The sequence below is a fragment of the Cervus canadensis genome, chromosome 28 (assembly GCF_019320065.1).
Source record: "Cervus canadensis isolate Bull #8, Minnesota chromosome 28, ASM1932006v1, whole genome shotgun sequence".
In the NCBI taxonomy this organism is placed as follows: Eukaryota; Metazoa; Chordata; class Mammalia; order Artiodactyla; family Cervidae; genus Cervus; species Cervus canadensis.
In genome coordinates this window covers 46,470,053-46,541,435 of record NC_057413.1, presented here as the reverse complement: position 1 = coordinate 46,541,435, position 71,383 = coordinate 46,470,053, and the positions used below count along the sequence as shown (strand labels likewise).

Sequence of the window (71,383 nt, the reverse complement as noted above, 5' to 3'; positions counted from 1 at the left end):
CAGAATAGAAGCTTTCTATAACAAGAAGGGTGGAGGGCAAGGGAACTTTTAGCAAAAGAAAATAAAGGATTATTTTAAGGCCTGGACATCCTTTTGGAGGGGTAGGGGAAGGGTTTTATCATGCAGATGGCCTCTTCCTCCTCTGAGAGAGGGAGAAGGTCCACGTGGCAGATTAGCTCATGGGTGCTGACAGGAGTTCCAAGCTGGTTGATTAAGACTGTCCCTGGGGGAGGGGGAGACTACAGTTAGGTCAAGTGTTAAGTCTAGGTCTGTTGTCATGGGCTTTAGCAAAAGTGGCATCATTTTGGGCCTGTAGTTTTTCTCCTTAACACCCTTTACTGATTGATTTTACGAGTTCCCTATACATTCTGGATAGTTTTTTTTAAATTTTTTGTTTTTTTTAGTATAACATTATTTTTTTCTATCCTGTCATATTTGTTCTTCTTCTTATTTAATGTTTTGGCCATACTAAATGGCATGTGGGCTCTTAGTTCCCTGACCAGGGATGAAACTTGTTCTCCCTGCATTGGAAGCACAGAGACTTAACCCCTGGACCACCAGTATCTTGTCACTTAAAAAAAAAAAAACAAAAACATCGTTTATAAATAGTATGTTTTATTATATGAGGCATGCAGGCTTGGCTCAGATGGTAAAGCATCTGTCTACAATGTGGGAGACCTGGGTTTGATCCCTGGGTCAGGAAGATCCCCTGGAGAAGGAAATGGAAAACCACTCCAGTATTCTTGCCTAGAAAATCCCATGGACGGAGGAGCTTGGTGCAGGCTACTGTCCATGGGGTCGCAAAGAGTCGGGCATGACTGAGCAACTTCACTTCACTTTCTTATATGTGGGAAAAGAAGTGTTTTCTAAGTAGAAAATCTGTAAGGCTTTTCTTTTCTGGCTTCTCTGTAGGGAGCTGCCTGCGTGGAGCAGGTCCTCTGGGGAAAGGGTGAGGACGTTTCTCCCAGAAGCCTGGTGCCCATGGAGACCCACTTCCCAAGGGAAGGAGTTCACCAGGGACACGGGGGATAATTGTGAAGTTCTGGTGGCTGCAGGGTGTCCTGTGTGTCCTGCCCGTGGCCTGGGCTCACCTCCGGAACCAGTCGGGGGACAGTAAAGCCAGACCTGGGCCGAGTGTGGGGGTACGTAGTCTTGCTTTACACCTGGGCCTGGTGACTGGCAGGTCACCGTGATTTGCTGACCCTCCCTCTTTGGCCCTGTGAACACAGAACCAAGAACTTGGCTCATTACCCAGTTCTCAGAGCACCCCGAGAGGAACTCAGGATGAGAAACAGCCTAACACACAATGAGCTTTGGATAAACGGCCCCCTCCTCGAGAGTTAGCTGAAGAATCCCAATGACCCCAGATTCTTGCATCTTCCCAGTCACAGGAAAGCACTAAAATCATTAACTCGAGGTGTCTGTTCTCTGTGATAAGCAGGAATGTTTTACCAAGACATAAACTTGACTGCTTCAGGAGATGCCGGTTCAATCCTTGGGTCAGGAAGATCCCCTGGAGAGGGAAATAGCAACTCACTCCAGGACTCTTGCCTGGGAAGTCCCATGGACAGAAGAGCCTGGCAGGCTACAAATACAGTCCATTGGGTCACAAAGAGTCAGACATGACTTTGTGACCAAACAACAGCAAAGCTTGACTTTGCACATGGCTTTGACTGGCCCCAAATATCACATATATACTGGCTTCTCCCCTACCTCTTTGGAGCAGATCCCTCATTGTTACTGAGCAGCTGTTTCCCAGGCTATAGTCCTCAGTAAGCATTCCAGAATAAAACTTAAACTCATAACTCATATGTTGTGCATTTTTCCTTAAGACGGCAGCTCTTCTTCCCGGGGTGGGCAGGGTCCTACCCAGAGAAGCCCTTCCCATTCCCTCCGGCTTCGGTGTCCCTCCCCGGCAGCCCGGGAGACAGGTCTCAGGTCCAGGGGGCCCTCAGGTTGGGGGAGGGGAGTGCCACACTGGAAGCAAACCTCCTGGCTGGCCTCCGGCTGCAGGGCCACTTCTCTCCAGCCTACCCCTTCCATCTCCCACCTTCTCTTGCATCCTCCTCCTCAACGCCCCTCCTCTGAAGTCGAGGCCACCTGCACCCCAGGTGGAAGTGGTGTGAGCAGAAGGGGTCCTCCCCGCCAAGCTGCCCCTTGGTGGGAGCGGGTGGAGGGGCTGCAGAATGACAGGGTCCCTGGGAAATGGGCCTGATTCATCAGGGCTCCCCCAGCACCTCTGAGAAGAACTGAGAAGGGTTAAGGCCTCCTTGAGAAAGTGGGAGGCCTGGGGTGATGGGCTCTAAGACAACAGGATGGGAGGGAAGAGGAGCCCGGAGAAGCCCCTCCCTGCCCCGCAGGTGTGTGGAGCATCAACAGGCCCTGACCGGCCTCAGCTCTGCCCCCCTTGTGGCAGCCACAGGAAACTGAGGAGCTCTTGGCTCCCCCTTCCCCCTCCTGGCCCCCAATTTGGGTGAGTCAAGGGTGGGGTGGGCAGGCAGGGGAGACGTTGAAAAGTTCCCGGACAAAACTATGGGGCATCTCAAGGCTGTCCACTCTTTCCACTCCCCGTCCCCCCATCCCCGACCCCCGCATTCTCTCTAACTTCCTGGGTTCCTGGTTTTAGGCCTTGCTCACCACCCGCTCCCTGAAAGTTGGGCTAAAGACAGTTGACAGGGTCTGAACATCATTTGGATCCTGGCCATAGTCCTAAGCCCCATTGAACCCCACACTGAACCCCACTGGACCCCATCACACCCAGGTCTAACTGGTGAGTCAGTAATGTGTTTCCACCCCTGGGAGGTTTTATGGGTGCTGGAGGGGGGAAGGAAAGCTGGGAGCAAAGGAGGGGAATGTGCTGAGCAGGGGTCCCCAGGGGGGCTGGGGCGGCTCAGGAGGAGAGTCGGGAGGAGGGAGAGGCAGTCTGGGTGCTGTGGGCATGGCTGTCCCTCAGCTTTCCTGCCGTCTGACTTGAGGCCAGTGAGATCCTGCTTAAGAAAATAAGTAGACGAAAGAATTTAATGTACTTTCATTTAGTGAACGTGAGGATTTTTAGAATCAGGAAATCATTCACATTTATACATAGTTTACATAGTAAAGAGGGGAAAAAAAAACCCCAAAACCTGGTGCGGTAGGTGCAATTTGAGGTGCGGCTATTGGGGTCTGCTGGCCAGTGCCCAAGTCAGGGCTTTGCTGAAATGGGGACATAGCTGGGACCGGGGCTGCAATGCTGGCTGCATCTGCTATCATCCGATGACACCAGGTGGGATGCCCCAGGTGTGCCAGTCCTTGGGGCTGCCCAGGGGGCACAGATGAGGCTGAAATCCGACCAGGTGCTGCCTGAATAGCCCCCTAAGAAGGAGGTGCAGTTTTCTAATCAACAGGCCCCTCTCCACAGGAAGTGGGGACTCATTTGTCTAATTTCCAGAGAGGAGCAGGATCTGCCTGCCGCAGGCACTGTCATTGGAGCTCAGGGTCCAGATATTCCACTTCATTTCTTTATTTTTAACTCACTGTATTTTTTATGAGGACGTACTTAAAAATAAATTTCAGATATCCTGACATTCCACCTTTAAATAATTCAGTAGGCAACTCTAAAAAAAGAGCCTCTTGTTACATAGGAAATTAATATTATCACAGCCAATGCAATTAAAAACCATTTCTCAATAGCCTGCATCCTCCAGTTGGTTTTCAGATTTTCCCAGTAAATTCGGCACTCTAACTTTAATCTGACTGAGACCTCCGGCTTCTCCAGAAACCCCCTCCTTGGATCCAGAGGGGAGCTAGGTCCCCAGAGGAGCTCAGAAAGAAGGCAGACAACTGGAAGGAGAAAGTGGAAGACTGGGGTTTCTGAGGAAAAGACCTCAAACCCATAAGCCCAAATTGCCCCTGGACACCTGGCATGCTGCCAGACTCTTAGAGGTGAGTGTCAATGGAGTGGTGGCTTCGGCACCTTCCTGGGACTATATACCCTCTCTGTAAACTGTTAAAAGAAAAAAGAAGCATATTAAAATGTTTAAGAGTTTATTTGAGCAAAAATCAATTTGAATTGGGCAGCATCCAAACTAGCAGACAATGAAAGACTTTCATAGAGGAGTGGAAACAAGGAGGTTATATTGGCAAAAAAGCAGGTTGGTTATTGCAAAGTTGCTTTCCTCTGGCAGCGGTGTATCAGGCAGATTGCTTAACTAGGGCTCATCGGATGACTCCTGATTGACTGGGTTAAGATTCCATTTCTGGGAGAGCTGAAAATACAGATTAAGTCTCACTTTGGTGACATGGGGCTTAGCATAAGTGACTCCATTTGGGGCCTGTGTCTTGTTTTTAACAGACCTCATGTGAAGTCATGGCTGCTCTGACTCCTCTTCATCCAACCCATTTTCCAGAGAAAGAAACAGAGGTTCAGAGAGGGGCAGTGACCTGCCCAAGCCCACACATGGCTGAGCTGAGAAACTAACTTGGGTCTAGGTTCCAAGCCTTGTTCACCCTGGGCCCTTCTACTCACTGGGCTTATGTACAGAGTCCTTCCGGCTCCCAACAGCACCCAAGGGGCTGGAAGGCTTCTGGTTGGTTGGCCAACAAGAGAACTGAAGCTCTGAAAGGAGGATGATGGGAAAACGAAGGGCAAAGTGGAGAAGGTGGCCCCCTAGAGATCAAAAGTGGGAATGCAGGGCAGAGTTTTGGAGCTTGGAGGAAATGTGTCATTCAGTCACCCACTCGTGTCCAACACTTTGCAATCCCATGGACTGCAGCACACCAGGAAATGTAGGCAGCAATATATCAATTTATGCATATAATTTTATAATTTACAAGGTTTGTTCATTTTCATTGCTTATTATAACCATCACAACGACAGCATGAAGGTAATATTCTTCTCCCTATGGGTGAGAAGGGCTTCCCAGGTGGCACAGTGGTAAAGAATCTGCCTGCCAATGCAGGAGATGCAGGATCCCTGGATGGGGAAGATCCCCTGGAGAAGCGAATGGCAACCCACTCCAGTATTGTTGCCTGGAAAATTCCCTGGACAGAGGAGCCTGACAGGCTACAGTCCTGCAAAGAGTCGGACATGACTGAGCACACATATACTACACACACGGGTGAGAAAAGAGGTCCAGAGAAGGCCTGCTGAAAGTGGCAGGTGGCTTTTTACTGGTTTCTGGGGCTCCTGAGTTCCATCAGGATTTTCCACTGTGTGTCCCCCTGCAGTCAGAGTGGTGCTAGTGGTAAAGAACCCGCGTGCCAATGCAGGAGAGAAAGGAGATGAGGGTCAGGAAGATCCCCTGGAGGAGGAAGTGGCAACCCAACCCACTCTAGTGTTCTTGCCTGGAAAATTCCATGGTCAGAGGAGCCTGGCGGGCTATAGTCCATGGGGTCACAAAGAGTTGGACACGACTGAGCGCGCGCACGCACACACACACACACACACACACACACACACACACCCCTGCAGTCAGAACAGGAAGCCAGGAGGAGGTCGAGGTTGGGACAGAATGGCACACAAACACAGAGGCAACCCCATCCCCTTCCCACCGTGTATCAGGTTGGCAGCCACAGCCTTCTGGCAAGGAGGAGGGCTGCCCCTGGCTGCTGTGGGCCAGAAAGAGGTGTCGACAAGGATGCATGTGCTGTGGGCTCAGGTTGGCCTGTTTTCTCACCCTGGTCCTTTCCTGTGTCCCCTCTGCTGTCCTCAGAGAAGAGGAGCCAGCTTCCCGCAGGTCTGCACGTTCACCGTCTGCCCACACGTGATCGTCTGTCCCTCTGGCTGAGATCAGTTCTGAGCTGTCTGCTGGGTCACAGGCCAGACCTCTCCCACATCTCACTCCCTCGGAAGCTCTGCATTTGTTCTGTGTCCTCCATGTGTCTGATGTTTTACGATCCTACTTATTGCTCGCAATCCAAATAGCTTGGTAATGTGGCTAGTATCAGTCCTGTTTTTAGCAATGCGGAGACCGGAGGCGGACACCATAAGAACGGGGACAGGTTCACTTAGCCAGTAGGTGAGGAGGAAGGGGGTCCTTGTCATGTGGTGGTAAAGCATTGGCAGCACTGCCACCCTCAGGAATGTGAAAAGTGGAAAAGGTACCTGACGAACTGGGTGCGGTGGCTGAGATCTCCGGGCAAATTGTTGAGGGTGCCGCCTTGCTTCTCCTTGTGACATATGGAATGTGAGAGAAAAGAGAAAAACTACAGGCAGTGCTATTAAATGTGAAGGGAGCTGGTACTTGATGGCTTTGAAAATTCTCAGCCTCTCCAGACAGTCAGTCAGTTCAGTCGCTCAGTCATGTCTGACTCTTTGTGACCTCAGGGACTGCAGCATGCCAGGCTTCCCTGTCAATCACGAACTCCCGGAGCTTGCTCAAACTCAGGTCCACTGAGTCGGTGAATTGGTCCATCCAACCATCTCATCCTCTGTTGTCCCCTTCTTCTCCTGCCTTCAATCTTTCCCAGTATCAGGGTCTTTTCTAATGAGTCAGCTCCTTGTATCAGGTGGCCAAAGTATTGGAGTTTCAGCTTTAGCATCAGTCCTTTCAATGAATATTCAAGACTGATTTCCTTTAGGATGGACTGGTTGGATTTACTTGCAGTCCAAGGGACTCTCAAGCGTCTTCTCCAACACCACAGTTCAAAAGCATCAATTCTTTGGTGCTCTGCTTTCTTTATGGTCCAACTCTCACATCCATACATGACTACTAGAAAAACCATAGCTTTGACTAGACAGACCTTTGTTGGCAAAGTAACATCTCTGCTTTTTCATATGCTGTCTAGGTTTGTCATAGCTTTTCCTTCAAGGAGCAAGCATCTTTTAATTTCATGGGTGCATTCACCATCTGCAGTGATTTTGGAGCCCAAGAAAATAAAGTCTGTCACTGTTTCCATTGTTTCCCTCTCTAATTGCCATGAAGTGATGGGACCGGATGCCATGATGTTCATTTTTTGAATGTTGAGTTTTAAGCCAGCTTTTTCACTCTTTCACTTTCATCAAGAGGCTCTTTAAATGATGCTAAAATCAAATCCAGAGCACTCTCAGGAAAATCTGGTCTAAAGATGAAACCAAGGGTGTGACTATAATTCCCTTGTGAAGACCTCAGAAAGATGAAAGATAGTGCCTCAGACCAAAGGACTTTAATGCGTTTAAGGGCTCCTGCCTCACAGATTCTTTCAATCAAACATGAGGTCTTCTAAGAAGCTTAAAGATAGTCTGGATGTTTCTAAGAAGCTAAAAATAGAATTACCATATGACCCATTAATTCCACTTCTGGGTAAACATCTGAAAAAACAAAACAAAACCACGACTTTGACAAGATACATGCACCCCAATGTTCATAGCAGCAGTTTTTAGAGTTGTCAAGATAAGGAAACAGTCTAAGCTTCTATCAGCAGATAAACTGGGAAAGAAGATGCGATTGATACATACATACATACAATGGAATACTCAGTTCAGTTCAGTCGCTCAGTCGTGTCCGACTCTTTGCAACCCCATGAACCGCAGCACGCCAGGCCTGCCTGTCCATCACCAACTCCCAGAGTTTACTCAAACTCATGTCCATTGAGTCGGTGATGCCATCCAGCCATCTCATCCTCTGTCATCCCCTTCTCCTCCTGCCCCCAATCCCTCCCAGCATCAGGGTCTTTTCCAATGAGTCAGCTCTTCACATCAGGTGGCCAAAGTACTGAAGTTTCAGCTTCAACATCAGTCCTTCCAATGAACACTTGGGACTGATCTCCTTTAGGATGGACTGGTTGGATCTCCTTGCAGTCCAAGGGACTCTCAAGAGTCTTCTCCAACACCATAGTTCAAAAGCATCAATTCTTCAACGCTCAGCTTTCTTCACAGTCCAACTCTCACATCCATACGTGACCACTGGAAAAACCATAGCCTTGACTAGACGGACATTTGTTGGCAAAGTAATGTCTCTGCTTTTTAATATGTTGTCTAGGTTGGTCATAACTTTCCTTCTAAGGAGTAAGCGTCTTTTAATTTCATGGCTGCAATCACCATCTGCAGTGATTTTGTAGCCCCCCCCAAAAAAGTCTGACACTGTTTCCACTGTTTCCCCATCTATTTGCCATGAAGTGATGGGACCAGATGCCATGATCTTAGTTTTCTGAATGTTAAGCTTTAAGCCAACTTTTTCACTCTCCTCTTTCACTTTCATCAAGAGGCTTTTTAGTTCCTCTTCACTTTCTGCCATAAGGGTGGTGTCATCTGCATATCCGAGGTTATTGATATTTCTCCCAGCAATCTTGATTCCAGTCTGTGCTTCTTCCAGCCCAGCATTTCTCATGATGTACTCTGCATGTAAGTTAAATAAGCAGGGTGACAATATACAGCCTTGACGTACTCCTTTTCCTATTTGGAACCAGTCTGTTGTTCCATGTCCAGTTCTAACTGTTGCTTCCTGACCTGCATATAGGTTTCTGAAGAGGCAGGTCAGGTGGTCTGGTATTCCCATCTCTTTCAGAATTTTCCACAGTTTATTGTGATCCACACAGTCAAAGGTTTTGGCATAGTCAATAAAGCAGAAATAGATGTTTTTCTGGAATGCTCTTGCTTTTTCAATGATCCATACTACTTACCCTTAAAAAGAATGAATTTTGCTATTCACAACAATATGGAAGGTTTGGAGTTATTATGGTTAGTGAAATAAGTCAGAGAAAGAAAAATACTTTGTAACATCACTTATATGTGGAAGCTGAAAAATACAACAAACTAGTAAATGTAACAAAAAAGAAGCAGAATATATAGAGAACAAATTAGTGGCTACTGGTGGGGAGAGAGCAGGGTGGAGAGGCACCATAGGGGTAGGAGAGTAAGAGCTACAAATTATTCTGTACAGAATAAGCTACAAGGATACTGTATGAAATAGGGAATAGAGCCAATATTTCATAGTAACTATCAATGGAGTATAACCTTTAAAAATTGTGAATCACTATATTGTATGCCTGTAATTTATATAAATTATATATGAACTATACTTCAATTTAAAATAAAAAAAAAAAGCATTATGACTCAGCAGCAGAAGCCCAAGGTATAGAAGAGATCCTGTTTTGAAGAGATTTGTGGGAGTGACTTTTGTCTAATTGAGTGAATCCCAATAAGATACACAGGAGACCCACACTGTTTTTTTTAAGAGAAATGACATTCACAAACACTGCCAGCTTGACTGAAAGGAATGAGAGGGCACAAAATTTTAAAAGGCCTTTGTATCCCCCAAGGAGGGGCAGGAAGCAGGCTGAGAAAACTGCGAAGGTGTAAACATGGGTTGCCTTTCATGGAAACTGAAGGATGACTCAGAGGGCAGGATTGAGAGCCCAGAAAGAGGACCCAAGAGCCATGGGGAATTATTTTCAGGTAGGAGCAGGGCAGAGTCCTCATCGAGGAATTTCCATACTTGTCCAGCTGAGTTTTAGCTTTTCTGTGGATCTGTGGCTCCTTTTGCTTCTTATTTCCCATCTTCTTTTTTCTTTTTTGATGGCATTGCATTTTCTTTGTGGCTTGTAGCCTCTTTGCTGAAGCATGAGGGGCTTCTCTAGTTGTAGGGCATGGGCTCTAAAGCCTGAGGGCTCTCTAGTTGCAATGAGCAACTAGATCCCACAGCATGTGGAATCTTAGCTCCCTGACCAGGGATTGAACCCACATCCCCTGCACTGAAAGGCAGATTCTTAACCACTGGACTACCAGGGAAGTCTTTTTTTTTTTTTAGGTTCTCACTCTTTTGAATAGGCACTTCTATCAGGGTTATCCCATGCCTGAGGCACCTTTGTCTGTTGGCTATATGTCTGATAACTTATCTCTTTAGCTCACAGGTCTGCATATTGAGAACTGTACCTGAGGAGCTTCATCCACACCTGAGCCTGATTCAGATGGCAATTTCCTGGATCTCATTCTGATGCCATAAAGAGATGAAACTTTTGACGGCCTTTCGAAGGCATGAGCATATTTTGCATGTGGGAGAAATGTTAAGTATCTTGTGGCCAGAGTATGCACTGGGGTAGTTTCTGAGCAGTCTACAAAATCTTTAATATACCGTTCTTCAAGAGAGGGAGCCGAATCCCTCTCCCTTTGAGTGCAGGCTGGACCCAGTGACCAGCTTCTAATGAACAGAATACAGCAGAAGTAGTGGTGTGTGCCTTCAGAGATTAGGTTGTAAAAGACACTGTGAATTCTTCTTCACTCTCTCCAGCATCGATCATTCTGGATTAAGGAGCCAAGACCTTGGTCCTACGTCCACGTGGAGAGCCACCTGCCAAGTGGTCCTCCAGGCATGGCCAGGCTCTAGGTTGACTGCAATTCGTGCTGACACCCCGATTGCCAGCACAGGAGACAGTCTGAACTGGGAACACCCAGGTACAATGGACGCCCCCAGGGTGCTCTGTGAGATAATACATGTGTCATTTGTTGTTTTAAGCTTCTAAATTTGGGGGCAACTTATCATGCAGCATCAAATGAGTTAGGAAGGAAACCACGAGCCTTTTTTCATTAGAAGCCAATGGATGATCGCATTTCAAGAAGGAAGGAGAGGTGAGCCGTACCCACTGCTGCTTATGTGTCCAATATGATGATGTTTGAGCATTGGCCAGTGGATTTAGCAGTGTGTAAGCCGCTGGAGACTGACGAGATGTTTCAGGGAGTGAGCCATGAAATTAAAAGATGCTTGCTCCTTGGAAGAAAAGCTATGACCAACCTGGACAGCATACTAAAAAGTAGAGACATTACTTTACCAACAAAGGTCCATCTAGTCAAAGCTATGGTTTTCCCAGTAGTCATGTATGGATGTGAGAGTTGGACCATAAAGAAAGCTGAGTGCCAAAGAATTGATGCTTTTGAACTGTGGTGTTGGAGAAGACGCTTGAGAGTCCCTTGGACTGCAAGTAAATCCAACCAGACCATCCTAAAGGAAATCAGTCCTGAATATTCATTGGAAGGAGTGATGCTGAAGCTGAAACTCCAATACTTTGGCCACCTGATACAAAGAGCTGACTCATTAGAAAAGACCCTGATACTGGGAAAGATTGAAGGCGGGAGGATGAGACAGAAGATGAGATAGTTGGATGGCATCACTGACTCAACAGACATGAGTTTGAGTAAACTCCAGGAGTTGGTGATGGACAGGGAAGCCTGGCATGCTGCAGTCCCTGGGGTCGCAAAGAGTCAGACACGACTGAGTGACTGAACTGAACTGAACTGAACTGAAATAAATTGGAGTGGGTTCAGGAGAGAACAGAAAGAGAAATACCATAGGCTGAGAGCATATTCAGTCCTTTTGAGGGAGTTGCTGTGAAGAGCAGTAGAACACGGAATAGTAGCTGGAGGTGCCATGGGGTCTAGAGAAGGTTTTTACTGTGTCCATAGCCCATTGTATCGTAATTGTTATGACACATGAGAGAGGGAGAAAAAATGTTGCAGAAGAGAGGGGAGAACCCCTGGAGTAATTTTTTCCAGAAAGAGGGGATTTAGGGCTGATGCGGAGAAGTCACCTGAGACGCGAGCAGGAGAGTAATGGGGAGAAGCGCTTGTGCTGATGACTCTGGGCCTCAGAGGGCAGAGTGAGAAGACCTGGGCATTTGGGGATGGGGTTAGTTTAATGAATCTGTAAGGCCTTATGGAGACGTGATTCTGGGTGACGAGGAAGGACCAGGGAACCCTCGGCATCTTGTCCTGACTGGAGGAGACAAGGCTGGTCTGGGGGTCCCAGTGTTGGCTGAGCGGGGAGGGAGGGAGTTTTCACAGGAACAGCTGTAGATCTGAGGTCTCGCTCACCCCTGCCCTTGGTGGTGGGTGGTGGGAGGGGTGGTTTGATGAGAAACCTGGGGTCCCTCTCTGCTCCTTCTAAGGTGTGGAAGCTGTGTGAGGTAGGTGGCAGTAAATGGTAAAAATTGCCTGCATCCATCCTGAAGGATAAAGAGAGAGCTCCATGAATGTTTTTTGCTTGTTTTAATTTTTATTTCTATATTTATTTATTACTTGTTTGGGGGCTGGGCTGGGTCTTCGTTGCTGCACGTGGGCTTTGCTTGAGTTGTGGTGAGTGGAGGGCAAGGTTCAGTTCCACTTACGCCTCATGTTGATGGTTCCTTTCTGGAGCTAGAGGCACATTCCCATCTTTGAAAGTTTGAAACGTGAAGGTTCACATGTAGGGAACTCACTGTATTGAGTTCCTATTGAGGCTTAAATAGCAAACATTTATGGCTTGCAGCTCTGGAGGCCAGGAAGTCCAAGATCAAAGCAGAGGGAGATTCTATGTCAGGGGAGGGCTTTCTGGTTCGTAGAGGGTGGTCCACACGCTCTGTCTTCACGTGGCAGAAGGGGCCAGGGTGCTTTGTAGGGTCTGTTTTATAAGAGCGCTAATTCCATTCATCAGGGCTGCACTCTCAGGACCCAGTCACTCCCAAAGGCCCCACCTCCTAATACCATCAACTTGTGGTTAGGATTTCAGTATACAAATGTTTGGTGGAGACATTCAGTCTAATCCACAAACCTCTGTAACACACTGTCAGAGTTTCTCATTATGGACAGGCTGCTGAGAAGTAGCAGAGGTTTCCAGAAAGTTCTGAGGAAAGACAGAGGCCAATGAACACAAAAGACACACAAGGGCACTCTGAAGAAACAGAAAGTACACAAGGCTTGGAAAAAAACCCAAAAAACCCAAAACTTTCAAAGTGAAAAGTTGAATATTGCCAGAGGAGAGACGGCATCCCCAAATAAAACAGGCATGCTGTTTTATTTATTAAGTGTTGCTAGCGGTAAAGAGCCCGTCTGCCAATGCAGGAGACGTAAGAGACTCCGGTTCGATCCCTGGGTCGGGAAGATCCCCTGGAGGAGGGCATGTTAACCTACTGTAGTATTCTTGCCTGGAAAATCCCATGGACAGAGGAGCCTCGTGGGCTATAGTTCACCAGGTCGCAAAGAGTCAGACATGACTGAGTGACTATGCGCGCGTGCACACACACACACACACACACACACACACACACACACACACACAGTGTTCCTCAGCTCTAGTCAGAGAGTGAAATGTGTGACAAGGAAGCTTGGCTTTGAAGATGGAGGAAGGGAGCCATGAGCCACGGAGTGTGGCAGACTCCAGACGTCAGCGAGAAAACAGCACCGTGGTTGTATATCTACAAGGAACCAAATTCTGTCCAAGACCCGAATGAGCGATAAAAGAATTTTCTCTAAGAGCCTTCAGAAAGGAACACTGCTGACTGACTCTTTGATTTTCGTCCAGTGAGACCCATACTGAACTTCTGATCTACACAACTCAGATCATAAACGTCTGTCATTTTAAGCCACTGTGTTTGTGGCAGTTTGTTGTCGCAGCAGTAGGTAACGATGGTTCAGGGTGAGTGAGTTTTGTAATTATAATTGATGGTGCAGTACTAAAACCCAGTGAGTTATTTGTTAAGTTGTAATGAAGCAAATACATCATAAAACAAATGGCATGTAAAACAAGCAAAGCATAAAAACACAAGTTCAAAACATACTAATTTTTTAAAAAGCACATTGAACTAAAAAGCTCTTGAACACACAAATTCTAGTGTTTTGTGAACTTCTTGTGAAGTAACACTTTCTGTTGCTAAGACTAAAAATCTGTCTGCAGTTGCTAAACATGACCGAAAGACTGAGACAGACAAGTTTGCTCCACAATGTTGGGCTAATCCATGGCAAAGAAGGGAGCTTCAGCATCACTCTCCATCGACCCTTTAGTTCCTTGTATTCAGGAATTGGTTAATGTTATAGAAGACCAACTCTGAAAATAAATAAACCTAGCAAAGTGTTTTTGGAGTAACTTGGAAAAGGCATAAATATTGCCAACATATCTCTTCTTTCACCACAGGTGCAATTTGAACATGATGATATGAAGGAATTCTTTTGTATCTACTTTAAGCTTCATTGCCCAAAACACAACTAACCCTGACCTGTATAAAACTATGAAGAATTACATTGCCGACAAGTGGTCTGGGGTTTCAGTTTTATGTGGGGGTATGATCTGATGGCTGTGGCTGCTGCTAGAGGAAAACATCCTGGAATCAACATTCAGATTAAGGAGCTTTGGGCCACAGTGTAATGCAATGCACTGCTTGCTTCATTGAGGAAGTCTTGCTATGAAAAAACCCATCAGCACAACTGAACAGGGTCTTTGCCAAAGCGGTACAAATTGTGAATTGCATAAAGATGAGTGTTTGGCTCTGTCTGAGCATCTTTGAGAAGGCTTGTAAACCATGGGGACAGTGTGTGAAATGGGTGCATGTGTGTGTGTGTATGTGTGTGTGCATATCGGAGTCCCCAGGGCACATGTTCCCTACAACCTCCCCAGGAAACCCAGCCAGGGGAGGGCAGCCTGGCTTCCATGACTCGGTAATCAGGAGGCACCAAAAGGGAGCGAGGGGATCCCAGGAAAGGGGCTCACCTGGCGACACCACCGGATAGAACTTCACGGGCTTGGAGACAGAGCAGCCGGAGGTGTGGTAGATGCGATACCAGTAGTGGCCTGAGTCTTCCTCCCTCAGACCAGTCATGGTGACTGTGGGGGTCTGTGTGCAGGCTGGGAAAGAATTTCCAGAACACAGAGTATTTCAGCAAGGAGTGAGTTTACCAAGAACAAAGAACAGAGATAATGAGGGCGCTGCAAGCACAGTGGGCTGACCTCCTGACAGACCAGGGAGAGCAGACTGGATGCTGTTAGAACAGTGGGTCAGCTCAAGGGAGAGCTGATGCTTTTTGTGTTAGTAGCTGATTTTTATACAAAAAGAAAATTCCTGCTGGAAGGGTAGCATTAGGTGATTGATTAGGGTGCTATAGGGTGAATACCGGGGTAGGCATTTTTACCTAACATGGGGGCAAGGCATCAGCTGGTTTAGATCAGGAGGGGGGGGGCTCATGGCAACAGTTGCCATGGGGCTCAGTCAGTTCTGGAGATGATGCAGGGCTCGGCATCTGTGGCCTTGGTACCTGTGACCTTGGTATAGGGCTTGACATTGACAATAAAGAAGCCAGAGCCCGGGTTGTCACAGATGGAGAACCAAGAGCCCCGGGCACAGAGTTGGTGACCAGCCTGGTGCACATGAGCGTGGACACCTTACACCAGGCCTTACTCGTAGGGCCTGGCCTTGTGCGGGTACTGGCACCTCACCGAGAGGGCCTGCCCTGATACTTTTTGAGGGTGCTGAGCCTTTGAGAGCTCCCACCGGTGGAGAAAAGGCCAGTGGTCAGGGCCACGTGGCCTACCCACAGCCCCCTGGCCACGGAGCCCCCTGCTCTGTGTTCTCCCCTCTCCTCCCCCAGCTCCCCGCTCCCTCCTCACCTGGGAAAGGCAGCAGCAGCAGCAGTTGCGGGGCTGGGGGTGGGGGGCAGTCTCCGGGCCACATGGCCCTTCTCCAGTGTGCTGGCGGAGGCGACATGCGGGGTCTCTGGGGAACTGGCAGCTGGGCTAGATTCCACTTGGCTCTTTCAGCGCCTCTGAGATGGACAAAATGAAAGAGATAAGGGCTGGCCTGGGGAGAGGGAGACCTGGGGGTCAGATCCTGAGGGCAGAGGGAAGGGGGGTCCTTGGCCGCAACCGTGACTCTGAACCTAGAGGCTGAAGCCCGCTTAGCACGCAGCCCCCAGGCTCTGTAGAGGCTGCCCCTCTCCTCTGTACCCACCTGCCCCTTCCCCACCATGACCTGCCCCCGGGGGAGGAGCTGAGAAGGCCAGGAGGAGACTGTGGTCAGGTGGTGGGCTGTCCCCTCTTTCTCTTCTTTCTCTCTTTGCACCCTGCGGGCTCCTGGTTCTACCGTCCTCTCTGGGGAGAGTCATGCTGAAGGTAGGTAACAGCCTCCAGGGGCCCTCAGAGGACTGAGCAGGAGCTGTTAGCTCCACAGACCCCCAGCGTGGTCACAATCTTCATGCCTGGTCAGGGAGGGCCTGTCTGGTGGGTCAGGAAGGTTTTATGGGTGCTGGAGGGGAGAGGAGAGAGGAGGCAAAGATTGAATTCCAGCAAGGAAGTATAAGGAGGGCCCCTGGCAAAGCAGCAGGAGAGGGAAGCTGAGAGCAAAGAGATCAGGAGTCCTCAGAGGGGCTGTGGGGGACAGGGATCAGTGGTCACAGATGAGGAGGGAAGGGAACACAGGAGCTGGGGGACATGGCGCCATCTCTGCACCCTCACCTGTCTACCTGTGGACACCAGAGAAACATTGGTGTAACTGATATGTAAAGACCCTAATATCTTTTCCTTTAGCAAGTGTTAGCACTTTTAAGATTTATTTATCCTAATTAATTAATTATTTTGACCATGCTGCACGGCTTATGGGATCTTAGTTCCCAGACCAGGGATTGAAACTGGACCCTCGGTTGTGCAAGTGCAAAGTCCTAACCACTGCACCACCAGGGAATTCCCTAGGATTTAGTTTTAAAAAGAAGCAATTTAGGAACTTCCTTGGTGGTCCAGTGGCTAAGACTCTGTGCTCCCAATGCAGGGAGCCTGGTCCGGGAACTAGATCCCACACGCTGCAACTAAAGCCCAGCACAGCCAAATAAATAAAATGGCTTTAAAAATAAAATTTACAAAGAAAGAGAAAGAGATAAGACAGACGGAGAGTTAGAGATTGATTAGGACCCTGGCCTGTGTTTCCCAGGTGGCTCAGAGGTAAAGAATCTACCTGCTGATGTGGGAGATGCAGGAGCCTCAGGTTCGATCCCTGGGTGGGGAAGATCTCCCAGAGAAGGAAATGGAAGCCCACTCCATTATTCTTGCCTGGAAAAATCTCATGCCCAGAGGAGCCAGCAGGCTGCAGTCCATGGGGTCGTAAAGAGTCAAGACCAGACGCAGCGCACACCCACCCACCGGCTTGCGCTCTATGGATGTGTAATTCCAGTTGTAGTCACTGGGGGCGCTGCAGCCTAACACCTGTGCCGGGAACCCTCTACAGAGGCAACGACTGACCTGGGACTTGGAACCTATCAAGAGGACTTGGTTTTAAATCCGATGCTTTGCCTCCTCCTCCTTCCAGGAGTGAGCTGAGACCGAGAGTAAGAGCAAAGGGACAGACAAAAGATGCACACGGTAGGAACTTGGCTCGTGAGGGCCCACGGATCCACAGGTGGGAGGGGAAAGCAGGATGGAGCTTCAGAGCGAGGATAAACCAGGGAGCAGCGCCAACCCTCTCACACAGTGCTGCTTTCCAAAGCGTTTTCCTGGCCCTCTCTCTCAATTCCCGCAATAGGTTTGCGATGGAAGTGTTGCTTTTCTTTCTCACACACGTCCGCCCAGAAACACCAGTGACCTGCTGAAAGTCAGACAGTGAGGGACGGATGGAACCAGACCAGGCCCCCTGACTTCCGGCCGCACCTGACTCTCCGCTGAAGTCGGGCCCACCGACCGGACAGGAGACAGTTCCATGCACGGGCATAGCGCCCCCTCTAGGAACCTAACGACACACCACACGGGAGGCCCCCTCCCGAGGGGAGGAAGGGGGACTGGCTGTCATCGTGTGTCAGGGTGTGTAGCCGCTCCTTTCCACGCAATTTCCCCCTTGTCTGGCCACTGTGACCACTGGCCAGGGCCACCCAGCTGGTGTAAGAAAAAGGATCTGAGTGCCATGAGTTAGTCTATATTTCCAAGCCCAGGAAACGGGTCAAACATTCTCGCTATACAATCTGGGATGACCCTGGCTCTGGCTTCACTAATGTCACCATGGCTGGGCTGAAACAGGAGGCCTCAGGAACCTACCAGGGTGAAGCCAAGGACTCCAAAGGTGGCAGCCTTCCGTACAAGAAAATCTGCCTGCAGGTTTGCCCAGGCGAGCTCTTTGCTGAGGGAAGGGGCCTTCCTGGGGTGTCCAGGGACATAAGGCCACTCAGGCCCTTCCCCAGCCTCCGTCACCCCAGATCCCACCAGCTCCCTGCTCCCTCCCACACTGACCGTGGGCAGTTGGGTCTCCAGTCCCAGACACAGGCTGACACCGTCACCTCTGGGTGTCCTGACTCAACAGGTAGAAGCTGCCCTGGAGGCTCACTGGGGATCCACACAGGGACTCAGACACAGCCTCACCCTGCCTGGAGCTGACCACCCTGTGGGAGCGAGGAGGGCCTGGGTGAGTCCTTGGGGTCTAGGGTCTCCTGCAGGCTGTTTTGGCCCTGGGTCTGAGGATCAGAAGGAGCGGGGCCTTGGGGACGAGTGCCTGTGCTGTCTCCCTCCTCAGGAGCCCCTGGCTCTCCCCACCACTGTGGCCAGCTCAGTGTCAGGCCGTCTCCCCAGCCCCTGCCTCTCTCTTCCCAGCGGCTCTGGGGGGGCTCCTTCCCCTGGGGCCCCAGTCAGCTCTGGCCTGAAGGACCCTGAGGGGCTGGCTCGCGCCCCCCCCCCTTTAGGATTTTGGGGGCTGGCCCTCTCTCCCTCTGGGGACCCTGGGCGGTCATCGCCTTCTCTGTGTTGTCCTCAGTCGCATTTGCTTTTCCGGTGACATCCAGGCCAATCCCCATCAGTGTCTCTGAGCACAGGGAGGTCTGGGGGTCTTACTGGAAGGGAGGGGTCTGGGTAGGGCTGGACAGGTGACTGTGTGCCCTCTGATTCAGGAAGGGGGGGACTGGGGGTGGGCACAGAGATCTGAATGGGGCCCCAGGTCTCATCTCAGAGCTGGGTTGGCAGGGGAGAAGGAGGGGTTAAACTTCATGTATGATGGGGCTGGGAGATAGCTATTAATACGTGTCAGGAGCGACAGGACTTCCATGAGTGCTGGTTTCACATGTGAGGGACGTGAGGTCTGTCCTCAGTCACGTGGCTACTTCCGGGAGGTTCTCTGTGGGCACCTCTGGGTAGTGCCCCCCCCCCCAGCCATCTATGGCAGATCTGGGGTCTTCTGCAATAGACAGATCTGGCACCCCAACTGTCTGCTTGTACCTCTGGCCCCAGTGGCTCTCTGCTCTCACTCCAGTCTCTCTGCCACCACCCCTCTTGGCAGGGTCATTCCTGTCCCTATGACCAATGGACTCTGGTCCCTTCCTGGTCCCTTGGAAGCCTCTGACTCTCTTGGGGTGTCAGCTGCCCCCAGACTTGGGGCTCAGAGCAGGTCATTCCCCGCGAGTCAGAGGAACTGTAGGTATTGCTCTGTAGGTATGGCAACATGCTGTTGCCATGAGCCCATGGCTCCTTGACAGTGATTCAGGTGCGTCAGGTACAGAATCAGGCTCCAGTTCCATGAGTCCCGGGGCCTGCACTTGGGGGGTACTCAAGGCAGCGATCACCCCAGCCTGGGTCCTGCCTACTTCTTCTCCCTCATCTCCATGGATCCAAAGCTCCATCTCCTCTGGCTTGGCTGCCCCCAGACACCTGGTCAACCTGCTGTGTGGCCTCGTCGTGGCCAAGGGCCTGCTGTTGTCAGCTGTGCTCTGGCCGTTGGGTAGGTGGGTGGGTTTGGCTTGGGCCCAGAGGGCAGGGGCAGAAAGAGATGGTGACGGCCCTGCTGGGAAAGGTGGTAAGGGGGCAAAGCGGCAGGCACAGAGGTGAGGTTTCCAATCTATTCCAATCTCTTTGAGGTTTCCAATCTATTTGATCCTGATTTGAACACCCCAAGGCTCTGCCCATCTCTGGCTGCTTCTTTGCTTCTCATAACCCACCAAGATCCTCTGCCTCCAAACTCTCAGGTCTCTGGTCTAAATGTTGCCACACTCACACAGACTTCTCTCACATTCACTCCTCTTGCATTCACTCACTCAATACAACATCTGTTGAGCCGGAGTCAGTCTCTTAGAGAATGACGGGCACCTGGAGAGGCGGGGCAGGCCTGGGAAAGGAGTAGGACCAGGCAGTGTCTGTACTTCCCTTGGAGGAATTCCTTCTCACTCCCCAGGGCTGGAAGAACACTTTGGGGGCAGCAGCAGTGAAGGTTTCTGATGGCCCCCCAATGCAGTCCAGGCCCCTGAGCGACACCCACTCACCCACATCTACTCTTGACCCTCCTTGTTGACTGTGATCCGTCCTGAGCAAAGACTATTCTGCGCTTTGGGAAGACAGCTCCCAGCCCTGAATCCACCGTGTTGCAGCGCAGACCCACCCTCACTGGACCACTCCGTGGGCATCTGCTCCCATGTCCCAGCCTCCTTCTCCCCAGCGCTAGAATCTTTCTCCTTCAGGGCTCCTCCTCCTGCTTTTGGGTTCAGAAACCACCCAGACCACCACCTCCATTAGCGCTGGCTCCCTTCTGCCTTCCCCTCCTCCCTCCTTTCTCTCCACCCGATTCAGGTTGTTCTGCCTCACACTGTATCTGGTTGTCTCTCCCTTACTGGTCCTTCACTCTCAGCCTCTATCTTCCCAGGGGCTCTAGAGATGGTGAATCCCTCCTGGGCCAAGCCTGACATTGCTTGCACCTGCTAGAGTTTCTATTCTACAGGAAATTGATTCCAGCTTCCTCAAGGTCTGCCACCTCCAGCCCAAATGAGCCTCTGCAAACACAGAGAAAACCTCAGTCTCAGACAGACAGGTGGTGTGTGTTTCCCATGCATCCATGCATGCAGGGAAGAAAGGACTAGGCTCACTGGTGTTTCTCTCTTCTCACCCCCAATCTTTAAGAATGGCAGAAAACAAATAGAAAAAGAAGGTAAATCCAAATTAAGAAAACTGACCATCAACAGATTCGATTTCTGAGAGTTAAAAATTGAGATCAGAAAAATTAGGATGTTCAGAGCAGAAAGCTCAACAGCCTGAGATACAAGTGGGAGAATATACCCTTCATTCCACTTGAGGAAAATCTGTAGCATTGTTACCGAGTCCAAGCTCAGTCTGCTTGCCTCATAGACAAGGTATTGGGGTAAGAAATAATGATTTTATTTGGAAAGCTGGGAGTCTGGGAAGGTGGCAGACTAATGTCCTAGAGAGCCACCTTGCAGGCTAAGCTGCTTCAGTTTTGTCCGACTCTGTGACTCTACGACTGTTTCTCCCCAGGCTGCTCTGTCGATGGGATTCTCCAGGCAAGAATACTGGAGTGGGCTGCCATGCCCTCCTCCAGGGGACCGTCCCGATGCAGGGATCGAACCCACGTCTCATGTCTCCTGCATTGACAGGTGTGTTCTTTACCATTAGCTGCATCTGGGAAGCCGAGAGAACCATCTTACCCAAGTAGAATTCAAGCTTCTTTTACACTAAAAAAGGTGGTGGGCGGCTGGTTACTCTGAACTCTTGGGTGTTGGAATCCTTTGTTCTTGCTGCTGTCCCCATGGGTCCGGTCACCATATTCCTGTAAACCTCCAATAAGACAAATGCTATTCTCAGTTCTGCAGATGTTTATATGAATGGGGAAGTGTTACACCTTTAAAGGTCGGAGCCTTGTTCTGTGACAATCTAGAAGGGTGGGATGGGAAGGGAGGTTTCGGAGGGAGGGGACATGGGTATACCTATGGCTGATTCTTGGTGATGTATAACGAAAAACCACAAAACTCTGTAAAGCAATTATCCTTCAATTAAAATAATAAATTAAAAAAAGGTTAGAGCCTTGAGAATGGGTATCCTGTATATTTCAGGCTGTAGGCAACATTCTGAACTTGAAACAAAAGCAACAGAATGCACAGGTTAAAGTAAAAGAAACTGATCCAATATATTCTTTCCTACTACATACAGAGGTAAAGATTTAACACAAGCACACAAAATGTTTGAATTTAGAATTAATGGCAATAATTCACGGGACAGAAGAGAAACTTCAAATAATTGGAATAAATATCCTCAAAGACACTGTACCTTTTTACTAGTCAAGAACTGACAAAAGAAAGCAAATGGCAATATGACTTTATTAATTTGACAAATCATTAAAAATATTTTCATACCAGTGCTGGTGAGGGTCTGGTGAAGCAGGTGTTATCTGTGTTCACAGCAGAATATAAGTTGGTCAGCATTTTTTAAGGTGAATAGGGAGGCTCTCTGAAGTTTAATGTGTATATTCTTTGACTTGTCAATTCTACTTGTAGGTCCTCAGCTCTGAGACACACACACACACAAGCGTTCTCAGAAGGACAAGATGTTCATCACACGTTGTTTGTAATTGTGAGCCCTTGTCAAGGGTTTAGCTAAGCTCCTCTGGGATCTTGCTGCCCAGACATCCATGCTGTTTGGCCAGGAGGGTTGCAGGAATCTTAAACTGACACTAATCTCCTCCTAGAGAGCAGCCCATGGAGTCACAAAAATAAGTTCCTGATCTGACTTCCCCAACAGCCCTGCAGTCAAGAGCCTTCTCTGTAGCCCAGAGCCTTCCCTTCACCAAAACCCCGCTCATTTTGGTATGAAGTGACCAATTTGGTCTCAGCCCAGGTGCCCCAAAGCACTCCACCAATGGACCCTAATAAAGGCTTGGGCCCTAGGTCCTGACTCTGTGCTCTGCCTTGACCTCCCCACGTGGCCCCTTGAGGCACTTGTGAGTGATAACTTCTCTATATCTATTTCCCTTGTGGTCTTTTGTTGACCCCTAGTTCACTATCCAGCACTCTTAACAAGTGTTAATCTAACAAAGTTTGAGGGAAGGAGCCTGGTTAGTATTGGGAGATGGAGTGGAGAAGGGAACTTTACCTTTTTACTACTGTGGTGCTTGTTTTTAAGAAAGAATCTTTATGTACACAATTTCATGTGTAATGAAGATAATATTTTAAATATTATATTGTGTTATTTTTTAAATGGTGCTTGTTTTTAAGAAAGAATCTTTACATACACAATTTCATGTGTAATGAAGATAATATTTTAAATATTATATTGTGTTATGTTTTAAATGGTCAAGGAGGTGGGGTGGGGAAAATGGGCATCCAGAGAAACCAGCATCTGTGTTCCCGAGGCCAGTGTAGGAGGGCCGGGTGGTGACAGCCCTAGGTCTGCACACCCTGCCGAGGTGAGGGGCTCATCTGAAGGTCGAGAGGAAGGAATATACTGAACGAAAGGACAGGAGAACCAGTGAGAACACAGTACTCAGGCGATGGCCTGGGGAGAGCGGCTTCAGAGCACTTGGCACCAGGAAGGGTCATGGGAACAGGAACTCTTGGTGACAGGCAGGGGGGCTGGTGAGGGTGTGGTCAGAGGTGATGGGGTTTAGCACTGCTGCCCCCAAATATGCCACTTTGGCATATTATTTTGAATGAAAGTTGCTTGGAAAACAGCTGGCCCGAGAACACTCTGACCCACCTTTGTCCCCCTGAAAGCAGGAAATTAATCTCCCAGGTGATGCTTCTCTCCCTGCACCAGGAGGGTAGGAAGCATGCTTATCACCAGAGACGGGGAGGGCAAGGCCGAGAAAGCCGTAGAAACAACCTTTGTCACTTCCTCTTTGATTTGTGATCCCAAGCCCAAACCCCTTCGTTTTGTCGAACCTTCACAGATAATTGTTGTGTTTTTTTTGTCTGAAAGGTATAAAAGCTGCCTACTTTGGTTACTTCTCTGAGTCTCGTATCTTTGGAGTTCCCATACGTATGAAATTAAATTTATTTTCTCCTGTTGATCCGGCTTCTGTCAATTTAGTTATTGGACCAGTCAAGAAGAACCTGGAAGGGTAGAGGAAAATTCTTCCCCTATGGTGGACTGCTGGATTCTACCTGGAAGAGGCAGAGATATCTGCAGAAGGGATGCCCACAGTGGAGCTGAAGCGTCAGCAGGCCCTGCCCCAGGCCTCAGGGACTCTTTCCAAGCATGTTGGAGAGCCTCTGACTTGAGCCTGGGCTTGTCCAGGCTCCTCAGGTGCGTCCTGTGTTGTTCAGACATCCTGAGTGAGAGGAAGTGACAGCGGGGGCCCGGTGGGGGCAGGCACAAGCTCTGAGATCTGGGACTAGAGGGGACAGGGCCCTCTGCAGATGGCAGCCTGAGAGAGAAAGAGGGAAGAAAGAGGAGAGAAAGCCTGAGCTGGTGTTAAGCTAATCATGCCAGAGTGACCGTCCCTTATCCTGCCTGTGTCTGACTAGTCTCGGTCATTTCACAGACAAGGAATTCATGTGCTTGTTGGAGTCAAAGTTAGAGGCAAGTTCAGTTCTTAAATGATTGCTTGAGATTCCCCATGCAAATGTTTAATTAATTAATTTTGGCCCCCTGGCATGACTTGCCGAATCTTAGTTCCCAGGCTAAGGATTGAACCTGGGCCACAGAAGTGACACAGGCCAAGTCTTAACCCCTGAGCTGCTGAGAAATTCCCCCCTACCCCGCCACATATGTTTTAAACCGTTTCAATGGTCAAGATGGAACAAAAAAAAAAAAAATAGAATTCTATAAATAAGGAAAAACCCTTCCAAGTACTTGTATTTTTTTCTATTGTAGAATATTGTAGCACTTTGATAAATATGTAATTTGAGTCAACTGTGTTAGAACTTCAGGTCTGTCCCAATTTGCGTTGAACTTCAACATTCTAAGGGCTTCTTTCATGGTTCAGATGGTAAAGAATCTGCCTGCGATGAGAAGACCCAGGTTTGATCACTGGGTCAGGAAGATCCCCTGGAGAAGGGAAGGGCAACACACTCCAGGATTCTTGCCTGGAGAATTTCAGGGACAGAGGAGCCTGGTGGGCTATAGTCCATGGGGCCGCAAAGAGTCGTACACGACTGAGCGATAAATACAACAGGCAACTCAACGTTATAAATGGCTTTCAAAGATGTGATTTCCTTAGGGCAATCTTTTTCAGTTTCTAGATCCCTTTTTCCAGTCTTCAGAGTTTCTGGAATCCTTGCTGTCTCTGCCCAGATCTTACTCTTTCCACCTGGCTGACGGGCAGAGTCACTCCACTGGACTCCCTTCCTCTGGGGCTTCCACCTCCAGTTCCAGCTGGGCCTCCTCTACCTGCTCCCTGGAGGTCACCGAGTTCATGCTGAGCTTTAGAAGGAGCGTGGAGGAGTGGAAAGAGTCCTGATTCAGTCTGACCCTATGTGTATGTGTTCGGGGGTGGGAGGGAGTGGTAGGAAGTATTGGGAAATAATAAGCATACTCTTCTGTGGGGGACCAGAGCAGAGCACCCCAGGCAGGAAGACTCCGGAAAAAAAAAATCTCAGGGAAGGCCACTGGAAGTCTAGCCAGAGCTGTGGGTCTCATAGACCTGATGGGAGAGAAGGTATAATATTCCCATTTTACAGACAGGGAAACTGAGTCCCCTCTGTCCCTGCAGCCGCATTGAAAAGGAGGAGCAGGCAGGTGGAGCTGCCTTTCCTCACCCCTCCCGGGACTACTGTGGTCTCAGCTTCTCCCAGATTCTTCTCATGTCCTGAATCTTGGGGTTGTGGGGGGAAGAAGACAGGTACCCCCTAGAAGGTCAGCAGAGTAATGGGGGCCATCCTGCGCTGTTTTCTATAACAGGGCCACAGACTATGCCATTGTCTGAGCCCAGTTCCCACAGAGCCGTCTGCCCCCAGCTCCTCCTGGGAGAGCTGTACATGTGAGCAAGAGATGGGGCTCAGGCCTGGGGACAGAGACTGACCTGGGGCGTGAGCGCTCTCTCGGCAGGTTCTGTCCCCCGAGGTCCCACTGAGTTCCCCGCAAAGGTCCAGATGCTCAGCAGAGACCGCAACATGGGGGCTCCGGGACCCCCAGCTCTGCACGGAAGATGCTCACCCAACGACGTGGAGAAACGGCAGCGCAGGGAAACGGTGACTCCACTGTCTGCGGCGAAGGGAGGGCCCCATGTCACACGGCAAAGCGCAAGTCCGGAGGACGGAGGGCCGCGGAGAGTAAGGTGTGGGCAGAACGCGACCTTGGGAGGAGTCGGAGGGGAGCTGCGGCGCGGTTCACACACGCTCAGCCTGGAGGGCCTATGGCGCACTTTGGCCAGCAGGGGGCGGGGCAGCCCGTCCATCACCCGAGCGAGCTCCGGGCTCCCGGCGCTCCGCGCTCCTCCGCGGACCAGCCTGGCTGCGCTCCCTGTTTAGCCCCCGGGGACTGCGGCAGAAGACGGAGCTCTGAGCCCCGAGTCCTCTGGGCCTCCGTGATGCCACTAATTCACGGGGGAACCTTAAGAGCATCACCGAGACTCCCCGTGCCTCGATTTCCTCAGTGTGAAAAAGGAGAGTGGCGACTGCTTCACTTTTTAGACCAGTGATTCCCGGGCTTACCTGCATCCGGGGATCGCCAGAGGATCTTCAAACACTGATGCCTGGTCCCACCCCACGGGGATCTTTTCACTGGTTTGCGCCTGGCTTGTGCACTGACATCTCCTCACACCTTCCAGGAGATTCTAAGGTGCGGACAAGTTTGGGAATTCCAGAGATAGGTACTCTGGTGACAAGGCTTCAGAATCTAAGTTGCAAGTGTGTTTTTTACCTCTTTCTCCTAAGGTCCCCCTTTTACTGTCTTGTTTTCATAAAATTGAAATTCCATCTCCTTTCTGTGTCTTCCTAGCTCCTATATATCCTGTATAAATGGAAAATGTAGATTTCCCTCACAATCTGAACTCAAAAGACAAAAAAATATTCACTGCTCTCACCTATGACGTGAATAAACCTGTGATACAAAAACCCATGCAATCTGAATAAGCCTGAGCTGAGGGCTTCTTTTCTAGGCTCCTGGGTGGTGCGGGCTTTGCAGGGCCAGAGAATTGTGAAATATCAGTGCTTCTGCCAGGAAGACGAGTATAAGAACAAAACCTGGGGTAAAGCAGTGGCTCCAGGTTAGTCACCAGCTCCAGGCCTCAGGAAATGGCTCAGAAGCCTCCACATTTTATCTGGGACGACCACAAATCTGATGAGGATGACAGACTTGGGTGGGAAGGAGAGATTTCAAGAAATGAAAAGGGACCTGGGCAGGGAAGAGGGTCTGATGGAGGAGAAGGCATGGAACAGAATTTCCCATTCCTGAATTCCCACTGCCTCCCCTGGACTCCTCCCTACTTCTCAGGGCTGTACCAATACTGGGGGAGAGCAGGATTGCCGCCCCGCCCCCACCGGGGCCTGTGGGAACTCCTCCCTGTACCTAGGGTCCCCCACTTCCTCCTGCTCCTTTATGACCCTGAGATCTGGGGCCTCGCAGGAAAAGGCACTCCTGTGTCTCTGGAAGAGTCTTCCCAACACCTGAGCGCAATGCTATGGGGGTGCCTCTCTCCCCAGAGCTGAGGACCCCCAGATTGCCTTCTATTAATACAATTCCAAGTCTCCAAAGAGTGGGTCTCCCACCTGTGGGACTCTCCCTGAGCATCTCGGCTGCCCCCTCCCACCCAGCTCACCTCAGTGGAACCGAACACGACTGACAGGCGTTCTCCCCTACCCGCTACCTCTCCCCCTCTCTAGGGATTCGTGTTTCTCCATCACCCAGCAGATCGGGTCCCCATTGCCCACTGCAGTCAGCTTTGACTCCCCTTTTTCTAGTTAAAGGAAATACCTTATTTCATACCATATAAAAATGTAATATTTGATATTTCCAAAAAGCACATGCATTTTAAAAGTCTATGGCAATGAAGGAAAGTTTTCCCATCCTATATGCCAGATAAAGGGTTAATAGCTTTTGTACATAAACATCTTTTTTTTTTAATAAATAAGAATCAGGCAAACGCTTCCATTTTTTAAAAAGGCTTAGGATATGAACAAGTAATTCATTAGAGGATAAAGAACAAACAATATGAACACATGTATGAACATGTGTTCAAAATGGCTGATAAAGAAACACGAAATGAATGCTCTCACACTTGGTCCATTCATTCAAAGAAGATGAAAATAATTGATAATCACCTTCTGTGCTAGAGAGGTGTAGGGCAAAGGGAATTCTGGTGAATTGTTGGGAGGACAAAATTGATAGCCTCTTTCTGGAGTGAATTAAAAGGCAGAGAAAATCATTCATTCATTAATTCCATCGTTTGGGTTGTTTGTAAGTTTTGGCTGCTGTGAGTAAAGCTGTTGTGAACATTTTTGTTCGAAGGCAGAAAAAGGAAAACAAAAGAAGCAGCTAGTTAGTGAAGCAGTTTGTGAAACTTTTTCTAAGTAACTTGACGTGCGTGATGATTGCTGTTTAAAAAGACACGGGGCTTTCCTGATAGCTCAGTTGGTCAAGAACCCGTGTGCAATGTAGGAGACCCTGGTTCGATTCCTGGGTCGGAAGATCCCCTGGAGAAGAGATAGGCTACCCACTTCAGTATTCTGGCCTGGAGAATTCCATGGACTGTATAGTCCATGGGGTCGCAAAGAGTTGAACATGACTGAGTGACTTTCACAGCTCACATCTCAAAAACACACAAAATTGTACAAGATTCAAAAAGCCAGAAACACTCCACTTCTCCATCATTCTAAGCCTCAGTTTCCATTCCCCTGAAGGAATCACTTAAAATCTCTTATCTATTTATTCAGATGTTTACTTCTATATTCTGGGGAGAGAAAATATAGAAGAGAGAGAAAAATAAAGTTTATAGTGTTATTTGTTGATTTTCCAGTTTTACATATTATCTGTTCATCTATTAATGAAGATGAGAATTGAATCATTTAATGCATAACTTTCCCTCCCATTCCCACTTCCTCTACCTGTAAACCCACAATATAGTCAATCACAACTGCCCATAAAAGATGAATATTCAGATTTTACATTTTCTGATCCTGTAAATATTTTTTATAGCCTAGCCATGGAAAGAACGTACTATGATCGTATTTTCTTTTCAGTATGTCGTTCCCCTCCCCACCCCAGTGAATCCTCTAACATTCCTGTCTGGGGTGGGGGAAGGGTATATGCCGGTCTAATACTCTTGAATCCTAGTTGCTGCTGTCGTAAGTCATTATTGAAATGGGATAATACTTTAAAATATCTTCCAGAATGTAGAGAGAAAAAGGAATTTAATTTTAAAATGCTGACTTACAGGGCTTCCCTAGTGGCTTAGACGGGAAAGAATTCACCTGCCAAGGCAGGGGACACAGTCTCCACCCTGGTCTGGGAAGATTCCACGTGCCTCGGAGCAACAAGCCGGTGGGCCCCATCTCCGGAGCCCAGGTGCTGCATACTGAAGCTCTCGCATCTAGAGCCCATGATCCACAGCAAGAGAAGCCGCTGCAAACGAGAAGCTGGTGCATCACCCCTAGAGAGTAGCCCCCGCTCCCCACAACTAGAGAAAGCCCGCATGGAGCAGCAAAGGGTCGCACAGCCACAGATAAATAAATAAAGCAGTGTGTACATGTCAAAAAAATAAATGATTTACCAAACCATCAGGAATAGGGAAACAACTTGGTGTTTTTCCTGAAGGACAGAAGAATAAGAAAAGAACTTTCTTGAGATGTAGAATAAAATTTTGTTGAAGTGAAGGGAAACGGAGAATGCTGATTAAATGGGCTTCATGCATCCCAAACAGAATTAATGAAAAGAGAGCTATGTTCTGTCTGTCAGGATCAGCTCGTTTATGCTCGTCATAAACATCCTCTACCCTTCAGCGGCTTTGCACAACAAATGTTGACTTCTCTGCAGCATGCTGAGGGTCCCGGGTGAGCTTTCAAGGCATTGTCCTTGGAGATTGCCTCCGAGTTCCAGACTGCTTCAGTCTGATGGCCTGTCCAAATCAACAAGTGCTTCTCTAGCAGAAGAAAGTGTCGGAAAGAGAAGCAATTAAATGCTCCCACCCAGAAGTGACACTCCATTTGCAGTTCTTTCAACAAAACCAATATTGTCTTGCCCAATTTCAAGGGAGCTGAAAATGATGATTCTCCCAATGTCTGGAAATAAAAATAAACTGAATACCACCGAGCAGTTGTAATGTCAACCATACAGCTGTAGGCAAAGGAAAAAAAAAGTTTATCTACAATAACTAAGAAAAAATTCTTACAAGCATCAGTGTTGGAGGGAAGAAAGGGTTACTTCTAAAAGACTTAATAAAAAAAAAAAAAATCTTGGTTTCAGAGTTTTCTGCTGCAGCATGAATACCAGAAGACAACAAATTATTCTTTCTTGAGAATAGAGGGAAATATTATGATCCAGTAATTTCAAGCCTCATTAAATTGTCCTCATTGTGTAAAGACAACCCAGAGTTTTCATGAAAGAAACTAGGCACCTTTCTTTGAAAATATAGATTGAAAATTTACTGAGTTCACTGAGGTAAAAAGTAAAAAACAAAGTGACAAATGAGGAAGCTGTGGTTTACAAATACGTTTAATCAGAAACCAGTCAGGCTGAATATAAGCTAACTGCTGTAATTCTGTCTTAAAGATAAACAAAACTTATGTTTGTAACTGTTGCTAGCTAAGGCATAGAAATATAATTGAGTTTTACATTTTGGTCTTCTATTTAGTGACTTAATAATTTCTCCTCTTACCTCTAGTCATATACATTTGGAATTTCTAACATGGATAATCATATCACTGCAAACAATGTTAGTTTTATCACCTGCTTCTGATACTTATGGCTTCCTTTTTTTTCCCCCTAGTCTGAAGTCATTGCTTTGGCTTTTCAGTAGGATGACCGCTAGAAGAGATGAATGAGTGTATGCCTGTCTTGCTCCTGGGTTTGAAGGGAATGCATTCCCATTTCCAAAGTCAGGATTCCCATCATACGCTACATTGCTCTGTCCAGTGGTAATTTTGTGGCACATATATGCTCAGTCAGTCTTGTCTGACTCATTACGAACCCATGGACTGTAGCCCACCAGGCTCTTCTGTCCATGGGATTCTCCAGGCAAGAACACTGGAGCAGGTTACCGTTTCCTACTCCAGGGATCTTCCTGATCCAGGAATCGAACCTGCATCTCCTGCATTGGCAGACAGATTCTTTACCACTAGCACCACCTGGGAAGCCCTCAGGTCTATAACAGGTAAATTTCTAGCAGTGGAATTGCTGGGTTGATGGGAACATGAATTTCTACTGATATTATCAAAATTGCCTTCTTCAGAGGTTACACTTGGGCCTCTGAGGGTAAACCTGTAGTCCCAATGATCAACAGTGAGTGAGGGTGCCCACAGCTAATGCTAAATCAGCGTCATCGACTTTTTGGTTTTTGTCAATCTGTTGGGTCCAGGTTACATTTTGTTGTTTTGTTTCGTACCTTTTCAGTGATAAGGAAGGGTGACCAGCTTTTTGAACACGGATGCACTGTGACCTTTCTGTTCCTGTTTTGGGGCATTTTCTTTAGGTCACTGGCCTTTTTCTTACTGATCTCTTTGAACCACAAATGGTTTCCTAAAACTAAGCAATGCAAACAGACGTGCTTCAGGAAGAATGGCCTGAGAATGGTGAGCAGAAAGAACATGAAGAAGGATCAGCTCCTGGAGATGCCAGCTGATCTGATGAGAACTGGCAAGAGAGGAGAGGGAGGCGGGACCTGGGAGGCGGTGTGAGGTGCAAAAGCTTTAGGTTGAGATGGAACTGACTGTTGATGGCGGAAAGGGGAGGTAGGAGGTGAGGGAGAGGGCAGCTGGGATGATTGGCAGATGTGTGGGGCCAGTGATAGTAGAGGGAGAGCCGGGGAGGGAGGGGTCGGCCTGAGGAGGAGGTCTGAGAATCACTCCCCACCCCCCATGGGTGAGGAATGCACCCCAGGTGCTAGGCATTGCTCTTCAAGCATAAGAGGTCAAAGCCTTTCTTTTGGGAACTATATGCTTCACTGGTCTGGACGTGGGGGTGTGGCGCTTCCCAGCATACCCAAAAGTGGGGTCTGGCGGCTCGCCCGCTCAAAAAGCTAATAAAGAGGCAAGGTTCATGGAAAAGGAAAGTTTGCTTTATCTTGGATGCCGGCAACTGCGGGGAGGGAGGGTGGATGCCTGTCCAAAGGCTGACTCCCCCGACCTGACAATCAGAAGGAAGGGGCTATGTGAAGAAACAGCAGTCAGCTCTGATAGCCACCTTGACATTGGTCGTCTGTGGTCTGACCAGTGTCATCTTGATTGTTTTAAGTGCAATTCGTCGTCGGCTTGGTTTTCATTACTTGAGGCTGGTTCTTGGAATTGTGGCCGCTTATGTCATGACTGCAGTCTGGCCATCACGTAGTTAACTTCTCCCTTCGGTGGGTGTTTCCGTATGCATCAGACAGTTCACAGGATGTGGCTCAGAATACTATCTGTAGCCCTTGTAGAGGAACTGGAGCTCCTTGATTATGCTTAAGGACTACATCATTATTATTTGGTTTCCTTTGACTGTTTTCCTTTGTTTCTGCCTTTTCTCACTCATTCAAACTTATCCTTTGGCTAACGTCTTTCCACAGACAAAAGGCAGACAGAGGCCCCAAAGGGCAAGGACTATAGGGTCCTGCTCCGTTTCCCCAGCGGACGTGCCCGGGAAGGGAGTGAGTGTGCATCCTGGGTGTCCGGGCTGGCTGAAGATGCTCGTGGACCCTGCGGTCCAGACTGGATGGAAAGCAGTTCCACTGATGTTCTCTTTTATTTTTGGGGAGAAAGGAGGGGGAGAAAGTTCTGAACTGGAGTGAGTCCACTCCCTGACCCTCTGAACCCCTCGCCTGCATCCCCCGCTGCACCAAGGCTGCACCTTTCCTCCATCCCATCTCCCTCCTGTTCGAGCCTGCTTAGCCTTTCAGTACACGGGTCCAGGAGCAGAGACAATGAGAAGACGTCTATTTTCCCGTGACCAGCCCCCGCACTGCCTTCCCAGTACTCTGGTCACCCTCTCTTGTGTTTTTGGGGTCCCTGCCCACAGTTCAGAGATCTTCCTGAGAACACCAGTCATAACAACATCTAAGAGCCTCCTTGACCTTGTTTCAGAACAGGTCTGGTGGTGGAAGGCTGGGGGAGTCCCCAGCAGTCAGCCCTTGAGAGCAATGGGAGCTGCTTTTGGTCTGTGATGAGGACTTGTCTTCGGGTGAACTCTGGAGCAGATAAATTAGGAACATCTAGGGAGGAAGGCTTTGTGTGAGTTTAGAAGGATGGAAGGCGCTGATAGCAGCTGGAATAGTGTCTCCAAGCCTGGGGAGATCAGCAGGCAACGACTGCTTTGTGAACCTCTCAGATGCACTACAGTCTAAAGGGAAGGAGGGTGAAGGTCCCTGGTTTCTGCTCCCACCACCACCAGGATGTAAGTTCAAGGTTAGATCATTCCTCTAGACTTTGAACCACAGCTCCCAGAAGTGTGTCAGACCAACAGTGTTTGATAAAATATGTTACATGCTGACATAAGTCCCAGTTTTTATTTTATAAAAAGATTGCTTCCATCTTCCATGACTGTCATTTTCTTTAGAGAGAAGGCACTTTTTTCTTGCCTTGGATCAGGAGTGTAAGAACCACATCTGGCAATGGCAGGATACAGAGGGAGGAAATCGGGGGCCTGAGAACATCATGCAGCCCAGTCCCCACCCAGCCTGTAGACAGCAGAGCTTGGTTTTACACGAGATGGAAATAAACCCCTAAGCTGTGTTAAGCACCGTCATTTGGAGTTTTTCTGTTCTTTAGAACTCAACCCAACGAATACAGTTGTCTATGGAGAGTTTTGTTAGGTGAACAGTTTCAGTTTAGCAGTTATTCCTCCTAAGGTTTTGATGATGTTTATTCTACTGCCTCCTGGCTTGCGATGTTGCAGGTGAAAAGTCTGCTTAAAATCCTTCATAAGTGAAGACTGCTTCCTCTCAGTTTTATGTTCTGCAATTTCTCGACAATATGCCAAGGTGAGGGTTTCTTTTTGTTTATGTTGCTTGGTTTGTGATAGCTTGTGTCTGTGACTTAATGACTTTTCATAACTCTGGAAATTCTCAGTCTCTTCACATATTGCCTCTTCAGTTATGCCCAGGATGTAGAGACCTGCTCCCATCCAGACAAGAAGAGCCAGGTAAACTACAGAGTCACAACTTTTCCTGAATCTCCAAGGAGTTGAGGTTGTAAGACAACTGAATAAACTAAAACCCAAGGGAAGAGAGGCCACTCCACATAGACTCAAGACATTATCACTGGCTCACCTGTCCTCAGGAGGGGAGGAAAAGATGCAGAATACCAAACAAGTGAGTCAGAACAGTTCAGCTGTTTTACCAAATTATCAAAGATCAAGGGCAGGCTAGCATAACAGTACAGAACTCCTGGGATCCCAAGACACAAGAGGAGTGTTCACACCACCTTGTAAATTCTCTTCTAGGTGCTTATTGGAAGGATGGAAGACAGAAAATCTTCCTCAGTGGGGAGGACCTGGAGCATGGGAGTGGGAAAATAGATTCCTACTCTCTATGGAACAAAAGTATCAAACAACTGGGGTAGAGGCAACAAGTCTTGTCATCCCCAGGGAAGGGGTGGAGACCCACTGAAGCTAAGGAAGTGTACAGAAAATACTTTCTGGCTGCCAAGAGCACAAATGTGAGGGCCGGAGCTCCAGCAGTCATTTTGGCCACAAGATGATAGACTTTGGAGGCCGTGAATAGGATGGTGGGGCAGAGAGAAGGAACCAAATTCCCTGATGATGACCAGCCCAGCCCTAGGTGTCTATCTCTGAACTTTTTGGTAAAAGATAATAAATTACTATTTTATTTAAGCTACTCTTATTGGAATTTTCTTTGGTATGCAGCCTGCTAATTCTGAATGAATAAGTGCAGAATAAATTTATTCATGTACATGAATAAGTACAACTCATTTATAGAGGACCCACTTGTTTCTGGGACTTCCCTAGATCATAAACCCCACATGTAAACAAGGATTCAGCCAGGCTACAAGGTAACCTTGTGTTTTCATGGGTAGACCTCCTTGCAAACTTCAGCAACTATTTTTAAAAATTCTAGGTTAAAATTATTTTAGTGTGAAACACATTACTAGGATAACACTGTTTGAGTATTGAGAGCTGAGGACACAGAGTCTAAAAACTACTGCCGCTTAGAAAGTTACCTCCAGTTAATAGGTGAGAAGTTACAGAAGCATATCCAAAGATAAACTGGGTAAATTCCTCCCTCTAGTGGTGACTTTGCCTTTATACATGACAGAGATGACTGGGTTTACTGTTTTGTTTTGTGATCCAAAAAAAAAAAAAAAAAATCTGAGTTTGGAAATTTTTAACTTGATTTTTTTAAACTTTTTTTTTTTAAATCAGTTTGTGTTCTTTCTATTTGAAAATAGTGCAGTTACTGTGGAATGAATGGCATTTCTCCCTATTAAAACTTACATGATTAAGGGTTTCTAATACACTTATTTTATGACAGATCTGCCATTAACAGACTGGTTACTGTACAAATAGCTGGTGTCTATGTAAATTGGCTTTTGTAATCTATGTAAAATTGAAAATCATGAGAACCTGTGCTATCATTCCACTAGGACATTTTGAAAAAGTATTAAAAGCATAACATTTTGATAATAATTCTTCACATAATTGAATCATTAATAATATTATAATCATTTTACGAGGTTATTAATAAACTCTGGACTAATACAATACTGATGAGGCAGGAGATAGATGGACTCCAGGTCAGACTTTTACAGTTGGCCTCCTGTTTGCATTTCATGGGGCAGGAAGCAGTGGGCTTCAGGCTGGATACTTAGAACTGTTCACATTTCCTGAGACAAGAGATACAAGGGCTTCAGCTTCAGCTGAGGAATTTACAATGCACCTCCTGTTTGCCCTCCGAAATGGAAGTAACAACAGAAACAGGGTAAGTGACCAGTCTTTGTCTCTTGTAAGAGTCATGGCAATAGTCAAGGTAGAAGTCATGGCAAGGACAAAGGGGCAAAATTCTGTTTGAGTAAAGGATGAAGGGATCTCTGCTCTCACCTTTTTGGGACAAAGGAGACACTACACGTGCACAAAAAGGCCCCTTGTGGGTCATAAGTCAGGGGGTAATGCCAGGCCATAATGAATGAGTCTTGTACCTCCCAGAAGCCTTCCCTTCAAGATCCATCTTGGCTGAGGACTGTGTGTGTGTGCGCCCAGGGGAGGGCCTCAGGGGAGGTCATGTGTGGGCAAGGAGACCAGATAATTGGCTAAAGGTAAACAAAGACCCAGAAGAACTGACCTATTTAAATGACTTAACTGCCTCTTCACTGCGCTCCTCCTCATTAAGAAGGATGCCCGCACCCTTCCTCTTCGGGTGTGAATCCCTGTTTTGCTTCTGTCTGAACTAAAACTGTCTCCCTCTGTGCCCTCCCACTTGTTGTCGTACTATGTCTCCAGTAATAAACTTTGTATTCCTGCAGTTACAGTTTTTGTATCTGTGATAAATGCATTTTTCACTGGGGGCAAAGATCCAGGGCAAAATAGCTTCTAGCCTCTAATGCTTGCTGGGATTCTTGGTTCTCATCCAGGATACCCAGGTTTAATTTTGCAGTGAGTTAAGATCTTGCTTCATGCTACCGCTCACTGCTGCCAAGCCAAAATCACTGGGACAATGAATGTTTCTATCTAAATATTTTTGAGAAACTGGAGTACAAAATGTAAGCAAACTATGGTCAAAGGAAATACTACTGTACATCATGGACTGAATCTAAATTAAAGATCTAATATAGATCATTCGTATATGCATATAAGTAATGCACATGTACACAGACTCACACCTATATGATTTTGAACAATGAAATAAAGAACTTACCGGATTTTAGGTAAGGCTTCAAAAACTTGTACTTGTTTATGTTATCTCTTTCATTTATCATATGAAGTTCTCCCTAAAATTATTAGGTACTCTCCCTAATTTCTTCCTGAGGTTAGAATGGAAGTGATTCTTTGCAGTTTACTGACATCTGCTAAGGTCATACAATTAACATCAGGAGGATATTCTGGACGAGGCTTCCTAGGTGGTGCCAGAGTGGTAAAGAGTCCTCCTGCCAACGCAGGAGACATAGAGATGCTGGTTTGAGTCCTGGGTTGGGAAGATCTCCTGGAGGAGAGCATGGCAACCCACTCCAGTATTCTTGCCAGGAGAATCCCCTGGACAGAGGAGCCTCGTGGGCTATAATCCTTAGGGTCACAAAGAGTTGGACACGACTGAAGCAACTTAGGTCTCACCCACTCTGGACCGTCAGTTCAGTTCAGTCACTCAGTCTTGTCCAACTCTTTGTGACCCCATAGACTGCAGCACGCCTGTTCATCACCAACTCCCGGAGCTTACTCAGACTCATGTCCATTGAGTGCAGATGCCATCCAACCATCTCATCCTCTGTCATCCCCTTCTCTTCCCGCCTTCAATCTTTCCCAGCATCAGGGTCTTTCCCAATGAGTCAGTTCTTCCCATCAAGTGGCCAAAGTATTGGAGTTTCAGCTTCAGCATCAGTCTTTCCAATCAATATTCAGGACTGATATCCTTTAGGACTGACTGGTTTGATCTCCTTGCAGTCCAAGGGACTCTCAAGAGTCTTCTCCAACACCACAGTTCAATAGCATCAATTCTTCAACGCTCAGCTTTCTTCACAGTCCAACTCTCACAGCCATACATGACTGCTGGAAAAACCATAGCTTTGACTAGATGGACCTTTGTTGGCAAAGTGATGTCTCTGCTTTTTAATATGCTGTCTAGGTTGGTCACAGCTTTTCTTCCAAGGAGCAAGTGTCTTTTACTTTCATGGCTGCAGTCACTATCTGCAATGATTTTGGAGCCCAAAATAAATGAAGTCTCTCACTGTTTTCATTGTTTCCCCGTCTATTTGCCATGAAGTTATGGTACCAGATGCCGTGATCTTAGTTTTCTGAATGTTGAGTTTTAAGCCAACTTTTTTACTCTCCTCTTTCACTTTCATCAAGAGGGATGTCATAAGGCTGGTGTCATCTGTGTATTGATATTTCTTCCAGCGATCTTGATTCCAGCTTGTGCTTCATCCAGCCTGGCATTTTGCATCATGTACACTGCATACAAATTAAATAAGCAGGGTGACGAAATATAGCCTTGATATCCTCCTTTCCCAATTTGGAACCAGTCTGTTGTTTCATGTCCAGTTCTAAATGTTGCTTTTGATCTGCATATAGATTTCTCAGGAGGCAGGTCAGGTGGTCTGGTATTCCCATCTTTAAGAATTCTCCACAGTTTGCTGTGATCCACACAGTCAAAGGCTTTGGTGTAGTCAGTAAAGCAGAAGTAGATGCTTTTCTGGAACTCTCTTGCTTTTTCAATGATCCAGCGGATGTTGGCAATTTGATCTCTGGTTCCTCTGCCTTTTCTAAAACCAGCTTGAACATCTGAAAGTTCTCAGTTCACGTCCAGTAGAAGACTGGCTTGGAGAATTTTGAGCATTACTTTGCTAGCATGTGAGATGAGTGCAATTGTGCGATAGTTTGAACATTCTTTGGCATTACCTTTCTTTGGGATTTGAATGAAAACTGACCTTTTCCAGTCCTGTGGCCACTGCTGAGTTTTCCAAATTTGCTGGCCTACTGATTGCAGCACTTTCACAGCATCATCTTTTAGGATTTGAAATAGCTCAACTTGAATTCCATCACCTCCCCTGGCTTTGATTGTAGTGATGCTTCCTAAGGTCCATTTGACTTTGCGTTCTAGGATGTCTGGTTCTAGGTGAGTGACTACACCATCGTGGTTATCTGGGTCATGAAGATCTTTTATGTATAGTTCTTCTGTGTATTCTTGCCACCTCTTCTTAATGTCTTCTGCTTATGTTAGGTCCATACCGTTTCTGTCCTTAATTGTGCCCATCTTTACATAAAATATTCCCTTGGTATCTCTAATTTTCTTGAAAAGACCTCTAGTCTTTCCCATTCTGTTGTTTTCCTCTATTTCTTTGCATTGATCACTGAGGAAGACTTTCTTATTTCTGGACAAACACACTCTGGACAAATACCATGTAAAATAAATGCCCAGATATTTGGACTAAAAATTAGGAAGACTAAATATAGTCCCTATACCATTCCCATGAGTTTCATACCTATGTATACTTGTCAAAACATAGAACATGCTGCTTCTTCCTAAAACCCCCAATAAAGGAGTTCCCTGGTGGCCTAGTGGTTAGGACTCTGAACTGTCCCTGGTGGGGAAACGTCCTACAAGCTGTGCCTTGTGGTCAAAGAAGGAAAGAAACAACCCCCAAAACACCCCAAATTGCAAAAGGAAGGAAATAAATCTACTGTCAACATTGTCTTATCAAATGTTCGAATAAGATTTAGGTTTAATTATCACACTAGTCTGAATGGGCTAAGTTGTGTAACCATCTCCCTCCTCCTCCTCCCCCATCTCAGTGGATTAGCCCACAAAAACTTCCCCCTGTACTCTCATTTTTTTCCTTTTTTTAACTTTCTATTCCATATTGGAGTATAGGCAATTAACAATGTTGTGATAGTTTGTACTCCCACGTCTGATGCAAACGGACCATCAAAGCTCTGCTCCCTGAAGCTTTAGAGACTTGGCTGATAGAAGTTTCTATAGCCACATTAGAGAAAGGAGAAATGTGAATTCTGTGCCTACTCTTAAAGCCTCAGTCCACCTGGTATGCATTTCTGCTCATAGTTTATTGGCCAAAGCAAACTGCACGGCCACACCTTACTTCAGAGGGTGTAGGCAGAGCTGTTAAATACTGAGCAGGGCCCTGTGGTGCTTCTGGCACAGCCTTTCTGTGTCCTTCACTTCTTTGTTTACAGGAAACAGCCTTCACGCAGCCTTCGCAACCTTCAACCTTCGCTGAGTTCTAACAGGGAGCTATGAGCACTTGCTGATTAGGAAAGGGAGGTGATGTCAGACCAGGAAGAGACAGAATAGAGAAACAATAGAGAAGCCTTGGGGCAAAATCCTGGTTTCCCCATCAACGGATACACACAATGGTTTTGAGTTGTTTTGCAGATACCGAAACCCCCTCCAGGTGGGAGAAATGAATGATTATTGATGGTATGCTGCCCACAAGCGCAGAGACCCCAGATCGGTTGGAACGGGAAGATTGATGATGCTGACTTCTACTTACCTCACCTCCCACCCATCAGAATAAAGTCCATGAGCTGATCATGCCCTCTTTGAACTGTTACTATAAAGCATCTCACTCTTCTCTCTAAGGGAGGATGCATACTTTTGTGAGGCAGGAGCCTGCTGTGTCCCCCTTTACCTGGCAAAGTAATAAAGCAATCCTTTTCTACTTCATCCAAAAGTCTGTCTCTATGATTCAATTTGACACCAGGGCACAGAGAAGCTGAGTTTTTGGTTACAATCCCGCCGTGTGCGGGGTGGGGTCGGGGGGAAAGGAGAGCATTTGTAAACAGTCCTAAAGTTACCATGTGCTCAACACCAGGATAGATCAAATATAGGATGGCAAGAATGTGTATGACGTGGTTTAAGATTATGAATACCAGGCACCTTACCTGCTTCCTGAGAAATCTGTATGCAGGTCAAGGAGCAACAGTTAGAACTGGACGTGAAACAACAGACTGGTTGCAAATTGAGAAAGGAGTATGTCAAGGCTGTATATTGTCACCCTGATTATTTAATTTATATGCAGAGTACATCATGCAAAATGCTGGGCTGGATGAAGCACAAGCTGGAATCAAGATTGCTGGGAGAAATATCAATAACCTCAGATATGCAGATGACACCACCCTTACGGCAGAAAGTGAAGAAGAACCAAAGAGCCTCTTAATGAAAGTGAAAGAGGAGAATGAAAAAGTTGGCTTAAAACTCAACATTCAAAAAACGAAGATCGTGGCATCCAGTCCCATCACTTCATGGCAAATAGATGGGGAAACAATGAAAACAGTGAGAGACGTTAATATTTTGGGGGGCTCCAAAATCACTGCAGATGGTGACTGCAACCATGAAATTAAAAGAAGCTTGCTCCTTGAAGAAGAGCTATGACCATCCTAGATAGCATATTAAAAAGCAGAGACATTACTTTGCCAACAAAGGTCCGTCTAGTCAAAGGTATGGTTTTTCCAGCAGTCATGTATGGATGTGAGAGTTGGACTGTAAAGAAAGCTGAGCACTGAAGAATTGATGCTTTTGAACTGTGGTGTTGGAGAAGACTCTTGAGAGTCCCTTGGACTGCAAGGAGATCAAACCAGCTAAACTAAAAGAAATCAGTCCTGAATACTGATTGGAAAGACTGACACTGAAGCTGAAACTCCAATACTTTGGCCACCTGATGGGACAAACTGATTCATTGGAAAAAAACCCTGATGCTGGGAAAGATTGAAGGCAGGAGGAGAAGGGAACATCAGAGGATGAGATGGTTGGATGGCATCACCAACTCGATGGACATGAGTTTGAGCAAGTTCTGGGAGTTGGTGATGGACAGGGAGGCCTGGCATGTTGTAGTCCATGAGGTCGCAAAGTGTTGGACACGACTGAGTGACTGAACTGAACTGAAGGTTAAGAAACTGATTTTGACAAGAAAGGAAAAGTTATTAAAAGAAGGAAATCTAAATAATATGCTTTCATGTTAAGATTCAATAGAGAATGATAGGTTAAAATTGAATTGTGTACCTCTAAAAGTCCATTTGAAGAACGTATATTCAATTTTTTGTTTTGTTTTGCCATTAACCAGGAGGCCAATTTGCATTTGTGTCAAAGTTAATACCAGTAATTTGGAAGGTTCACTTATAAATTTATATTTCAATCTTATTGCTAGGATTCTGGTTGCCTCGGATAGTCAATGCAAAAAGAGTGTGTTCAGCAAGGCATCTTGTTGCCGCTGAGTGAGGAAGCATTTAGGAATCTTGTGAGGGTAGTGAAAAAACATGGGACCCAGCTGAAAAGACTCTTGTAGCCAAATTGTGATTAGTGAGCATCAGAAATGAAACAGCAGGGGATTTCCTGGTGGTCCAGTGGTTACAACTCTGGGCTACTGCAGAGGGTGCAGGTTCCATTGCTGGGGGTGTGAGTTCGATCCTCGGTCGGAGAACTCAGATCCCACATGCTGTAACATGTGGTGTTGGTGGTGTTAGTCACTCAGTCGTGTCTGACTCTTTGTGACCCCACAGACTGTAGCCCTCCAGGCTCCTCTGTCCATGGGATTCTCCAGGAAAGAGTACAGTGGCTTGCCATTCCCTTCTCCAGGGGATCTTTCAGACCCAGAGATCAAATCTGGGTCTCCCCACCCCTCCCAAAAATAGCAGCCTGTTTATCAAGACAAATTGATAGACAAATATAGTTATATTCAAAAATGGAAGAACCGAATGTCTTTTTCTTTATGGATAGTAAGTGCTATATATAGGTTGGGTTTTTTTCCCTGATTAAAAAAAAAGGTTCATATTTAACTGCATGGATGTTTGAAGAGTGGGTAGAAGTGTTTTAACCAGCTAGGCTGATTAAATGCACCCCCTCACCCCCCATTATCAGGATGACTTTGTCGGGTTACTCAGGCCACTGGCTTTCTGATGAGCACTTCTCTACCCTGGTCTGAGTTGAGATGCTGCAGCCAGATTTCTCCTTTTTGCTCTGTCAACAGGGGTACTAGAAGGGGACCAGGCGCTGGAGGAAGGGGCAGGGCTGCGTCTTCCTGTTTGCGTCTGTTCCTGTCAGTGTTGCCCAAACAATGTGTTTCAACTGGGGCAGGGGCCGTGGTTCCACTGGCTGCACTTGGTTCCAGGGTGCAGTTTTTCCTGCCCCTGGTAACAGTCTTGTTGAGGCAGTCTGAAGTTGGAAACGAATTGCCAAACACAGAGCATTTCAGAGGGGAGTGAGTTTATTAAGAACAAAGAGCAGAGATAATGTGGGCGCTGCAAGCGCAGTGGGCCAACCTCCTGACAGACAGGGGAGAGCTGACCATTTTCGTTGGTTAGTAGATGGTTTTTATAGCCTCAAGACAAAGAAAATTCCTGCTGGAAGGATGGCATTAGGTGGCTCCTTAGGGCAAAGTCGGACGTGACTGAACATGCATGCCCATAGGGTGCTCTAGGGTAACTAGCCGGGTGGACGTTTTTGCCTAATTTGGGGTCAGGAAGCCTGTTGGTGATGATCAGAGGGGCTTTTGGCAATGGTTACAAAGGGGCTCAGTCAGCTTCGGAGGTGACCTTGCTTCTGGGCTCCACTTCTGTGACCTTGGTACAAGGTCTCACACTTGCGGCCTTGGGGTGTGTGTGAGTGCTAAGTCGCTTCAGTCATGTCCGACTCTTTGTGACTGTATGGACTATAACCTGCCAGGCTCCTCGGTCCAAGGGATTCTCCAGGCAAGAATATTGGAGTAGGTTGCGTGCCCTCCTTCAGGGGACCTTCCCAACCCAGGGACTGAACCTGAGTCTCCAGCATCTCCTGCATTGCAGGCAGATTCTTTACCATCTGAGCAACCAGGGAAGGCCTTGAGGGCAGGACTCAACAAATCTCATTGGGTCTCTTCAGAAACATTAGCACCAGAATTCAGAGATCTGGGTCCTAGACCCACAGGGCCCTCCTTTGAGCCAAAAAGAAGATATACACATTCTCACTGTTAAAAGATGTCACACATATATTCTAGCTAGGTTAGAACAGATATGTGATTAACCAATCCATATTAAGAAAGAAACTGTTAACCTTATCCCATTGTGAAGATTGGAACCTATTGACATGGGCCAGTTACTTACTTACTAAGTAGAAAAAGAACCCAACCAGAATAATATTTACACAGGCTTTCATAATAGTACTGAAAATAATGTTTGAAGAATAAAACCAAAAAGACTCATGGTACCTTAAAAATAAACCCTCCTGGTGCTGGGGCCTCTGAAGGAGGATGTGTGAGAAACTTGGAACTGAACCTTAATAAAATGAAAAGAAATCCTAGCTCACAAGTCCCAAGACTATTTAATGAGAAGCCGTAAGAGATAGTAGCTTTCTGGGAGAAGTAGTTTGAGAATTTAAAATCCTGGCTGCAGGAAAGTTAGGACTCCACACTGCAGGGGGCCCAGATTTCATCCCTGGTCAGGGAAATAAGATCTTGCACGCCGCACGATGCAGTTCCCCCCATGGCCTCCCAAAAAAAGTAAGAAAGAAAAAATAATGGATGAGTCACTGAACTCTTCAGAAAACAGCGGGCTAAAAAAATGAGAGAATACTTTATGTTCTGTTTACTTCAAGTTCACAAAACGATCAGACAGGTAGAGACAGACTTCTCTCATTTAAATGCACTCAGGTGCCGCCTCTAGTTAGGACAGCATGAAGGAGCCATCACTTTCCTGTGATACTCAAGTTTAGTTAGAAATCCTTCGCGGCCTATTTAATGAAAAGTTCCCAAAAGAGAAACAGAGGAATGAGAACCAGAAGACAGATACAAAACCAGCAATAAGACAGTAAAGTGCTAACCCATCAATATTTACCTTAGCTGTAAATCTTTGTAACACCCTTAGGAAAGACAGAGAGTGACAGAGTGGATAAAACACTACAATCCAGGTAGATACTGCTTATAGGAATCTCACTTCAAAGACAACGACTAGGTAAGTTGAAGGAAAAAGGATGGAACAAGACATAGAAACAGGAATTTTTTAAAAAGCTAAAGTGGCTACATTAACAGGGCTTCTCTGGTGGCTCAGGTAAAGAATCTGCCTGCACTGGAGGAGACCTGGGTTTGATCCCTGGGTTGGGAAGATTCCCCTGGAGAAGGGAATGTCTACCTACTCCAGTATTCTCGCCTAGAGAATTCCATAGACAGAGGACTCTGGCTATATCAATATCTGATTAGACTTCAGAGCAAAGAAAAGAGCTATAGACAAAGAGAGCCATTCTATATGATAAAAGTATCGGTCTACCCAGAAGACTTAATGATCTTGTAAGAATATACAGCTAATAGCAGAGCCTCAAAGGACATGAAGCCAAAAACTAATTAAAAAAAAAAAAGTTTCTCTTAATCTTCCAGGAATTTGACCCTGAACACTGACCCTGAACCCTGAAAGTAGGCAAAGACACAAAAAATTGGCTTGTGTTGTAGTATTCATTTAGGTCTGGAAGACACATCTTGTAAGAAGAGGGATCTGTTAAATTAACTGTGCAAATCTGACTCATCCTTGTAAAAATCAAATAGACGCCTCACTGAGTCAGAAAATTTCAAAACATCTCTGTCTCCTTGTGAGCCAGACAAATAAAACAAATAGTGCTTCCGGCAGATTTCAATCCAAGTGCAGTTGCAAGCCTGACTTCTGATATCATTTATAGAACCAAGAATAGAAAAATTTTTTAGCAAAATCTTAACTACAATGATCTCTGCAGGGTGTTATAGTAGGATTTAAATTTCCTCATTATTGTCGATGTCTTAGAAGTTGCTGCATTCAACAGTTTTAATTTAAAATGTTGAAGTTAACCTTAGAGTTTTGTTTTGTTTTTTGTTTTTTTTTTTTTGCTTTTTAAATTTGCAGACATGATAGTACTTTTTTGCTGCTTTCACACTTGAATAGCAATCAGGTTTTGTATAAAATTCTAGAGGCAGATTTTCTTTACACATCATCCCACTGTCTCTCAGTATTTGTTACTCGGTGGAAGAAATTTGAGTCCCACTCAGTTCAATCCTTTTGAAGGACTCAAGTTTTCTTTTTCTGTTTGTTTAGCAGCAGGAGCTTTTATTTAAATTTAAAATCTCTCACCTGCAAACCGTCCAGTCTTGATTTTACTTTATGAATTTTTCCTTGCCAATGTTAAAAATTCTCTCAACTTCCAATTTCAGATACCTTTTCAGACCTGGAGAGTAGCTTTTTTTGTTTCTAATTTTTATGAAAGGTAGTTGATTTACAATGTTGTGTTAGTTTCTTATATACAGTGAAGTGATCCATGATCCAGAGTATATATAATTTTTCAGATATGTATGTATATATATATTCAGATTCTTTTCTGTTACAGTTTATTACAAAATACTGAATGTAGTTCCCTATACTATACAGTAAGACCTTTCGTTTTTTTTTTTTTTTAAATCTGTCTTATATATAGTAGCTTGTATCTACTAACCCCAAACTCCTAATTTATCCCTCCCTCCCCTCTTTTCCCCTTTGGTGACCATAAGTTTGTTTTCTATGTCTCCAAGTCTATTTTTTGTTTTGTAAATAAGTTCATTTGTATTGTATTTTAGATTCCACCTATAAGTGAGATCATATGGTATTTGTCTTTGTCTGACTACTTCAGTTAGTGTGATAATCTCTAGGTCCATTCCAGTTGCTGCAAATAGCATTGTTTCATTCTTTATTACGGCTGAATAATATTCCTATATATTTGCATGTATACTACATCTTCTTTATCCATTCATTTGTTTGTGAACACTTAGGTTATTTCCATATTTGGGGCATTGTAATTAGTGCTGCTCTGAACACTGGGGTGCTTGTACCTTGGAAAGTGTTTTTATTTAATATACACTTTTAACCTCGTTTATGATCCACTGTCCCACGTTAAACTTCAAGGACATTTTTTATTTGTAGATGATTTGTAAATTGGATTTCTATGCCTTGCCCTCCAGTATATTTCTGAGCTCTTTAAAGTGTCCTGTTCATTTTACATTTGGGATTATTTCTGAAGTGAGTCTTTTCTGTTACTGACTTTTCACACTGTCAAATCTGCCTTTCATTGCCTCTAGTAAGGAACCTTCTCGATTTCTTTCTTCTCTTCTCACTGTCTTGTACTACATCATCCTGCGTCTTTTCTGGTCTATGAATGAGCCCAGTCTTTGGATTCCTATGTCGTCCTTGACGTCTGGAGCCAAGATAACCAGTGATGAAACACAGCATCAGACTCAGCACCTCCCAGCAATGGCAAAACATCCTGTTGTGCAACTTTCTGGAGCCTCTGGGGCAGAGTGTCCCCCTGTAGCTGTGCCAGGAGCCACAGAGCAGTTGGAGTCAGTGCGCATGAAGGATGAGAAAGGCCAGGCTCTGGAGGCTGCTCTGGATGCTCTTCATCCCAGGTAAGATGGGGAGGAGGCGTGAGCAGGTGAGCTCTTTGCCCAGGACCTGGGGTTGGGGCCAAGCCCTCCACTTAGGTCTCCCTTTTCCTCTGAAGCTCCGGGGGATGTGGCCACCCAAGACAGAACCATCCCATAGATAAGCCACACTGGGTTTCTCCACCCAAACTTAAAAGAATCAGAACACACAGGGCCTGAGGACAGAACTAAAGGGGGTGGGTTAGGGAAACAACAAGATGCCTGTGCCTTTTGATGTTGTCAGGGACATGCAAAACCCTGAGTGAAAAAAATCTCACCTTGACGTGATCTAAGGGAATTTTGGTTTTGAGTTTGAATTTTTTTCCCCTTTATATGCCATCATGGTGCTTTTGGTGTTGAAAGAAGTGTTAGTCACTCAGTCGTGTCCAACTCTTTGTGACCCCATGTCTATCCATGGAATTCTCCAGGCAAGAATACTGGAGTGGGTTGCCATTTCCATCTCCAGGGGATCTTCCCCACCCAGGGATCGAATCTGGGTCTCTCGCATTGCAGGCAGACTTTTTACCAACTGAGCCGCCAGGGAAGCCTAAACCCCAAAGACATAGTCCACTCAATAAATATATCCCAGTGGCCAAGCATGGGCCAGGAAACCTGCTGTTGCTGAGGACACAGAAGTGCTCAGAAGAAAAATGCCCATTTTCACAGAGGCCGTGATCCCAGGGCCCTGAGGCTCCGCTGCTCAGGCTCCACAGGGTTGCCGGGGCCCTACTCTTCTCTTCCTGCCCAGCTCACACCTTCACTAAAAGTGGAAGCACTTGGAGCTTTCCTTGTCCCTGCTCCCAGTCCTCATGAATACATTGAGAAAATAAGCAGAGAAGGGAAGCATTATCAACAAGGAGTTAAAAGAAAGGTTTGCTTTGGAAAGACAGAAAAGATTCCAGGGAGAGGATGTTTTCTGGGGACCCACTGCCTTGAGCAGAGTCCTGGACAATCACCTGATAGAGCCTGCACACCAGGGTTACTCAAGGATTCCTTGGTGCTGGGGTGATGATCTGGATGGGTACATAGGAGTGTGGTTCCATGGACCAGTGCATTTCCGTGTGCCTTTTCTTCTTCTTCTTCTTTTTTTTTTCAAAAAAACAAACCTGTTTTCATTTTGCAGTGGAGATTGTGTTTATTTATTTATTTTTAGTTTTATTCATTATTTGCCCACACCGGGTCTTCCTTGCGGTGCGTGGGCTTCCTCTAGTTGGGGTGAGTGGGGGCTGCTCTCCAGTTGCGGTGCATGGGCTTCCCATTGCGTTGGCTTCTCTTGTTGCAGCTCACGGGTTCTGGGGCACAGGTTCAGTAGTTGCGGTGCGTAGGCGTAGTTGCCCCTTGGCATGTGGTATCTCACTGAAGCAGGGAGGGAATCTGTGTCCCTGCATTGGCAGACCGATTCCCAACCCCACTGGACTGCCAGGGAAGCCTTCCTTGTGTCTTATTCAGGTTTTTCCAAAGGAGAACTGGGAGAAGATGGAAGGAAGACTGAGAGGAAACCAATTTTTTTTTTCCCCACTGGGTCCTATCAGGGTAGATTAGGGTGTAACATAAAAGCTCCTTCTAGACCCTATATCCTGGGGAATAGAGTTGTTAGTCAGCTCTTCTCACTTGGGTTGGCACTGGCTCTAATCCCAACCAAACATCTACCCTGGGCAATCTAGCTCAGAGGTTTAGAGCTGATTCTAGAGTCTTCCCTGGTGGCTCAGATGGTAAAGAGTCTGCCTGCAGTGCGGGAGACCCAGGTTCAATCCATGGGTCAGGAAGATCCTCTGAATAAGGAAATGCCAATATTCTTGCCTGGAAAAATCCCATGGATGGAGGAGCCTGGCAGGCTATACCCCATGGGGTCACACTTACTGCTAAGCATTTAAGACACTCTGATTTAATCTTTATAACTTATAAGTTGATAGTATTATTTCTAGTTTTGAGACTAGGGTCGCCAAGAGTCAGACACTTTTTAGAGTCTGACTATGAGGGTTTGAATCCTGACTTCACACATTTCTCCTGTGGGACCTTGGGCAAAATCACACAATGTGTGTGTGTGCTCAGTTGAGTCCAACTCTTTTCGACCCCATGCACTGTAGCCTGCCAGGCTCCTTTGTCCATGGGATTTTCCAGGTAAGAATGCTGGAGTGGGCTGCCATTCCCACTCCACTGGATCTTCCCAACCTAGGGATCAAACCTGCGACTCTTGCATCAGCAGGCAGATTCTTTACCACTAGGCCACCTGGGAAGCCCAAATCACATAACAACTTCTGGGTTATTAAATAAACTTTCTGTGCCCCAATTTTCTTGTCTTGAAACTGGGAATAATAGCAGTATCAACTGATAAGTTATAAAGATTAAATGAGAGAGTGTCTTAAACACTTAGCGGTAAAAGGTATTTGTTATTCTTTTTTTACATTAATAATATAAAGAATTCCTTTCTTGAAATGGTGCAGAAAGTGATGTACAGACTTCACTTCTGCATTGGTTTCTTCCTGTCTCCTTTCACAAGAGCCTGGCAGGTGTGTGAGCAATCTGTCTCCTGTAACTCCTACCGTCTTAATCCATCCGGGCAGTTATAACAATATACCACAGACTGGGTGGCTTATAAACAACAGAAATCTACTTCTCCCAGTTCTGGAGGCTGGAAATTCAAGGTCATGGTACCAGTATGGTTGGGTTCTGGGGAAGGTCTTCTTCTGAGTTGCAGACTGACTACCAATTTCCCACTGTGTCCTCATGAGGGGGAAAGGGCAAGGGAGCCCCCTGGAGCCTCATTAATGAAGGCACTAATCCTATTCCTGAGGGCAAAGCCCTTATGACCTAACTATCTCCACCTTGAAGTTTAAGATTTCAAAATATGAATTTTAGGGGGACACTAACATTTAGATGAATAAAAGCAGCGATAATTGTAGGTAGTGATAGCCTGACCTTGGTAATGGTAGGTGGATTGACCCACCACTATCCAGCCCATTATTTGGTTTCCCATGAAGGAAGGTATCTCAGGCCTGGATGGATAAACTGTAGTCCCTTAGTAAAGGGAGCCCTGCTGTGTCCAGTTGAAAACACAGACCTGGATCTTCTTCAACTCTACTTGGCCCTCCCATCAGCAAGGATCCCTTGGACCAGACCAGAAATTCATGCCAATTCTAGGCTCAACATTCAGGAGTGTGATTGAAATTTTTGTCCCTGTAATCCAAGGGTTCTCAGCCTTGGCACTATTGACACTATGGGTAGATTAATTTTTTCTTACGGGGGCTGGCTGTACACTGGAGGATGTTTAACAACATCTCTGGCCTGTACGCATTAGATGCTTTTGGCACCTCCCTGCTCCCAATGATGGGGGTTCCCTAGTAGCTCAGTCGGTAAAGAATGCACCTGCAATGTGGGAGACTTGAGTTCGATCCCTGGGTTGGGAAGATCCCCTGGAGAAGGGAATGGCAACCCACTCTAGTATTCTTGCCTGGAGAATCCCATGGACAGAGGAACATGGTGGGCTACAGTCCATGGGGTCTCAACGAGTTGGACATGACTGAGTGACTAAGCACAGCATAGCATAGCTCCCAATTATAACAACCAAAAATATCTGCAGGCATTGCCCAATGTCCCCAGAGGGAAAATTGTCCCCAGTGGAGGACCACTGCTGTGACTCCTTGACATTCTGTAATATTTAGAACTCTTTTGGAAGCAAGCAACATCCTATAGACCAATCAACACAGTAAGAAAGAGCAGCAGTCTCAGAGAGGATTCTGACTGGCCAACCTTAATCATGCGCCCACTTCTAGGCCAATCAGCATGGCCAGGGTGGTGAGATTCTTTGGCTTAGTCTGTGTCTCTGTGTCCATCCTGGAGAATATGGGCAGCCCCATCAGTAAAGGTACATAGGATACAAAGGATGAGGGCCCTGAGAAAGAGGTGCTCTACTCCCCAAGGAAAGGAGAGATGAGGACCACACAGCCAGACATCAATGTCCACCACGTCCTTGAGATAGCTTTCTCGCCATTTTTCCAATAGTCTCTTGAACTGGTCTCTCTCCTCTGACTTAGATGAAGTTCCTCTAGCTGTTCAGTGGAGTCACTTTCTGATAGTAACATCTCCTCACATCCACTTTGGACCCTGTCCCTGGTGGTCTAGTGGTTAGGATTCAGCAGTCTCACTTTTCACCCTGTACATCCTTCTCTATAATTGTTCCCTCCCGTCATGCCCCTGTGACTCATGGTCCTAGCATGTGTCCCACGCTCTGTCTCTATTCAGACAATTTCTTCCTCTCAAAAACAGTCATTTATGAAAGCTGATTTGCACAAATCATACACAGTCTAACTTTTGTGGTCAAAATCAATCAAACAAACCAACCAAACGACCCCCCCCCCAAAAAAAAAAAAAAAAAAAAAACTACTTGCAGTGATAAGATATGGGGTCTAATGCTAACTTGCAGGGAAAGCTGCATCTTCTCTGGAGACCTTGAGGATCTTGTCTAAAAATTCGGTGATTGAACAAGAAAGAAATGTGGCTCCTCTCTCTCTTTTTCTTTTTTTTCCCAAAGAGAAGGAAGCTATTCCTCACAGAACTTAACTCAAATTCTCTGCTTACAGAAATCCAAGCTGTCGCTGAAGTATATGAGGAGAAATGTACTCTAGCAGAGGGGCAGACCTTGACCGTGAGCTGTCCTACCAATACCAACATGTATTCCCAAAACCAGAAGGCTTGGCAGAGGCTGAAAGATAACGGGGAGGTCCAGACACTGGCAATCACAGAGGGGTCCAGTCAAGTCCAGGTGGGGAAGTACTTCCTAGAAGACATCCCCAGGGAAGGCATGCTGCAAGTCCGAATGATCAACCTTCAAGTGGAGGACTCAGGACTGTACCAATGTGTGATCTTGAGACCCGGCGACCCCATCATCCTGTTCCACCCTGTCCGCCTGGTGGTGACCAAGAGTGAGTGATGTGTAGGTGGGTGGTAGAGGGTGGGACAGCCAAATCGGGTCGGGTGGGACAGTGGTGGTGGACCACTAGGGCTGTGGCTCAGGATTTCTAGAAGCCTATGACCTCGCTCCTTGTTCTAGAAGCTCCTTGTTTCTCATTTGAGGTCCTTGAGAGACAACTGGTCCAACAGTAAGAAGGGATTACATCTCATTCTTTGTATGGATTCCTCTTTGGGAGCAGAACCTAACATGCTGTGCTAGTGTAGGAAGTGGGATATGGTGAAAGGTGAGTGATGGACTTGGGACAATTTAGTCTCATGCTTCAGGTCTTCATGGAGAAGTCATTTCCTTGGGAAGCCTCTGTGAGTCACCCTACCTTCCTAAGGATGCATCTGAGGGCCCTCTTGTGTGCTTCCAAAGCAGAACTCCTCAGACCTTAAGTGGGCACAAACCACCTGGGGGTATTATTTTAGCCACAGTATGTCTAGGATGGGACCTAGATTCTGCATTTCCAGCCTCTTCACAGACAGTGCTGACGCTGCTGGTCCATGGCTTCCGTTTTGAGTAGTGAAGCACCAGGGCTCACTCTGCGCCCTCTTCATAGACAGCTCATCTCACTGGGTGAAGCAGTGGCCAGTTTCCTTAGCTGTTCTCCCCTATTCATCTTTGAGAACCTTGAGGAAATAATCTGTGCCTTATTTGACTCTATAGCTCTAGCAACTGATGAAGTGCCTGGCATATAGTAGGGCCTCCACAGATGTTGACTGGATGAGTTAAGGAAAGCAGATTAGAACGGGGGCAGATTCAAGTTCCCAGCCCCTGTGGAGCCCATATCTAAGGAAGACAAGACATATCTGCAATATATTAATGAAAGATAAGTTGCAAAGCAATATGCCACAGGTACGGGTGAGTGCAAGGCAGAGAGAATGGTACAAGATAATCAGGGAATTATTCTTGAAGAAGGGCACATATGGATTGGTGAAGAATAGCAGGCAAGTGCATTTCCAATAAAAGGAATAGCCTGGAAATACCTTCCTTCTTCCTTATCTCCCTCCCTCCTTCTTTCCTTCCTTCTTTCCTTTTCCCTATCTCTGACCCAAGCACTGGCACACTATTTCTTTATTAAAATTAAAAGCAAAAGGAAACCTTGGTTCATGAGTGGGCATGTTCATTTCCCTCCTCAGTTTCATTCACGCTACCACGCACCCTTCCGTCCATCCATCATCTGTCCAATCATCCAATGTGCTTTCTTGCAGGTTCTTTGGGACCCCCTGCCTCAGATGACTATCCTTGCCAGACGTCTGTTCAGAATCCCACCCTTCCTCCCATCACCACCAAGCTCCGTCCCAGGCCCAGGACTGTGACCCAACTCATCCTCACATCAACTAATAGCCTCTCCTCTTCTGGTTTCATAGTCACTCCCACAAATGTGACACATGTCACCAGGTATAGTTTCCAGGTCTCTGGGCCCTTGGATTGGACACCAAGTCCTTTGATTCCCAGTCCATGTGCTGAGAGGATGTGGGGAGTGAGGGATGGGGGAAGGTAGAGGGCAGGGTGGGTTTGAGTCATTTCGGTCCAGTGGACCTTCCCAGGGGTGGAAGGAGCGTGGTGGTGCTGGTGTGAGGGGGAGGCTGTTGGAGGCAATGACGAGGCTGCCATTCTCCCCACCGTTTCCCTCTGTGTTTGCTTCTTGCATGTCAGAGGGCTAAGGAGAGGGAAATGGCGTCTGTGCTGAATTCCAAGGGCTCAGCAAACCCCTAATGGTGTAGTGGGAAAAGAGACCCTGGATTCTAATGCCAGCCAGATCAACTGAAAGTGTAACTTCAGGCCACTCAGAAGCCTTCTCTGGCTTCAGTTTCCTTGTTTCTATGGTTGGGGTTGGAGGGGGTGGCAGGGGAGGGTAGAAAAAAAATCAGAGCTGGAAGCCATAATCTAGCCCAACAGCTCTGAGCAAGTGATGTGTGTTAGGATATCCCAGAGCGTAAGCTTTTATTTGGCTTGTTTTATTTACTTATTAAAAAATTTTTTTGAATGCACCCTGCAGCATGTGGGATCTCAGATAGAACCAGCGTCCCCTCCACTGCAAGGCAGAGTCTTGATCACTGGACTACTGGGGAAATCCCTGACTGGTTTTCAATACTGATGCACATGACATCTGCAGACCAAAAGAGTTAGAATTTCTGGAGGTGGGGCTGGTCTCAGTAATTTTTATAAGATCTTCAGGACTCTTAAAATGTGCAGGCAAAGCTAAGAAACATGACCTTTGCATGCACACCTTTTTATACAGTTTATTATTAAATGTTATTTATCTTAGAGTGTGTTTATCACTAAATGTTGACTTAACAGAGAAAGAAATAATCTTCCATATTCCTATCAATCTAATGTGTCTTTTTCTGTCCATCTTTTCTTCTAGTTTTTAATTCATGCTTGGATATATTTTAATGTGGCATTAATTCTAATTATACACATTTTCACTATTTTTCTTGGCTAAAACTATTCTTCAGTGTTGCTCCCTAGTCTTTGTAGTCAGAATTTCAGCGTACTTTTCTATTGGTAGAAAGCCATAGCTCACATAATCTTTTGCCTGTTTTTAGACATTGAGATTATTTTCATTTTTTGTAGTACTGATAACTCTGAGATGAACACATATTTGTAGATGTCCTTTTCTTCTTTTAAATTGTTCACTCAAAAGAAATTCTCTTAAAAGAAGCCGAACATTTATACTGTTCTGTATATGTCCTGGCATGCTCAGTCGTGTCCAACTCTTTGTGACCACATGGACTATAGCCTACAAGACTCCTTTGTCCATGGAATTCTCCAGGCAAGAATACTATGGGGGGTTACCATTTCCTCCTCCAGGGAGTCTTCCTTACCCAGAGATTGAACCTGCATCTCCTGCACTGGCATGTGGATTCTTTATCACAGAGCTACCTGGAAAGCCATTTTCCTCTATACATACTGCCAATTTGTTTTCCAAAAGTTGGAAACAATTTGCCGTGAGATCCAAAATGTGGAAGAGAAGCAGAGTCACTACAGGGCTCTGGTACTTAAAAAATATATCTGTCAAAATAGATGTGATGCTGAAAGCTCAGATTCTGTGTATGCTGGTGCCAAATCAAATCTCAGAGACAGTTTTGGGTGAAGTAGAAAGGAGTAGCTTTGTTGCTTTGCTAGGCAAAGGGGGCCACTGTGGGCTAATGTTCTCAAAACTATGTGTTGCAACTTGGGGAAGATAGTGACAAGCTTCGTAGTAATTGTTCAGAGAGGGTGTGATCAGCTCATGAACATTCTTCTGATGGGCTGGTGATGACATAAGTAGGAGTCGGCATCCTCACCCTTCAGGTCCAACTGGTCTAGGGTCTACATGCTTGTGGGTGGCAGACCATTATTAATCTTTGTTAACTTCTACCACCTGGAGGGGGTTTCAATATCTGCAAAACAGCTCAAAGATATTGTCTGTATCCACTGGTGAGGAATCACAAACTGGAATCAAGACTGCCAGGAGAAATATCAACAACCTCGGATATACAGATTATACCACTCTAATGGCAGAAAGAGAAAGTAAAGAGCCTCTTGATAGGGGTAAAGAGGAGAGTGAAAAAGCTGGCTTAAAACTCAACACTCGAACAAAAACAAACAAGAAAAAAAAACTTTTATTTTCTTGGGATCCAAAATCACTGCAAATAGTAACTGCAGTCACAAAATTAAAAGATGCTGGCTCCTTGGAAGAAAAGCTATGACTAACCTAGACAGCATATTAAAAAGCAGAGACATCACTTTGCTGACAAAGGTCTGTTTAGTCAAAGCTATGGTTTTTCCAGCAGTCATATATGGATGTGAGAGTTGAACCATAAAGAAAGCTGAGCACCAAAGAATTGATGATTTTGAACTGTGGTGTTGGAGAAGACTCTTGAGAGTCGCTTGGACTGCAAGGAGATCAAACCAGTCCATTCTATAAGAAATTAACCCTGAGTATTCGTTGGAAGGACTGATGCTGAAGCTGAAGCTCCGGTACTTTGGCCACCTGATGCAAAAAGCTGACGCATTGGAAAAGACCATGATTCTGGGAAAGATTGAGGACAGGATGAAGGGGATGACAGAGAATGAGATGTTTGGGTGGCATCATTGACTCAATGGACATGAGTCTGAGCAAACTCTGGGAGATAGTGAAAGACAGGGAAGTTGCAAAAAGGGGGTTGCAAAAAGTCAGACACAACTGAGTGACTGAACGACAACAACAATTGATGGGAAAACAGGACCTTGCCCAGAGGCTGCTCTTGACTTTTTCTCCCTGATCTTGAATCCCTAGTTCAGTTCAGTTGCTCAGTCGTGTCTGAGTCCTTGCAGCCCCATGACTGCCGCATGCCAGGCTTTCCTGTCCATCACCCACTCCTAGAGCTTGCTCAAACTCATGTTCATCAAGTCGGTGATGCCATTCAACCATCTCATCCTCTGATGTTCCCTTCTCCTCCCACTTTCAATCTTTCCCAGCATCAGGGTCTTTTCCAATGAGTCAGTTCATCCCATCAGGTGGCCAAAGTATTGGAGTTTCAGCTTCAACATCAGTCCTTCCAATGAATATTCAGGACTGATTTCCTTTAGGATGAACTAGTTTTATCTCCTTGCAGTCCAAGGGACTCTCAAGAGTCTTCTCCAACACCACAGTTCAAAAGCATCAATTCTTTGGTGCTCAGCTTTCTTTATGGCCCAATTCTCACATCCATACATGGCTGCTGGAAAAACCATAGCTTTGACTAGACAGACCTTTGTTAGCAATGTAACGTCTCTGCTTTTTAATATACTGTCTAGGTTGGTCACAGCTTTTCTTCCAAGAAGCGTCTTTTAATTTCATGGCTGCAGTCAACACCTGCAAAGATTTTGGAGCCCAAGAAAATTAAGTCTGTCACTGTTTCCATTGTTTCCCCATCTATTTGCCATGAAGTGATGGGAATGGATGCCATGATCTCCATTTTTTGAATGTTGAGTTTTAAGCCAGTTTTTTCATTCTCCTCTTTCACTTTCATCAAGAGGCTCTTCAGTTCCTCTTCGCATTCTACCACAAGGGTGATGTCATCTCCATATCTGAGGTTATTGATATTTCTCCGGGCAATCTTGATTCCAGATTGTGCTTCATCCAGCCTGGCATTTCGCATGATGTACTCTGCATAGAAGTTAAATAAGCACAGTGACAATAGACAGCCTTGAAGTAGTCCTTTCTCACTTTGGAACAGTTTCTCAATTTCTCAATTTGGAAGCAGACAGTTCATGTCTGGTTCTACCAGCTCCTTCTTGACCTACATATAGATTTCTCAGGAGGCAGGTAAAGTGTATTCCCATCTCTTGAAGAATTTTCCACAGTTTGTTGTGATCCACACAGTCAAAGGCTTTAGCGTAGTCAATAAAGCAGAAATAGATGTTTTCCTGGAACTCTCTTGCTTTTTCTGTGATCCAACAGATGTTGGCAATTTGATCTCTGGTTCTTCTGCTTTTTCTAAATCCAGCTTGAACATCTGGAAGTTCTTGGTTCATATACTGTTGAAGCCTCACTTGGAAAACTTTGAGCATTATTTTGCTAGCGTGTGAGATGAGTGCAATTGTGTGGTAGTTTGAACATTCTTTGACATTGCCTTTCTTTGGGATTGGAATGAAAACTGACCTTTTTCAGTCCTGTGGTCACTGTTGAGTTTTCCAAATTTGTTGGCATATTGAGTGCAGCACTTTCACAGATAATGATCTTTTAAGATTTGAAATAGCTCAGCTGGAATTCCATCAGTTCCACTAGCTTTGTTCATAGTGATGCTTCCTCATGCCCACTTGAATTCAACACTCCAAGATGTCTGGCTCTAGGTGAGTCATCACACCATTGTGGTTATCTGGGTTAGGAAGGTCTTTTTTGTATATGTCTTCTGTGTATTCTTGCCACCTCTTTTTAATATCTTCTGCTTCTGTTAGGTCCATTCCATTTCTGTCCTTTATTGAGCCCATCTTTGCATGAAATGTCCCCTTGGTATCTCGAATTTTCTTGAAGAGATCTCTAGTCTTTCCCATTCTATTGCTTTCCTCTATTTCTTTGCATTGATCACTGAGGAAGGCTTTCTTATCTCTATTCTTCGGAACTCTGCATTCAGATGGGTATACCTTTCTTTCCTCCTTTGCCTTTAGCTTCCCCTCCCTTCCCTAATTAACAACTGCTTGAATCTGACCCCTGGGGCTCAGGGAAAGCCATGGAGGCTGAATGAATGTTGTTTCCTAAAATCAAAGAAATGGGGGACACAAAAACCTTGTGCCCAGGAGCCCCATAGAGCCCTGCATGGTATCGGACATGAGCTGGGACTTGCTTTCATCTATTACTGTGGACTCTGAGCTCCACAGGGTAGAGGCAGAGTGCCCTCTTCCCCTTCTGTTGTGCCGAAGTGTCTGGTACATAGTAGGTGATCATTAAAATCTTTAAAATAAAATAAATCTTTACAATAAATGCTATTCTTTTTTTTTCACTAATTTTCCAACATATCAACTGAGAGTGCAAACATTCGCCCATATTCCTACTAGAGGCTATACTTCCTTCACCTGTTGACTTTATGTGTTTTAATTAACATGAACCATTCTATGCATCAGAGTACAGTTGGGAAGTCAGAAGCCACTGAGAAGTTTGAAAAAGAGGGAATTTAGAGGAGGGAGCAGTTTGTCCAGGAGATGGAAGAACAGAGGTGCCTATCTGGGGCCGAAGAGTTTGGCACCTCAGAGAAAGCCACTGTCACCCTGTCTTAGGAGGACTCCACGGAGGCAGGCTGCGGAGAAAATCTTGTGCAAATGTTTTAGGAAGTGATCCCAGGAAAAACCATTCCTGGGGAGTGGGACTGGGAGGGAAGGAAACCCAGCGAAGCGTGCCATGACCAAAGCGAGTCCCACAGGGACTAAAGGTGTTTCTGGGCACCACAGGAGTTGTCTGTACGGAGAGGGGGCTGGGGAGCTAGAGGGCTTGTACAGCCAGCACTCGGTGAGGGGCACAGCAATTCCCCAGGACTGTGGCCGGAGTGCTTGGGGTGGGGTGGGATGGAGTGGGGGTGTCTGGCTGCCTGCATACAGCCTCAGAAAGGGATGCCATGCTGGCCCTTGAGAGTGGACATATTCTAGGAGCTCTGTGCAAGAAAACGTTCCCCGGCTTGGAGGGGATAAGGCAGGGGACTGGCATGAGACACTTGGACAGGTTACAGTTTGTGGAGCCGAGAGCTGGCAACTCCCTGGGCGGGAGGGCTGGAACCGGGCACAGGCTTGCACTGCAGGGGGCACAGCTGCAAGCTTGACGGTCTAGAGAGGCCCTGCCTTCCAGCCCCCGCCCCAGCTCCCAGCCAGGGCAGCCAGGGCTGAACTTGGCTGCCTCAGACATCCAGTTCCTGCAGATGCGAGACGGTGCCGCAGGCTGGGGGTAGGTTTTAGCACAAAAGGACCTGTGCTGCTTTCTATGGCTGTTCTATCATCTCTCCCTTGCTAGTTTGTACATTCAGGTTTAAGTTTTGCATAGGCAAAACTTGTTGATTTTTAAATTATTGCTTTGTTTTATTCCTTAATTATGTTTATTCTATTTACTGGTGCCTTCTCTATTTTTTCCACTTTATTTTAATCTTAATCCATCCAGGGGGTGTTATTTTGCTATATGGCATGAATGATAGAAGCAACGACTTTTTCTAAGATTTTGCCACCCAGATATCACAAGACTATTTACTAGACAATTCTTGCCTACCTATTGGGCTGCCAATTTCCTTAGATATGAATTCTTAGCTATCTTTAGATCTATATCTGGACTTCTATTAGTTTCCCTGCTGTTTCTCTTTTCGACCGGTGTTTCATCTCTATGGATTAGTTGTGCTATAACCTATTTCCACGGGCTTCCCAGGTGGTACTAGTGGTAAAGAACCTGCTAGTGCAGGAGACATAGAGACATGGGTTTGATCTCTGGGTCAAGAAGATCCCCTGGAGGAAGGCATGGCAAACCACTTTAGTATTCTTGCCTGGGGAATCCCATGGACAGCGGAGACTGGAGGGCTACAGTCCATAGGGTCGCAAAGAGTCAGACACGACTGAGGCACCTGAACACACACACAACCCATTTCCACATCTGCTGAGTCTATACAAGCCAACTTTCTTCATTCATTTGCATCCCTTTCTTATGGCACCTACTGATGTTTACTCAGGGCTTTTTTTAGAATCACCTTGCTGAAGCCTAAGAAAATTCATGATGGGATTTTGATGAGGACTGGAATCTTCTTGGTTTATAAATGAGGCCAGAGAGGTGAGGTGACTCTCCCAGGATAGGTCCTGATACTGAGAATGGAAGCCAGGTTACCTTGCTCTGGGAGCCCTTGCTCTCTCTACTGCATCAAGGCAGGAAGGAGCCTTGTCCGCCTGTCCTTTCTCCCTGGTGCCTCTTCTGGACATGGACTCTGTGCTCTCTGCTAAGTATATTTCTAATCAGTAGTTTTAGGTGATGGGACAAACTAAATGGACAGGACAGGGCCAGTTAGTATGGGGAAAGGAGGGATTGTGAGCAGATGAGCCAAGGGGTGTGAAAGACCATGACAAATACGCACGTGTGTGGGAGCATCCACGCCCATAGCAGTGCTCACTCTTCTGTCTCCCCCAGGGCCCCTGGGATCAGCATCGTCATTCCTGCGGCGTGTGGAATCCTGAGTAAGACCCTGGTCTTCATCGGTCTGTTTGCTATCACGCAGAGGTCATTTGCATCTTAGCCACAGGAATCCACAAGAATGATCTCCGACCTCCATCCGTGTCCACCTGGCAGTTGTGCCTGAAGAGGGGTGTAAGGGGAAGAGGCGGGGGTCAGTGACATGAGCTGATCTGTAACTCAGGTGACGTCTAAGGCTCAGGATCCCACCTTCTTGGCCCTGCTAACTCCCCTCTTTTACCTGATAACCTTGGGCGTGCTTTGTCCCCTCACAAGAGAAGATACGGCCCCAAACCTGCTCATTCCACCGGCGGCTCAGGGTTTGCATTAAATAAAGACACTCTCTGGGACTTTCCTGGTGGCCCAGTGGCTAAGTCCGAGTTCCCAATGCAGGGGACCCCCTGGGTTCCATCCCTGTCAGGGAACTAGATCCCACATGCTGCAACGAAGGTGGAAAATCCCATGTGCTGCAACTAAGACCTGGCACAGCCAAATAAACAAATAACTAAATAAATAAATATTAAAAATGAAGACACTGCCTGATGCTTTTCACTGTCAAGGTCTGTGGGGATCATGAGGCACAGAGGCTACAGCTGCTAACTCTCCCTGGACCACAACATTTTGGCTTGAACTGGACAGAGTTCCCAGTACAGAGGCATCTTGTTCTCTCAGCTGCCAGGGCTGCCCTCTCCTCTAGAATCAGATGTTTCGATTTCTCCCCTTCATTTATGGCCTTTTCCAACACTCCTAGAAGATTGTTGAAAACCATGGAGCAAAGAGAAGATGAGATGTCATGGTAAGAACTCCATATTTGGGAAAGGGGAATTAAGCTAACCAGAAGGGCGTATCCTGGGACAATACTGGGAGGATGAGATAGGATCCATGGCTTAGGACCGGTAAAGCAATATCATTTGTCTACTGTGTGCGTTTATTGTGGGCATCAGCAGGGGTGCATCTGGCCACTGGATCCTCAGAACAACCCCACAAAGGCAGAGACCCATTCCTGGAACATGAGAAGTGCATCACCACTTACTGGCAGGGACAAAAACTAGAGCTCCTTTACTGAAGACCTAGCGCCTCAAAGCCACACAGAACGGAACAACAGGGAGCCTACTCTATTTGAGTGCCTCTTCCTTATATCACACGAGGGGCAGGGATGGTGGTGACCAGCTCTCACCAGTTAGGCTCCTGGAGGTTGTCCTCCACGTGCCCTGCTGGTAACGCCCCCTGCCTTCCTCTGCCTCTCTGCCCCTACAGCTCCCCCTTCACTCCCAAGCTCATCCATGAAATACGTGTTCAGGCCTACCAACAGATTTCAATCAGTACTTTCTGATTTTCTACCTCTTCTGACTCTAAAGGGGAAGGGGCCCCACTAGTGGTGAAGAGATGATGGGTCCTTCCATTCCCATTCAGGAATGGCCAAGGCCAAAGTCGTCCTAAATTCCCTGAGAGCAAACATACGCTACCGCCCACGATCCATATTCTTACCATCTTCCCCTATTTTTGTGAAACAGGTACCCTGAGAGCTAAGGTACAGTCCTCCCTCCCCTGAGCCCCCCTGCCATCCTGTGAGGACTTCCTCACCAACCTGGGGGCTGACCCCTCTGAAAATCATGCATTTGGCCACTTAGGTCAAGTCACATGTCTGTACCATAGATGCCAGGGAGAAAGGGCAGGAGAAATATCTTTCTCCATGCTCAGTAGAAGGGGAAGTAGAGTTCCGTGCCCAGTGAGACCCACACTTTGGGGCATATCCCCCAGATGGAAAGGGTATTGGGTGCTTGAGGGCCAAAAGATGATGAATATCCATTACACAATTCCAAAGCTGGTAGAATTAAATGAGACAACCTGAGTAAAACACCTGGCACACAGCAGGTCTTCAATCCTTGGAGTCACTCCTGATACCATTAAAATTGTGGTTTCTATACTCACGTCTGGACTGGAACTCAGGGAAGCACATACCTTAGACCCAGGCAGAGCACCTGAGGAACACTTTGGGGGCTAACTGACTCGTATAGGACATTTGGATATGGATGAACTCTGATTCATCCTCTATTTGGACCACTTGCTTCAGAATCACCTGGCATGCTTGTTAAAATGCAGGTTCCTAGGCCCTCCCCAGACTTATCAAATCAGTGTGTCTGGGGGTGGAGCCCAGACGGGTGTATGTTCACCAAGCTTCCTGAGTGACTCAGCCACATGCCCATCCTTGGGAACCATGGGGTGGAGTAAGATGGAAGAAGGTGGGTCATTGGGAAAGCTTGACTCAGGCCTCAAAAGGCAAGTCAAAGCTGGATACACAGTGTCAGGCAGGCAGGGAGATTGGTAGGAGGGGTTGTGGGAGGTAGTGGTCAGTGGCCAGTGATGAGAATGTTCTGGTGGCTGGAGGCAGTCTTGGTGGCAGAGAGGTGGGACATCAGATGGATGGGTCTAGACTTGCTCTTGTGGAGAATGGGGAGCTGCTGAGTGTTGCCCAATTGCATAGTGACATGATGAAAGCAGGAAGGAAGATGTCACAAGGGCAGTGACCTCTCTCTTCTCTTTCTTCTGCATTTTCCTGAGCTGCCATGTCTTGTTACATTTTCCTCAGGGTTTCTCAACTGCAAACTGACAATCAAGCCTCCTCAGGGAAGATGGAAAACACCCAAGTGAGGCAACAGCCTCCAGTAAATGGAAAAGATGCTGAAGCGACCAATGCACAGTGGATCCAGGGAGCGGGATGAAGTGGAGGGGGAGGGCTCTGGGGGTGACCATGGCAACTGCTGCTGCTGCTCCGGGTCTCAGGTAAGGAGAGGCAGGGAGAGGGATGTAGGTGGCTAAGGGGAGATACCTACTAAGAAGAGGGGTTTTCTCTCATTTCTTAAGGAGGGACTGAAGTGGGATCAGGGCACGTGTGTATTAAAGATGGAGAAGCAGGAAAGGAAGGTCATGAATGCATACCGTCCTGTTTGACCCTGTCCCAGCAGGGACTGGATGATGAAATAGAAGCTGGAGGTTCTTCTCCTGCACCTTGAGGCTGAGAAAACTATGTGAAGTCAACCAAATGATCTCTCCTTGATCTACTGATATGTGGAAGGCAGTCCCCCTCTAAAGGAATCAGGTACTAAGATAGAGGAACATTAATAGAGGAAAGGGCAAATAACAAGAAAAGGGCCAAGAAGCAACATGGAGGCAAAATTATGGTGGAAGTCGCCCTAGCAAGACACAGAGATGGGATGGAAAGAAGGTAAGGGCTCTAGAATCAGACAGAGCAGGCTTCAAATCCTATCTCTGCCACTTTCTAAATCTGTGACCTTAGGAAGTCCTCTATCCTCTCTGAGCCTCTTTTTCCTCATTTGAGTCCCTACTCAGAAGTATTCATTTGTAAATGGTGAGAGTTTAAAAGCAGACAGACGGACTTCCCTGGTGGTCCAGTGGTTAAGAATCTATTGCTGGTTCGTGTCAATGTATGACAAAACCCACTGAAAAAATAAATAAATAAATAAATTAAAAAAAAATAAAATAAAAATGAAAAAAAAAAAAAAGAATCTGCCTATCTGTGCAGGAGACATGGATTTGATCTCTGGTCTGGGGACTCCACCTACCTCAGGGCAACTAAGCCTGTATACCACAACTACTGAGGCCTGTGTGCCCCAGACTCTCTGCTCTTCAATAAGAGAAGCCACTGCAATAAGAAGTCCATGAGCTGCAACTAGGGAGTAGCCCTCACTTGCCACAGATAAAGAGCAGCCTGAGCACAGGAACGAAGACCCAGCACAACTATAAATATTAATACACAAATAAAAGCAGACTGATGTAAATTCTTGGCTCAGGGTTTATGGCACGGTAGGTGCTAGCTAAAAGTTATGGTGGATGGTGGTGATGTAACCAGGCATAGGGTGATCACTGGTATTGAGGGTTGAGAAGAGAAAGAGATTAGTACCAGCTGGATCTGTCCACGTAGACTCCCCATGTCTTTCTTTTGTTTGTAACTGAAGATGGTATTTAAGCCAGAGTTCTAAAACACCTTGTGGAGTTCCTCATTTTACCCTGGGCATCTCCTACCTTTACATGAGGTATGCATGTTTAAAAGCTTGTTTGTTTTTCTCTTATTAATCTTCTTTTTTTTTTAAAAAAAAAAAAAAACCTAAGCTAGTTATTTTTATTTGATTTATTTATTTTTACTATTATTTTATTTTAGCTCTGTTGGGTCTTTGTTGTAGCATGTGGGCTTAGTTGACCCATGGCATGTCGGGTCTTCCTGGACCAGAGATGAAACCCACATCCCCGGTATGGGAAGGCAGATTCTTAACCATTGGATCACAGGGAAGTGCTTAATCTTATTTCATTACAGGGGTCTCAGCCAAGAACTCAGAAGGGTAGAAGGAAAATGATTTTTCCTCCCTTATACCTATGGACCTCTAACTTCCTTCCTCCACTGAGGTCTCCCCAGCTCCAGGCAGCTATTTAGGACCAGACCTATTAAACCTTTGCTGAAAGTTTCACATGTGTGAAGCTCACATCTGGTCCACGGGACATATCCACTTCACTCATTCCAGCAAACTGGAGCTTCCAGCAAACTGGAGCTCTGGTGGATCCCTATACAGTCATCTTTCCTTCACTGCCATGGAGACAGGGAGCCATCAGCAGTCTCTGCCTATTGTAGTTCTCAGGTTTGAGTCAAACACCAGTCTGCTGCGTCCTCCAAACTCCAGGGGCCACTTAACAAGCTCTCCAAGTTGTGACCTTGAAGCCCCTCTCCTTAGACTTGAGATAAGGGGCAGGCATCCACTCCCTTCTGCCCTTAGGGTCATAGGACACCAAAACTGTCTCCCCACATCCTCTCCTAATCTTCAAAATCCCTACAACTTTATATCCTTGATGTGGGTAAGGTTTAGATACCTTTCTGCATGTGGTATACTTGTCTCCCAGCTCACTTTGCAATGTGGGATCTTTCCTTTGAACTTACATTAGTCAAGGTTCAGTTGCAGATAACAAAATCCAATGTATCTATTTTAAGTACAATAGAAATGCTTCCTTTAAAAATAGAATATTAAGTTGTTGTTGCTAAGTCATGTCTGACTCTTTGTTACCCCATGAACTGCAGCACACCAGGCTTCCCTGCTCTTCATTATCTCCCAGAGTTTGCTCAAACTCATGTTCATTGAGTCAGTGAGGCCATCCAACCGTCTTATCTTCTGTCACCCCCTTCTCCTCTTACCCTCAATCTTTCCCAGCATCATCACTTTTCCAGTGAGTTGGCTTTTCGCATCAGGTGGCCAAAGTATTGGAGCTTCAGCTTCAGCATCAGTCCTTCCAACGAATATTTAGGGTTGATTTCCTTTAGGATTGACTGGTTTGATCTCCTTGCTGTCCAAGGAACTCTCAAGAGTCTTGTCTAGCACCAGTTTGAAAGCATCAATTCTTCAGCACTCAGCCTTCTATATGGTCCAATTCTCACATCCATACATGACTACTGGAAAAGCCAGAGCTTTGACTATGCAGACCTTTGTCAGCGAAGTGATGACTCTGCTTTTTAATGCATCATCTAGGTTTTTCAAAGCTAGCTTTTATTCCAAGGAGCAAGCATCTTTTAATTTCTACTCTTGAGTTTCTTGGAATGACTGTCAAAGCCACATACATGGTGGGGTGATTAAGGGGCCATTGCTCATCCCACAGTTAGGACTCGGAGGCATCAGCAAACTTTCCAAATCAGGAAACTACAGCATTGTTTCTGGTCCCAGACTTACCCCATGTCAGCCACACTCTATACCAGCAAAATGGATGCCTTTCTTCCTACTCAACTCAGTTCCAAATTTAAGTTTCATACAGATGCCTTGGATTGGTGGAGCCCAAATTATCTCTGGAGCCATGGCTGCCAGAAATCCTGAGAAGTGATTTTGCAGACCTTTCATTACATGAAGCCCAAGAGAGGGAGGTGGGAACAGAAGTTAATTCCACAGCATCTGCCCAAACAATCTCAGCCAAAACTGAGATGCCAATAGTTCAAATTTTAAAGATTTTTTTTTTCTTGCTGTCAATGAAAGATAAACTGAGTAGAAAACAAACACCCCCTCTTTGTTATGTTATGGCAAATACATTCTCTTATCTATCATAAAGTCATGTTATAATATCAACTTCCTATTTCCCCAAAATAATATTTTGGATATTATTATTTGCTATATATCACCCTGAAGCCATAATAAGATACAGACCCAGAAAATAAATTCCAAAATTTGTGGTACTTTTCTTGGAAACTTCAGTGTGTTTTAAAAATGACTATTTCCCATCAGTCTCTTCTGTTCCTGGGATACTGACATGATCATTCATTACACAGTGACATCTGGAAAATTCAGCTTCCTTGGCAGCCACGTAAGTAAAAGCTGTTCTGTTTTAGCATCCTGTAAATTGAGAGTTTTCAGAACATCGTAAAATCAGAAATGATTACTTTAGGAACCAAGGGCAGGTCTTCTGGGACAGGGGCTGCTCTTTCTACCAATCCTGGGCTACTGTACTGTGATCTTTCCCCAGTCTTAATCCCACCCCTTCTTTGAAAGACTTGCCTTGAACCAAACTTCCCACTGCATTCTGATCTTGTCTTTTGTAAGATGCTCACATAGCTCTGTTGAGGCTGAGTTCTTCTTGACCTCTGTGAGCAATAAACTCATCTTCCTATTATCAACAGCTTGTGTCGGTGATATTCAAGAAGCCAGCATTTCAAGAATGTAATTAAACCCATCCATTTCTCCCTTACGACTTAGGTCCTGGGATCTTATTCAAGATGTCCTTCCCAGTCTGAAGCACCGTAATATCCTGAATATTGTCTTTTACACAATGTTTGAAGATATTCTCACACATTAACTTTTGTTAGCTTCACAATTTTGACACAAACAGGACACAATGAAGAAATCTGTCCCTTAGGAGGAGTGGGGCAGGATCTTGTGAATGTCCATCTCCACCATCTAGAGCTGTGCTAATACTCTAGCCATTAACTACATGTGCATTTAAATGAATTAAAATTAAGTGAAAAATAAGAATCGGTTCCTCAGTCACACGTGTCACATGTCAGAGCAGAACAGTCACACGTGGGAGTGGCTACTGTGTTTGATGGGAAGGCATGGAACACATCACAGTGGGGAATTTTCTTGGACAGCACTGTATTCTCAATTTCTGCTTCAACAAAACTGGCTGACAAAGCTTTCAGTTCCTTGTTATAAATTTAGTGTCTTATTAATACAGATTACAACTTTTTATAGCACACTGCTGCTGCTGCTAAGTCGCTTCAGTCGTGTCCGACTCTGTGCGACCCTATAGATAGCAGCCCACCAAGCTCCTCTGTCCCTGGGATTTTCCAGGCGAGAGCACTGGACTGAGGTGCCATTGCCTTCTCCATTATAGCACACCGCACACTGTATTTTCATAACTGGGCAGTTTGATTAAGAGTTTCCATTTCACTAAAGCAGTTTTTTTTCCCCTTAGAGAATCACACTTCTGAATTTTAATTTTCCTTCCTCAAAGAAAGGGTTTGTGCTATTTTGGTGCCCCAATCCTTTTGCCCTATTCCCCTCAAGTCTACTCCAAAGCCATCTTGTGCTGGCTCAAAGCAAGTGCAAGTGCAGCCCATCTGGATGGATAATGAAGCTACACTGGAGGCTAGGGTGCATGGGGGCTGCTCAGCGGTGAGGAAGAGTTGTGGTGGGGGGGTGCGGGGTTGGAGGGCAGGATTCAAATGCCCAACTTGGGCATCTCTCTGTGAAGTCTGTGAAATGTGGGCAGGTCCCTGGCCGGCTCTGCTGCGCAGCTTCTGCAAGGAAAAAGGCAGGAGGCTTGAGACCTGCTCTGCCGTCCCCTCCTCATGCGAACAAGGCGCTTGTGAGAACAGCTATGCAGGGTTGAGCAAAGCTGGGCTCACAGAAGTAAGTGAGAGGCTGGCATGGCCCTCGGAGGACTTGCAGGCTCTCTAGAGAGGATGGAAGCATGCCCACTGCAGCGTGGTGATGGAACACAGCACAGAGTCAGGGCCAGGGTGTGCGGCCAGATGCTATGTGCTCAGGGCAGGCCAAGGTGGTGGCTGCAGCCTGGAGTTCTTTGCACTGGCATCTTGTGAGAGGGGCCCCTTGTGGCCCTCTGGTAAGTGAGGTGAGATGGGGAGTGGCCCTTGGAGGCATTGCAGGGGCTGGAGAAGCAGGCAAGCTCCAGGACAGCCTGAGGCAGGACCAGCACGGAGTGGGCCCACAAGGGGAGTAGACACAGGGGGCTAGAGATGTGGGGGTCTTAATGCAGGCCCAGGCTTCTAACTGAGCCGAGGAGTCCAGTTAACATGCACAGCTGAGTGCTCTCATGAGATCAGTGGTGAGGACACAGAGTCATGGACAAAGTAGATATAGACCCTCCCCACTTTGTCCCCGTGAGCAAAAATTGATGTACTGTATACATGGGCCTATTTCTGGATCCTCTAGTTTATTCTATTGATCTATTTGTCTTTACATTAATTTCACACTGTCTTGTTGACTGTAGCTTCACAGCAAATATATCTATCAGATAATGTAAGTACCTCAACTTCATTTTTCAGATTGTTTTGGCTATTCTATAACCTTTGCATCTCCATATAAATTTTAGGACCATGTAGTCAGTTTCAACAGATAAAATGTCCATTCACTGGTGAGTGAATAAACAACATGTATATCCCTACAGTGGAATACTGTTCAGCTATTTAAAGGAATGACATAGCGATATAACTTGTTGCAGAAAGTACTGCTACAACATGGATGAATCTCAAAAACACTATGCTAAAGGAGCCGGTCACAAAGCACCACGTATTGCATAATTTTGTTTTCCTGAAATTTCCAGAATAGAGAAATCGATAAAGAAAGAAAGTAGATGAGCGGTGGCTTGGGGCTGCAGTGCTGAGACAGGCAGGAACAGGGAGAATAATAAGTGGGAAAATGGTCTCCCAAAAGATCTCCACGTGCTAATCCCTGGAACCTGTGAATGATACTTATATGATAAAGAAAGGAGGAGTTCTTTCAGATGTAGTTAAGGATTTTGAGATGGGGACACTATTATGCACTAGGTGGCTAGTACTAAATGCAATCATGTATATCCTTCTAACAGGGAGGTGAAGGGAGATTTGGACACACACAGAAAATGTTCTGAGAAGGTGATATGAAGATGAAGCAGAGATTTGAAGATGCTGACTTTGTTTTTGTGCTTTTTTGAAAGAGGAAATCTGAAGATCCTTTTATTTTTTAATTTTTATTGGAGTATAGTTGCTTTACAATGCTGTGTTAGTTTTACCATACAGCAAAGTGAATCAGCTGCATGTATGCATATATCCTTTCTCTTTTGGATTTCCTTTCCATTTAGGTCACCATAGAGCACTAAGTAAGAGTTCCTTGTGCTATGCAGTAAGTTCTCATTACTTATCTATTTTATACATAGTGTCAATAGAGTATATATGTCAATTCCAAGGGTTTCCCAGGTGGTGCTAGTGGAAAAGAACCTGCCTGCCAATGCAGGAGACGTAAGAGACATGAGTTAGATCTCTGGGTCAGGAAGATTCCCCTGGAGGAGGGCATGGTAACTCGCTCAAAGCATTCTTGCCTGGAGAATCTCATGAACAGAGGAGCCTGACTGACTATAGTTCATAAGGTTGCAAAGAGTCAGACATGACTGAAGCGATTTAGCATGCATGTCAATCCTAATCTCCCAATTCATCTTACCTTTTCCCCTTTGGTATTCATACATTTGTTCTCTGTGTCTATGTCTTTATTTCTGCTTTGTAAATAAAATCGTCTATACCAATTTCCTCAGATTTCACATATATGTGTTAATATATGATATTTGTTTTTCTCTTTCTGATTTACTTTGCCTCTGTATGACAGCCTCTAGATTCATCCACATCTCTATAAATGACAATTTAATTCCTTTTTATTAAAGATGCTGACTTTGAAGACTTGAGTGATACAGTCACTAGCTGCAGAATGTTGGCACTACCAGAAGCTGGAGGAGGCAAGGACCAGCTTCTTTCCTATGGTCGCTGAAGACGCTGCAGCCCTACTAATACCTTGATCTTGGTTCAGTGATATTGACTTCAGACTCCTGGCCTCCAGGACTGCGAGAGAATACATTTCTACTGTTTTAAGTCATCGCATTTGCAGTAATAGGAGTAATAGGAAACTTATTCAGGGTGTGACTGCTCATGGACATGGGTGATGAAATGTTCTGAAACTGGATTGTGGTGATGGTTGCACAACTCAGTGAATATCCCCCAAACCACTGGAGTGTACACTCTAAGTGTGTCAATTTTATAATGTGTGAACTATATCTCAATAAGACTGTTAAAAAATCTTTGTGACCTTGGGTTAAGCAAAGATTTCTTAGATATAACACCAAGGTATGATAAATAAAAAGTGATATATTGGAGACTCCATAAAAATTTACAACCCTTGCTCCTGAAAGATACTATTAAGAAAATAAAAAACACAGATTGGGAAAAATATTTGCAAAACACATATTTGATACAAGACCTATTAGACTATATAAAGAGTCCTCAAATTCAATAAGAAGAAAACAAACAAATAAAAAATTAAGATTTGAACAGACCCTATCTCAAAGCAGATATATTGATGGCAAATAGGTATAACAAAAGATACTCAATATCATTAGTTATTAGAGAAATGCAAAATAAAACCACAACAAATACTACTACATACTATTAGAATGGGGGGAGCGGGCGGGAAGAACAACACTTGACAATATCAAAATGCTATGAAGGATAGGGGAGCAACTGGAACATCAGTGGTAGAAATGCAGAATGGTGTAGCCACATTGGAAAACAATTAGTCTGTTTTTAAAAAATTAAATACAATCTTACAACAGAACCCAGAAATCCTGCTCTAGGTATTTACCCAAGTGAAACATAAGCCCATTTCACAAAACCCTGTGTGTAAATATTTGTAGTAGTTTTATTTGGAATAATCCCAAACTGGAAACCAAATCTTATTATCCCTGAACTGGGAGAGATATGCATAAACAGTTATGATACATCCATACAGTAGGATCCTGCTTTGCAATAAAAAGAAACAAAGTATTGATATACTCAACACACAACATCTCAAATGCCTAATATGCTACACATTGGAGAAAAAGAAACCCTCCAACTCTGTTGGTGGGAATGTAAGTTGGTGCAGCCACAATGGAAAATGGTATGGAAGTTCCTTAGAAAACTAAATATAGAGTTGTCATATGA

The 71,383-nt window shown here is 46.1% G+C and overlaps 1 protein-coding gene across 2 annotated transcripts; it reads left to right on the top strand.

Moving 5' to 3' along the window:
- Nucleotides 1–46,399: 46,399 nt before the first annotated feature.
- Nucleotides 46,400–70,736, top strand: TREM1 (triggering receptor expressed on myeloid cells 1). 2 transcript variants are annotated; one of them, XM_043450805.1, is made up of 7 exons: nt 46,400–46,543; nt 51,139–51,480; nt 52,724–52,913; nt 60,112–60,949; nt 62,744–62,937; nt 66,426–66,504; nt 70,072–70,736. In XM_043450805.1, the coding sequence occupies exons 1-4, from the start codon at nt 46,495–46,497 to the stop codon at nt 60,215–60,217; spliced, it is 687 nt and encodes a 228-aa protein (XP_043306740.1). In that variant the 5' UTR covers nt 46,400–46,494; the 3' UTR covers nt 60,218–60,949; nt 62,744–62,937; nt 66,426–66,504; nt 70,072–70,736. The 2 variants fall into 2 exon arrangements, with proteins under 2 accessions (XP_043306740.1, XP_043306741.1); XM_043450806.1 differs by lacking the exon at nt 66,426–66,504.
- The last annotated feature ends 647 nt before the right edge of the window (nt 70,737–71,383 follow it).

Bases quoted from the DNA above. Each gene is read 5' to 3' on its own strand.
- TREM1 (XM_043450806.1), top strand. From the start codon at position 46,495: ATGAGAAAGGCCAGGCTCTGGAGGCTGCTCTGGATGCTCTTCATCCCA. The intron at 46,544-51,138 runs GTAAGATGGGGA...CTCTGCTTACAG, and splicing joins CTGGATGCTCTTCATCCCAG to AAATCCAAGCTGTCGCTGAA. The intron at 51,481-52,723 runs GTGAGTGATGTG...GCTTTCTTGCAG, and splicing joins CCGCCTGGTGGTGACCAAGA to GTTCTTTGGGACCCCCTGCC.